The sequence below is a fragment of the Carcharodon carcharias genome, chromosome 8, assembly GCF_017639515.1.
Source record: "Carcharodon carcharias isolate sCarCar2 chromosome 8, sCarCar2.pri, whole genome shotgun sequence".
Taxonomy (NCBI): domain Eukaryota; kingdom Metazoa; phylum Chordata; class Chondrichthyes; order Lamniformes; family Lamnidae; genus Carcharodon; species Carcharodon carcharias.
Window position 1 is genome coordinate 78,147,308 of NC_054474.1, and position 72,089 is coordinate 78,219,396.

Genomic DNA, 72,089 nt, shown 5'->3' on the forward strand with positions numbered 1-72,089 from the left:
AAAGGAGTTATATTTGCTATTTTCCAATCTAATGGAACCTTCCCCAAAACTAGGGAATTTTGGAAAATTAAAACCAATGCATCAACTATCTCAATAGTCACTACTTTCAAGAACTTAAGGTGAAGTCCATCTGGACCTGGAGTTTTGTCAGCCCACAGCCCCAAAGATTAGCTCAACACCACTTCCCTTGGCTTAAATTTTTAGGTTGGCGGGTGGGCACGATCGGTGGGCCCGGCATCAGCTGGGCAATGGACTGCCAACCACGATCGGCCTCTGACCACGATTTCACACTCGCTGACCAATTAATGGCCAGCCAGCGTGAAACACGTGCTGAGAAGCTCAGCGCTGCCAGAATGGGGGCGGGAAGAGGGCAAGCGTCAACGCAGAGAGCTGCCTCAGGGAGCTGAAGACCTGAAAAATCAAAAATCAAGATTTCAGAAGCTGAAAGGAAGTGTCCATGCATCATAATAAATCACCTGAAAATTTAGCTGCTGAAAATGCTGCCCACTGAAATTTATTTATATTTTATTTCATCATGGAAACCTCAGCCTGCCCGTGGACGAGGTTTCATGAAAAACGTAAAGGCCGACTGGCCGATTCACCTGTCCACCAACCATAAGGTTGGACGGACCACAAAAAATCAGAGTCAATTGCTCCAGTAGTGGGTTTAATTGCTCTCTTAATTGTCGGCGGGCATGCCCACAGACCGAAAAATTGCGTGAGTGAGGGATGATGCTTGCCTGACTTCATCTTGCATGTTTTCACACCTGATCAGGTTGGGCGTGTGCCCGCCCACCAAGCTAAAAATTCTGCCCCTTGTGATTGTAATTTCCCTAAGTTTCTCCCTCCCTTCCATTTCCTGACTTAAAACTATATCCGTGATGTTACTTGTGGCCTCTATGGTGATATCCTCTAGTTATGCTCTTCCTCACAAGAGCCTTTGTATCCATTGTCTCTGTATCCATTCAATCAAAACCTTTCATGATTTTAAATACCTTTATTGGGTCACCCCTTGGCCTTCCTTTTTCAAGAGAAAAGAGGCCTAACCTGCCAATCCTTTCCTGATATATATACCTACTCATTTTGGTATCATACTTGTAAACCTTCCCTGTGGTCTCTCCAGTGCCTCTGTGTCAATTTTCTAATATGGCGAGCAGGACTGAATGCATTAATCTCAGTATGGTCTAAATACAATACAGGTGTAGCATAACTTCCCTACCTTTCAATTCTATCCCTCTAGAGGTAAAGCCTCTATTTTTTTAAACCAACCCGTGACACAACTTTTAGTGATTGATGTATTTGTACCGTGAGATTCCTTTGTCTTATACCCATCTAGACTTGTATCTTCCAAATAATAAATGACCTCCCTTTTCTTCCTACTTAAATGTACCACCCCACATTTATCTGTGTTGAACAGTTGTAATTTGTATTTTAATTGTGTGTCCTGCTGAGATCTAGGTATGCACGAGATGCAATAATACATATGTAAGGTGGTGTGACCAGTAAATATACATGAAAATTTTTGGTGTGAAATCTTGACCCATCTCTGTAGTACTTACTATTAGGTAATCTTATGTTGCCACATTTTCTAAAGCGTGCAGCATCACATCTATATAAATATAAGCTCTTGTTTTTCACATGTGTACTTATGTTCCGCTGGTGCTACATACAGTGATAGACCTGGCTGCTACCTCCTGCAGGCATACCATACTGCCAATTAAGAGCCACTTAAGGGCTTCATCCTGTGCTGCTGGCATTTTACCAGCACTGTGGCAGCTGCACCCCCCCACCCCACACCATGTGGGAAGCCGCCCAGTAAAAGCTGGCAGCCTCATTGCACGCTTGGAGGAGGTCCTCTTGATCAGGCATCCTGTGGCCTGCAAATGTCCCCCCATGTGGCAAGGGCTTCCCCCGGCTGAAACAACCGCCCCCCCCCCGCCCCCGCCCCACCAGTAGACCTCAGCGGTGAATCGCCATGACGGGTTCTGCCTGACTGGCCCCGGCAAGCCCAATTACTTCCACTCTGGGTCTCCACTGTTGCTGCTAGATCTGCCTGGTTGCAGTCCCAGCTGTGGCCACCAATCCCATTGGAGCTGCTGGGATGAAAGGTTGGCCCTCCGATTGGCCAACAGCTCCTGGAGGCGGGATCTTTACTCTTAAAGAAATGGTAGCCACGATGCCAGACAGTTAACTGCCTGATTGGCATAGAATCCTGCCGGGGCTCCTAGAAACGACAGTGGCAGGGTTGTCCCCAGCTTTCTGGCATACTGTTGGGGCCACTTCTGCTGCCATTAAATTCAGCTCTAACACTGCACAGTTTTAACCCACAGATTCCATTTGTTTCTATATTTTGCATTTATATCCTTTTGCTCTTGGCTGTTTAGCCTCCATTTTGCTTTTGGCTCTAATTTTTTTTAATCTGCTTTGAAACAATGACATATTACCATGCATGCCATTATTATGTATAAATTGGCCAGCAAATGTAGTTGTGATGATGGATGTTATTTTTAAAAATATTTTTGGGAATATGGTGGTATTCTGTAAAGAAGGCAGTGTGTGTGCATGTGTGTGTGTGTGTGTCCATGATTAATTAAACTATGGGAGGTGAATGAAGACAGCTTGTCTGTGAGAACTGAGAGATAAAAGTGTAAAGGTGCTAGGTTCATGCATTTGTAATGAGAGGTTATTGTGAGGTTCAATTTACAAGTAAATAGGTTGGATTTAAAATTTGTATTGTAAGTGGAGACTTGGGGCAGAATTTTCCAGCTGACGTGCGTGTGGCGGAGCCTACATGTCAGCGCTAAAAATGTCACGCGCTGATGTTGCATGAGTGTGCCGATGTCAGCGCGCGGCATCGTGATATTTCGGTTGGCGGGCGGGCACAGCAGTGGGACACACACCCACCATTAATTAAAGGCCTCATTAAGGCCCTTAACTTGCCAATTGTCAATGATTTTGAGGGGCCCGTGCGAATTTCAGGTGGGCGGGTTGGAGATTTTTTAATAAAACTCATGCACTGGTGGGATATGTGGACTTAGAGGAGTTGTTCATGTTTTCCATGAAGTTTTAATCGCAGGAAGTGTTTTAAAGTTGCCTGTTTGATTGTTAGCAGTCCACATCGATTTCTAAGAGCTTCTTCTGTACTTTGAAACCAGTCTGCAGACAGTAATCTTTCTCGGGCCTGCAGCTTTCCGGAAGCCTCCATTTAGCCTGGGGGTATGGGTTCTGATATCTCCACTGGAGGTAGCTCCACCGAGGAGGAAGGGAGGGATAGAATAAGGAGGAGGCCAGGACTGGACAATCAGCCTCCAGGGGAGCCACCTTTAGGAGGCCAGGCTCAGGCACAAGGGGCGCAGGGCCAAGAGGTTGTCCAAGTTGGAAGGGGCCTCAGAAGATGTCACTATCCTGCTGCCAGAGTATACAGGCGGTGAAGCAGCTACCTCAAAATGACTGAGGTGCAGTGCCGAAGGATGCTCTGACTCTCAAGGGAGACAGTCACCTATATTTGTCAGATGATTGGCCCTGAGATATCTCCTAATTGTGTGGGTGGACACCCCATGTTAGTGGCTCTAAAGCTCACAGTTGCCCTCTACTTCTATGCCCCTGGCTCCTACCAGGGCTTGGTGGGTGATCATTGCGGTGTCTCCCAATCAGCTGTCCACACTTGTGTCAAGCAGGTTATAGACGTTCTGTTCAGACGGATATTGATCTTCATCCACTTCCGTTGCAACCAGGCAAGTCAGGCACAGCAAACCAGAGGTTTCGCAGCCATTGCTGGCTTCCCCCGCGTCCAGGGGGCTATAGGCTGCACACATGTGGCCATCAAGGCGCCAGCAGGTGAGCCCGGTGCCTTCATCAACAGGAAGGGCTTCCACTCCATTAAAGTGCAGATAGGGTGTGATCACAGGATGCTCATTCTACAAGTTTGTGCAAGATGCTCAGGCAGCTCCCACGACGCCTACATTCTCAGACACTTCCAGGTGCCGGGACTCTTTAGTGCTCCGGCTCGGCTGGATGGTTGGTTGCTGGTGACAAGGGTTATCCCCTCAGAAGGTGGCTCATGACGCCTCTCCACCGTCCAAGAACAGAAGCTGAGCAGCGGTACAATAGAAGCCAGGACACCACAAGGGCTGTGGTGGAGAGAACCATCGGTCTTCTCAAGATGCGCCTCCGTTGCCCGGACTGCTTAGGGGGCGCACTCCAGTACCCCCTAGATTGCGTCTCTCTGATAGTGGTAGCATGCTGCGCCCTGCACAATCTTGCACTGGAAAGGGGGGGATGCAGTCGATGATGAAGACCTTGACGTCCTGGATGAGGCTGCACATGATGAATCCAGCAGTGGCTTAGAGGATGAGGAAGAACAGGGCGATGATGAGGTGTAGTACACCGACCCGCTATTACACCAAGGAGGTAGGGACACCCGGGACAATTTAATCCAATGAACTTTCAGCTAGCTCCGCACACATGGATCAGCAGGACCAGCATTGCCTGGTGCTTCCACACGTGGCATTTAGGTGCCACATCTTCCACCTTATCAGCTGCAACTAAGGACTTAGTACATAAACATCAATGTCCACTCAAACACTCATGATATGTCTGTGAAAAAGACAAATGCAGCACAAAGGAAACACCTTCAGCCATGGTCAGAAAAGTGGACTTTATTATGTCCAACATATAACAGAAACGTCTCTATTGCAAACATAAGTATATTTTTCCCTATTCTAAGGTCAACACAAAATCACCAGTGACATAGCTGTGGAGTGCCTAACGTGCCTTATGTTTTTGTTTGCGGGTACTATATCTAGGTGCCGCCCCATCGCTTGGAGTGGCTTGTGAGACAGCCTGCTGACTCTGCTGTCCTGTTGGTGTCGATGACCTAGGCAGGCGTCCTCTGGCCCGTGGAGCCTGTGATGGCCCCGCCTGGGAGGGAATGGCCAGTTCCTGAACTGGCACCTCCCCAGTTGTCGCAGCCTCAAAGGATGTAATGGTCACTGGCAGAGGGGTGGAGGAGCTGCTGCCCTCATCCGGAGTGCCCTGAGAGGAGCTCACAGCAATGACAGGCAGCTGCTGCACCGACGTGAAGTCCCATTGGACCTCCCTGCTCACCGCAGATGCATGGGCACTGAGCGCCGACACTTGGTGCCTAGAACATTTCCCACATTGGGAATGACCACCCGTAGCCAGCACCACTGTGAGGGACTGCAGGTTGGAGCGTATCCCAATCAGAAGATTCTCCATCCGATCGAACCTCCTCTCCATGAGAGTCACTAATCTCTCAGTGGAGGAAGCGTGAAGCTCTGCCCTGAGGTTCATGCCTTCACTTACACTCTGCCTGAACTCCTCCATCGCAGAGACCAACTGAAGCACACCCTCATGCAACCCTGTCAGATGCAAACGCGATCCCTGCCGCTTGTCCTGCAGCTGCTGCATTGAGGACAGCTCCAGAGGCACATCATCAGTGCCAGACTCAGCATGTGCCTGGTCCCCTGCAGCCCTCTGGCTGCTGGTGCCATTAGCACTCTCTGTCCCTACCATCTCCTCCAGCGATTGTGAAGTGGCCTCTCCACTGTGACCCGGGACACCAGCCGACGGTAAATTCCCCACCGAGGTGTTTGTGTCTGCGCTGGTGCCTGGCTGGCTGAAATGATGTGCTGCTAGTTGCACATCTTGGTCTTCAGGTGTGGAGGGGGTGCTGCGGTGTCTTTGGGTGCGGCCATGTGGTGGTGATGCTGAAATTAACAACAAGGACAGTGCATCAGTTAGCGTTCAGCCAGTTAAACCTTTCATCCCTTTCCCCCCTCACCCTTCAAGACCCTAAGGAGACGAACATTGGTGGGGTGGAAAAGAGTCAAGAGGAGGCCCAAACTTTAGACACGCATACAGACAGGCTGGTGAGATGGCCTCAGGAATGCCACATGTTATGTACCATTGGAGTGGGGAGAGTGCAGAGGTACTGAACTGGATGCATGCTGGCCTGGAGAGTTGCGGTGCTGAGGAAACATCACAAACACTTGCGACATTTGCCGTCGATCACCGGAGATTGACAGGTCACATTATTGGCCTTCATACCGTTAGGAGGGTCATAGACCAGGTAGGCAGAAGGCAACATTTCCCCTTGGCGCAGGGATGAGTAACATGGTGGCATTTATTTAAGTAGAATGCCATGAGGTTCACAGTGAGGTGCTGAGGAACTTTTGGACAGGGTAATGTGGGACGCATTGGCTGAAAGAGTGGTGGAGGTTCCAACCCCCATAGATTTCACCTCTGCTGTTGTAAATCCATGTACGACAGGTGCTGAACTGCAATTTTCACCATGAGTGGTGATTGAAACCAGGTAAAACATGTATGTAATTGGAACGGAATGGACGACAGAGAACTGAAAGCACCATTCTTGCTAGATTTATTATTACTTTTTGGTAAATTAGTTTGTACTGCTGAATTTATTGGGGACAGAGTTCTATTTATAAAGAAAGAACTTGCATTTATATAGTGCCTTTCATGGCCTCAGGACATTCCAAAGCCAATTAAACACTTTTGATGTCTAATCACTGTTGTAATATAGGGAAACACGACAGCTAATTTGGACACAAATTGGTCCCACAAACAATGATGAGGTATATAAGTAGACAATTTGTTTTAGTGATAACTATTGGCTAGGTCACTGACAAAAGTCACTTAGGCATGAAAGAGACCTCAAGGTGACTGAAGTGGGGTCTTGAGCTGCAGCACCTGACTAGCTCACCTTTATTTCAGGACACCAGCTTGTTAAAGGAGATTAAGCATATGCTAAGACTGAAACAAAAACAGAATTACCTGGAAAACCTCAGCAGGTCTGGCAGCATCGGCGGAGAAGAAAAGAGTTGACGTTTCGAGTCCTCATGACCCTTCGACAGAACTAATTCTTTTGTTTTGGATTTCCAGCATCCGCAGTTTTTTTGTTTTTATATATGCTAAGACTGGCTTCCTCAAGAATGATTAGGTTACCAATTAAATTGGCATCTAATACTCATTAAAAGGCTACACTGCATTTTCCTGGCTAATGCCACAATTAAAAACCTCCCCTAACAGTGATCGGTTGAACAGGAATAAACAAGCCATTGTTGAGGATTGTGGGCACTACTTATAGCCACACATAGCTTTACTGTTCATTTGTTGGTTGAGATTAGCTGACTGTGATGCATTTGAAGAAGAATTTAATGACTTTGAAGATACACATTGAGAGACTGTCTGGGATATTTTGTCAAGATCTCACCAACACTCTATTAACAATTTTTTCTAGAAGTTTTTTGAGAACTTTCTGCCAATGTTCAGCCAATTCGAATGATTCCAGATGATATCAAGAAATGACAGAAGGCATTGGATACAGCAAAGATTGTGGGCCCTGACAACATCCAGGTTATAGTACTGAAGGTTGTGTTCCAGAACTAGCAATGCCCCTAGCAAAACTGCTCCAGTAAAACTACCACATTGGCATCTAACCAACAATGTGGAAAATTGCCCAGGTATGTCTAGTCCAAAAAAAGTGGGCAAATCCAACCTGTCCAATTACCGTCCCGTAAGTCTACTCTTGAACATCATTAAAGTGATGGAAGATATCATTGTCAGTGCTTTCAAGTGGCACTTATTCAGAATCAAAGAAGTGTTACAGAAGGCAATAATGCTCTTGCCGATGCGTGGATTAGGTTTTGCCAGGGCCACTCAGCTCCTGACCTCATTACAGCCTTGGTCCAAACATAGACAAAAGATCTGAATTCAGAGGTGAGGTAAAAGTGAGTGCCCATGACATCAGGGCAGCATTTGACTAACTGTGGCACCAAGGAGACCTGGCAAAATTGAACTCAATGAATATCGGGGGAAAGCTCTCCACTGGTTGGAGTCATACCAATCTCAAAGGAGTCATATCAACCATCAAGGAGCCCTAGCAAAACTAGAGTCAATGGGAATAAGGGGTAAAAGTCTCCACTGGTTGGAATCATACCAAGCACAAAGGAAGATGGTTGTGATTGTTGGAGGTCAATCATCTTAGTCACAGGACTTCATTGCAGAAGTTCCTCAAGGTAGTGTCCTAGGCCCAACCACCTTCAGCTGCTTCATCAATGACCCTCCCTCCATCGTAAGGTCAAAAGAGGGGATGTTCGCTGATGATTGTGCAATGTTCAGCACCACTCGCGACTCCTCAGATACTGAAGCATTCTGTGTCCATGTGTAGCTAAACCTGGACAACATTGAGGCTTGGGCTGGTAAGTGGCAAGAAACATTCATGCTATGCAGGTGCCAGGCGATGACAAGATAGAATCCAACCATCTCCCCTTGGAATTCAATAGCATTCCCATCGCTGATTCCCCCAATATCAACATCCTGGGGGTTACCATTGATCAGAAACTGAACTGGACCAGCCATTTAAATACTGTAGCTATAAGAGCAGATGAGAGGCTAGGAATTGTGCAGCACGTAATTCACTTCCTGACTCCCCAAAGTCTGTTCACCATCTACAAGGCACAAGTCAGGAGTGTGATGGAATACTCCCCACTTTCCGGGATGAGTGCAGATCCAACAACACTGAAGAAGCTCAACACCATCCAGGACAAAGCAGCTGCTTGATTGATATTCCATCCACCACCTTCAACGTTCATTGTGCCACTGATGCACAATGGCAGCAGTGTGTACCATCTACAAAATGCACTGCAGCAACTCACCAAGTCTCCTTCGACACCACCTTTCAAACCTGCAACCTCTACCACCTAGAAGAACAAGGACAGCAGATGCACGGGAACACCAGCACCTGGATGTTCTCCTTTAAGTAACTCACCATCCTGACTTCGAAATATATTACTGTCGCTGGGTCAAAATCCTGGAACATTGTTGTGGGTGCCTACATCACATGGACTGCAGCAGTTCCAGAAGGTGGCTCACCAGCACCTTCTCAAGGGCAATTAGGGATGGGCAACAAATGCTGGCTTAGCCATCCTGCGAAAGAATAAAAATACTTTCTTTGATCAGTGTAGCTCCAACAACACTCAAGAAGCTTGACACTATCAAGGACAAAGCAGCCTACTTGATCGGCATCACATCCACAACAATAAACGTTTACTCCCTCCACCACCAACACACAGTGACAGCAGTGTGTACCATATACAAGATGTGCTGTGGCAACTCACCAAGGCTCCTTTGACAGCACCTTCCCAATCCGAGACCTCTACTACCTAGAAGGAGAAGGGCAGCAGATGCATGGAAACACCATCACTTGCAAGTTCCCCTCCAAGCCACTCTCAATCCTGACTTGGAAATATATCACTGTGCCTTCACTGTCGCTGTGTCAAAATTCCTGGAACTCAATCCCTAACAGCACTGTAGGTGTACCTACACCATGTGGACTGCATGGTTCAAGAAGGCAGCTCACCACCACCTTCTCAATGGCAATTAGGAATGGGCAATAAATGCTGGCCTAGCCAGTGACACTCATAACCCATGAACAAAAATAAAGGGAAGTATACCAATCATATGCTACTGTACATTATGGAGAGCAGAAGAAAGGGAACAGGGTTGTGCTAGGACACCCCTTGATCTTGAGGAGAAATGGGAGGAAGAAATGAGGCCAGGCAGAACAGCACCAGCTACTAAAGGAGAGGGAGGGAAGGGACAAGAGGGTGAGGAGTGCTCTCAGCAGTTCGTCCTATCCACCCAGTGCCTTCAGAGAGCACTACTCCTATGTTCACATGACCCAAGGACAGTGCATGAAGAGGCTGCTATATGTGTTATCAGTCAAATATCATGCTTAACAGTACTGTGTACTTCTGCATAATGGAAGTCATTGAGGCTCTACATGCTCTGAAGAATGACTACAAATATCATTCCCTATTTCCTGAGCACAGCAGAGACAGAGAGCACTAGCATTTGACATCATTTTTGGATCTGCATGGTGGGGGTTGGGAGGGCACAGACTGTACACATGTGGCTATGCAAGCTCCTTATTTAAATGTCGAGTTGTCCAGGAATAGGAGGGGATTCCATTCCCTAAGTTGCAACTGATGTAATCAATGATAGCATATCATGCAGGTGAATGTCTATTATCTAGGGAGTTGTCATAATGCATTTATAATAAGGCAGCCATTCATCCTACAGATTTTCAAACCTTAACACAATGTGCATGGCTGACTCCTGAATGACAAAGGATACCTTCTGGTGCCATGGTTCATGACTCCCCTGAGAAAGACCCAGGAACCAGCTGAACAGTCTGCAATGAGAACTACTCATCCATCAGGAATATCATTAAGGAGACCTCAAGCAGAGTTTAAGAGCACTGACCAGTCAGGAAGTACCCTGCAGCACTCAGCCAAGAAGGTGTCCAGAATTGAACAGACTTGCCGCATGTTCTACAATTTGGCAATCATAAGAGACCGGCCATTAGTACCTGCAAGTGTGTCAGAGGATCAATTTAGGAGCCACCAAGGAGGATGAAGGTTGAGGAGGAAGTGGAAGATGATGAGAACTAAAAGTCGAGAGGGTCCAGGTAAATGACCTGCACCTGGAGGGATGCTCACTGCCAGCAAATTGAAGATCACTTCTGAGACAAATCTTCCACCATCAGACACCAGAGTACTGTAGTCACATGTCTTACCTTCCATGACTGAGGATCCCTCAAGAAAGCTACCATTTGCATTCAATCCTTTCAACCCCTACCTCATGAAGATCATGATAAAAATGATCACCAATTCAACCACTATCCAATTACCATCATTAGTCTTAATCCAGAGCAAAACAAAAAAAAACATTAGAACAATTAACAGCACTTACAAATACTAAATTATTAACACTGGTATTTACACTTAATACCTATTCTGCAGCTGCTCTTGCCTACTCTGATGCTCCTATGAAGTATAGTCAGAGTAGAGCAGCATGCAAGGTGAATCACTGCTGAGAATCTTAAGGAGGCAGTTCAGATATCCTCCTGGATGCACTCATGAGGCTATGAGCTGTGTTAGCCCTGCCTCCGATTATACGATCTCAGCATGGGCTTCAACAGTCTGAGCTGCCTGGCTGACAGGCAACTGCAACAGTAATAGTGGAGTGGTAGAGGGGGATCAGGGATGTTGCCTTTCAGAGAGAAACCAGTTAGTTCCTGCTCCATGATTCCCAGACTACTATCTCAGGCTGTCTGTTCAGCTAGCTCAGTGACCTGCTGGAGGACAGATCTTTGGGCATCTGAGGCATTGTGAGCAAGCCCCTTTCAAACGAGGAGCCCAGATCCCCAATGGCAGCTGCCTGGGCCTCTAATGCAGCACTTTATGATCCATGGAAAATGTAAGGAGTTCATTGTTTGGGTTTCAGTTGCAGCGCTTTGCTGTTCCATGAAAGCTGCTGCAACTGCAGTGGAAGTTGTGACCTGAGTCATCAGACACTGCATGATGCCTATTACAGGTTACTGGCTGGAATTGGCCAGCCACTCCACACTGGACAACTAGGATGGGTATCAAGCTCTGCATTAAGCAACTGGCCACGCTAGAGGCAAACTCCTCCATTCCATGATCGTAAGTTTTCAAGCAGCTGCAGCAAGTATTTGACTTCTCAAGTCTTCTTCTGGAGCTTGGACCTGTAAGGCCCTCATTTGATTCCTCTGCAGCAGAACTAATATGCGACCTTGCCCCTTTTACCATGGCAAGGTGGCATCTGCATTATCCCTTTTAACTGACAAGGCTGCTGCCCCATACATGCCACTACAAGGAACTGTGCGCTACCCTTGCTACTAAGTTATACATGGTGCTGGTTACTGAACTGATGCCTGTGGCAGTGGTAACGATTGATGAAGTGCCTTTGTCCTCAATTTTTTCAATGTCTTCCTCTTTTCAGGTGGATCTGGTGCCTTGGAGCCTGCAACTTTAAAGCTAGAATGGTTAGGGAGCAGCACATATGCAGTGTGTAGGACAATTGTGTGATGGCACCATACAGAGCTTGTGAGTGGGGATAGGTTTGGGGTCAGGGACCAAGAATAGTTGTAGACATGTACAGAATCTGGAATGGCCACAAAGCACACAGCAATATGTCCCCTGCTCTGCCCAAGGCCACAGTATCTGACACTCTCTTCCTGATTACTGTCAGTCCTGCTTTTTTAAGAGGAGTGATCTCAGGCAGATTTGCTTCCCCACCCCTGGTCAAGTGGTGCTGGTACCTGTTGTAACTCTTTGGAGTACAAACCTGTTTCCATCTGTTTCAGATGAAGTTACATTGTTTCATAGTTTGCCGTTGTGAGATTTGAACTCTTGATCTTGGGGTTACAAACCCAGTACCATAACATATCCTGGAAGAAAAACAGTGGTAATTGTGAATGAGTGTATTGGCAGGTGCACTTGTGTGAGCAAGCATGTATGTGCATCAATGTGACAGAGCATGTGTGTGTGTGTGTGTTTGCCTCAGTGTGAATGTGTGTGTGTTTATGTGTGTATCAGTGTGACGGTATGTGTTTGTGTGGCTCTGTGTGTGTACATGCGTGTGCATGGTTTGTATGATGCCTCACATACTTGAATAGCTGTGACAGGTATCTAATGTGTGTGTAGTGCCTGTGAAGGATGCAGTAGTGTGGGTTGTGTAAATGTCAACGTATAGTTACCTGGTGGATGAATCATGTTGAAATTGTGCTGCTGGTGGTGGTACAGTTATTGAGAAGTGTGTTTCTGACATTGATCTTGCCTTGACCACTCATGTCAAGTCACTAAATTTCTTACAGCACTGGGGTTATGTCCTGGGAGCAGTGCTCATGGCTGTGATCTCCTTGGCAAACTGCTCCACACTTCTTTCAATGTAGGTTTGCAATTCTTAAATTATGGAACTGTTTGGAAAAAAATCTGCTTTCATACTGTTAATGACCATATGTTCTGAAAACTGCAAATTGAAGGAAAATCACTCTCTTCTGTCAGATATAAGTTCCACTATTTATCAGTTAAAAATTTATCTTTTCAATATTTAACATATTTTTCTAAATAGTAGCTGCAACTATCTATCAGATCATTGAAAATGACATTGCCCTGGAGATTATTGAGCTTGACAAAGCATCTGACACACCCACTGCTTCTGACAAAATAACAGCTTGGGGCTGAAAATTAGAACTAACATTTCTTGTAAGTATTTAGTGGTTGAATGAACAGTTCCATGAAATGTCTGGAATTACGTAGAAAAACTATTTCTTGAAAAGATGATGGTCCTCATACTTATTAACTCAAAGAAACATATAAATGATATTCTATCACCATGTTTCCCAACATTCTCAGATGACATCTAACTGGTTTTCAGCGTGAAAGAAAATCAATCAAATAATCTAAAGTTTCAGGTTATGTTACTTGTACACTAATTTCACACTTCATGTTGTTCTTAAAAAAGCAATACTTAGAATGAAAATACATTTATTCATGGGTATGAATGATAATTATAATGTTCGGATATCTGCCTGTTCACTGAAGTCAATTTAAAGGGAATTGTGAGTCTAAATCAATGTGTCTTATTCACAGTAATCCCCTATTTTATAGCAAAAATTATAGACAAGGAATGACAATGAACTCATGAGAATCTGATTTGGCCCTTTTGTACAAGTCAAGTTAAATGGATATTTTTTTCCCTATAAAATGAGGAAGCATTCTGATTAAAAATTACTCCCCACAGACATATCTTTCATGCAAATGTGAAGTGCCATCCTTAGGTCAAGGAGATATTATTGATTTTTGTTTGTATAATGCACTTAAATGGATCATCTTAGCTCAACTAGAAACACTTTCGCCTCTGAATCAGAAGGTTGAGGGTTCAAGAGCACATAATCTAGGTTTGACATTCAATGTAATACTGTGGGAGTGCTATATTGTTATAAATGTCATCTTTTGGATAAAGATGCTCACCTGTGAGGATGCATGTAAAAATTTCATCAGAAAATTTGAAGAATGAGTTCTGCTTTTTGTGGCTAATGCTCCTCCTTCAATCAACACCACCAAAACACATTATCTGATCATCATTGCTCTTTGTGGGACCTGTGCTTTGTGTCAATTTGCTGCCTTGTTTGCCTATATAGAGTGTCAATATTTTAGAAAGCAACACAAGGATATATTGGCTCTTCACCCCTGACTTAATCATTTGTGGGTTCAAGTTCTACACCATAAACTTAATCTAGATTGGTATATAAGTGCAGTGGAGGAACGCTGCACTACTCGTGTTGCCTTCTTTTGGATGAAATGTTTAACTGAGACCGCTCTACCCTCTCAGGTAGACAAAAGGAGTAAAGTGGTCAACACCAGTATGTAACTAGCATGTAACAGGCTGAATTGAGAATCGGCTACCGATTTTACAATGATCACCATTATCTTTTCCAAGGCTTCAATGGACAATGTAAAGCAAGCTGTCCATTCATTATCAGCCTAGTTTGCGCTAGTGGCATTGACCAATTTGCACACCCAAAATACCTCACGGCATTACTCAGAGAACAGTAGGGGAGTTCTTCTGATATCCTGGCTGCATCTAAAAACCAGATGATCCAGTCATTTATTTGATTGTTATTTGTGGATCCTTGCCCTGCATATATTAGCTGCTATATTTCCCTACATTACAATAGTGGCTAGAATTTTTTAAAAAGTACTTCATTGGTTGCATAGCCCTTTGGGGTGGGATTATGAAAAGTGTGATATAGATGTATGCTCTTTCTTCTTTCTTTGATATGTTGAAGCTGAAACACTTTAGGTGGGATTTTCCAGTTCCACTGGCCACCAGGATCTCCCATGGTGGGTCCTGCCATGACAGGGATGGAAAATCCTGACCATTGTCACATCCTCAGGATTGTTTCAATGTGCTACACAAATGCAAACTCTTTCTAGGTGACTGGCATTTTTCAGGTTGTCTGAGTGAGAACAAGACTGATGTTTCTATTGCGTGGGGGGTTTTGGCAGGGGGGTTGTGGTGGGGTGGTAGATGGGGAGTCCATAACTAGGGTTCATCAATATAAGATAAATCTAATAACAAATTCAGGAGAATTTTTTTTTAACCAGACAAGTGTTAGAATGTAGAGCATTCATAACTTGTGACATAATTTGTGCAAAGGGTGATAGCAGTCAGCAGGCTGCTTTAGATCTCTCGATTTCCTTTTCCAATTGATATTAAAATAAACAAATATTGAGAGAGAGCTCACACAAAATCAAAATCTACCTCAATGGGTTTTAGAACAAATTCATTGGCTTTAACTATTATCAATAAGATAAAATAATCATTTTAGAAATGGGCATAAGCTGAACAGAAATAATTCCTATCTCAATTCACTTAATTAGCAATGGATGAATAAACAGTTTCTTCTGTTTATTCCTCTTTTTTCTGGTGAAGTGTATGGAAAAGCATACTGCAACACGTGAGCTCTCCTAAATTCCTTCCAACCACAGAGCCCCAAACATAAATCCAGTTATGGAGATGGCTTTGTTTTTATTAGATTCTCTTTCTTGTTTCCCGTCATGCTGATTGCTTCTAGGACGATTATCAAAGGAGATCCCTGCTACAGAGATTAACCCATTTTTATGGAATGTCCCCTACACATGCACATGCTTCGTGACACATTCCTTCTCACTGTACTGCCCATTCAATGGGAACAACTGCTTCAAAATAGCAAAACATGAGGTCAAAACAATTAAGCAATAAAGATTGTCAAAATATCATTACATTAAGTTGTAATTTTCCCAATTCCCTAACATATATGGAACATTGAAGAAATTATTTGTTTCAGAAAATGATTAGTTTTTTTGCAGGCGAAGGCTGAAAATCAGAATAATATTGCAATGCAGTAGAAAAGGTTGGAGAACACTTGCTTCTCTAACCAAAACATTAAGATTTAACATTGCGTTTCTCTTTTGGGTAGGAAATGCAAGGTTAAACTTGGTTAACTTGAAAAATGCTAAAGACTTTGTATGCATAATGGAGCTGAACATCCCTCTAAAGGAGCTAGACTGACTTTCACTTTACTATAAAAAGGTGGGTAGTATGATAACTACCTAATTTTTAGACATTGCACCAGCACTAAGATCTGTAAACCATTGTCTTATATTTACCTACATATGTTATAATGATAAATCAATGTCAGAGAAGCAGTTAACGGTACCTGCTTCTTGATCAGCGTTATGAGTAACATAAGCATGCCTTGCAAGTTATTCAGGCAACTTAATGCTTAATTATAAAATTACATCCTTACAAGCCACTGAAAACTACAAAGGTGCAGATTGGTGGGTTACAGGGAGGGGGCAATAATTTATTTTTAAATGCTTTTGACCTTTGGTTTACTGCCAATTCAGATGCCCCACCATGGGTGTTGTGCCAGTTACATATAATTTATCCAGACATCAAATGCCAGATTACTCTCAAGCGATAAATGAAATATTTCTTTTACTTCTTTCTCACTCATGTCCTGAAGATAGTAACTAATATTAGGATAAGGTTCTACAATTGCTGCAACTTGCCCAAAATGATTATTTGTTAGCTTAGACAATGAGTGTCTTTAAGTTATTCAATCACAGAAAGCACTTCATCTTAAAGTGATTCTGATGTTAATATGCATGTACTTTCTAGCAGTCACCACAAGTTAGTGCTCAGTAGCCAGAGTATCACTCCCTTTTCTATCTCCCATTTAGCCTAAGGACTTTGAGGCCACTTGTCACACTCCAACATTGATTTCACATTGTCCCCAGCATCACAGATGCCAGTCTTTAGCCAATTCAATTCACTCCATGTGATATCAAAAAACAGTTGCAGGCACTGGACACTGCAAAGGCTATGGGTCCTGACAATATTCCGGCAATAGTACTGAACACTTGTGCTCCAGGACTTGCCGTGCCCCTAACCAAGCTGTTGCAGTACAGATACAACACTGGCATCTACCAGGCAATGTGGAAAATTGCCCAAGTACGTCCTTTATACAAAAAGCAGGACAAATCCAACCTAGCCAACTACCACCCCATCAGTCTACACTCAATCATCAGTAAAGTAATGGAAGAGGTCACCAACAGTGTTATCATGCGGCACTTGCTTAGAAATAACCTGCTCACAGACACTCAGTTTGGGTTCCGCCAGGGCGACTCAGCTTCTGACTTCATTACAGCCTTGGATCAAACATGGACAAAAGAGCTGTCCACCATCTACAAGCCCACAAGTCAGGAGTGTGATGGAATACTCTCCACCTGCCTCTACCATCTAGAAGGACAAGGGCAGCAGACACATTCGAATACCACAACCTGGAAGTTCCCTTCCAAGCCACTCACCACACCATCCTGACTCAGAAATATATTGCTGTTCCTTCACTGCCGTTGGGTCAAAATCCTGGAACTGTCTCCCTAACTCCCTCCCTCTGGGTGTACTTGCACTACATGGAAGGCAGCTCACCACCAACTTCTCAAGGGTAATTAGGGATGGGCAATAAGTGCTGACCTAGTCGGCAACACCCCCATCCCATGAATGAATTAAAAAAGTCACAGTCAACTGAGCACAGGCCAAGCAAGGATTGATATATGAGACTCTATTGGTCTGTTTAGTTCAGTACAACAACAACTGGTTCATTATTAACTATGCCCATTCAAGGAACTTGTAATGTTTACATGAAGGACTCCTGAATGAGATAGCTTGGGTGAGGACTCTAATAAGACCCCATGAGTATAAACCTCATAAATATTTCACTTATCCAACATCATTCTGAGTTTGAGAAAATAGTTTTAAAAGGCATTTCTAGAGTTTTCCTTTAAGAGTATACTATAAATACTATATCCATGTCTCAGTGTCCTGGATAATGTAATAATCGTCCATTGTACTTGCGTCCATACCACAGACTGTGTTACAGACAGGGGAGAGATTGCAGGATGGTTCCCCCTTTTTTCACCTCTCGACAGATCAAAGACAAATGTGTTTTAAAGAGGAAAAAAGTGATTTAATCCCTTGAGTACTGTAACTTTCAAGGACAGACAAAAGACAGATTTTCTTGTAAATTTAAGAAAAAGGGTAAATATTTATTACCTAACACACAAATTTATTCACAACAGCATCCACTCAAACATGCACACAGATGCAGGCACACACATACACACACACACAAGAAAAGGAGATTACAAAGGAAGGTAGCATGCACATAGGTCTTAAGAGTCTAAAATTTCACTGTCACCCCTGATTCTCTCGAGCTGCAGTCTTGAAATGTTGCAGGCCTATGATTTCCTTTGACTCTGGCTTACTGTTTACAGTACAGGTCTCTGGCTTCATTCCAGTTAAGGTGCAGTCAAACTTCTAGAGCAAAAGTCTGACCTTGTTCTTCAAATCAGCAGGTAAAGGCTGGCCCTAATTCTGTGTTTGCCAATGGGTCCCAGGCAGGGTCCTTCCTTTGCTGGTCTGGATCTGTTACCTCTCTCTCCCTCACTGTCTGTCTGAGGCTGCTCCAAAAATGCGTCTTAATAAATTTCCTTTCAAAACCTGGGCAGGAATTTTACAGCCTGTTCCCGCCACAATGAGGCTGTAAAATGTGGCGAGCAATTCTAAACTCCATTGATTTCAGCAGGAATGTAAAATCCCGCTGCCATTAAATTCCGCCCCTGGTCTCTGTCAATTGACCATAATACCTGTTTTCCATAGTTGACACAAATGGTCTCTGATGACTTGGGCATTGACACACAATAGCATTTGAGTTTCACCTATTTGCATCTCCTTGCCATAGAGTGGGTTTCTTCTCACAATTATTCAGTGGAATTCCATTCCATAGACAAGAAGGCGGAAAGTCCATTGTGAACTTCTGCAGGTATTTGGACAATGGCAGCCATTAAACCAAAGGAAAGGTTTGTTGCATTTTAATACCTTATCAATGACATGTTCTGAAAGGCTGTTTGCATTTTAATATTCTGTCCAAACATTCAGGCTAGCTTTAAAACAAAAACAAAAACAGAAATACCTGGAAAAACTCAGCAGGTCTGGCAGCATTGGTGGAGAAGAGCACAGTTGACATTTCGAGTCCTCATGATCCTTCAACAGAACTGCAAGATGTGTGTGCACGACTGCAGTTTGTTCACAACACCCAGAGTGAGGAAACAGTGAGGTAACGGCGTGGCAGACGATTCAGAGGCTGCCCGCCACCAATACAGTGTGTCTCCTTTGGCTGCATAATTAATGAGGCGGGAAGCGGGCAATACAGTGCAAAACCCCCCTATTGCAGCCGACGGCTATAGTGTCGTTTTTCAAGCCTGCTACCACACTTAGTGCAATTCTGGGATGATTCTGCCCATTATGTTCTGAGTTTTGCAGCCACAAGTTTGTGAGTACTAGCAAGAAAAGCATCTTTTTTCATGTCCGCCTCTGCACTTAGTTCAATTCAAGGAATATTCCAGCCACTAACTCTGTTTCTCTTTCCAAAGAAGCTGCCTGACCTGCTGAGTATTTCCAGCATTTTCCATTTTTATATCCAATTTCTAGCATCTGCAATATTTCGCATCTGGCAACCATTTCATCACCCTAAATTCACACATCAGTAAAGTGATGGAAGGGGTTGTCAGCAGTGCTATCAAGTGGCACTTGCTTAGCAATAACCTGCTCACTGATGCTCAGTTTGGATTCTGCCAGGGCGTCTCAGCTCCTGACCTCATTCCAGCCTTTGTTCAAACATGAGAACATGAGAACATAAGATATAAGAGCAGGAGTAGGCTATTCAGCCCCTCAAGCTTGCCCTGACATTGAGTAAGATCATGATTGATCTGCCCCAGGCCTCAACTCCTCTTTCGTGCCAGATCCTCATAGCCCTCAACCCTCTGATATTTCAAAACTCTATCTACCTCCTCTTTAAATACTTTCAGTATGCCCAAACATGGACAAAAGAGTTGAAATCCAGAAGTGAGGTGAAAGTGACTGCCCTTGACATCAAGGCAGCATTTGATCAAGTGTGGCATCAAGGAGCCCTAGCAAAACTGGAGTCAATGGGGATCAGGTGGAAAACACTCCCCTGTTTGGAGTCACACCTAGCACAAAGGAAGATGGTTGTGGTTGTTGGAGGTCAATCATCTCAGTTTCAGGACATTATTGCAGGAGTTCCTCAGGGTAGTGTCCTCGGTCCAACCATCTTCAGCTGCTTCATCATGACCTTCCTTCCGTCATAAGGTCAGAAGTGGGGATGTTCACTCATGATTGCACAATGTTCAGCACCATTCACGACTCCTCAGATACTGAAGCAGTCCATGTCCAAATGCAGCAAGACCTGGACAATATCCAGGCTTGGGCTGACAAGTGGCAGGTAACATGTGCACCATACAAGTGCCAGGCAATGGCCATCTCCAACAAGAGAGAATCTAACCATTTCCCCATGACATTCAATGACATTACCATTGCTGAATCCCTCACCCTGAGGTTAGGAATCCTGTGATGAGTAACTCACCTCCTGACTCCCCAAAGCCTGTCCACCATCTGCAAAGCACAAGTCAGGAGTGTGATGGAATACTCCCTCCTTGCCTGATTGAGTGCAGCTCCCACAACATTCAAGAAGGTTGACACCATCCAGGACAAAGCAGCACGCTTGATTGGCACCACATCCACAAATATTCACTCCCTTCACCACCAACACACAGTAGCAGCAGTGTGTACCATCTACAAGATGCACTGCAAAAACTCAGCAAACTTCTCTAGACAGCACCTTCCAAACCCATGACAACTACCATCTAGAAGGACATGGGCAGCAGATAGATAGGAAGCTCCCTTCCAAGTTGCTCACCATCCTGCCTTGGAAATATATCACTGTTCCTTCACTGTTGCTGAGCCAAAATCCTGGAGCTCCCTCCCTAACAGCACTGTGGGTGTACATACACCACATGGACTGCAGCAGTTCAAGAAGGCAGCTCTCCTCCACCTTCTCAAGGGCAACCAGGGATGGGCAATAAATGCTGGCCCAGCCAATGAAGCCCACATCCTGTGAATGAATAAAGAAAGGCTCACAAGGCCATCACAAATTCACTGGCACCTCACTCACTGCCAGCTCAAAGGACATCACATCACCACTCACTCTCTCAAATCTCCATCTGGCCTCATCTCCTCTGAAGATTGCCTCCTCAACCCTCACCATCTTGAGGCCATTTGCAAAGGTCAACATGTGCCCCCACACACCTGGGATATCCCCTTCCCCAAGCAAGTCCTAGCCCTGCAGCCGTTGAAAAGCCACCCCGTCTTACCACTGGTTTGATAGGTGGACACCTGTGCATGAGTCCCCACTAGAAGTGATGTGGTGCTGTCTGCAAAGCCTGGCACTGATGACCATGAGTGCTGCCCGAAGTAAGATAGGCAAACAAACCTCAAAGTCCCAAGCGAAGTGCAGGTCACCAGATGCATGTTGCTTATGTACCATAGTGAAATATGTTCGCATGCAAACATGTCGATGTGAACTCATGATGCAGGTGCCAGGGTTCGGGACATCTGCTTAGAGCTGGAGAGGAACTTGTAGTGGGAGGGGGAGGATCCAGTTGTCATGGTCCATGTAAGTACCAACAACATAGGCATGGCAAGGAAAGAGGTTTTGCAAAGCCAAGATGAGGAGCTATCTACCAAATTAAGAAGCAGAACCTCAAAGGTAATAATCTCTAGATTATTACCTAAACCACTTGTAAATTGGTATAGAGCAAATAGGATTAGAGAGACAAATGCATGGCTCAAAGACTGGTGTGGGAGAAGTGTGTTCTAGTTTGTGGGGTACTGGCGCCAGTACTGGGGGCTGTGCTGTTGGGACAGTTTACACCTGAACCATGCAGGGTCAAATGTCCTCACAAACTGCATAATTAGGAAAGTAGAGAGAGCTTTAAACTAAACAAGAGGGGTGAGGGATTAAATTTGGGTAGTGGTAGCAATTCAAGGGGTAGTTAAAACAGGAGAGCAAAATAGTAATATGAAAAATGAGGGTCAGAGAATGGCAGGAAGGGACAGAGAGAAAAGGCCTAAGAATGCATCAACAGTCAAGACTAGATGTTACAAAGGTAACAAAAAGACAAAACTGAAGGCTCTGGATGTGAATGTGCGTAGCATTCATAACAAAGTAAATGAATTGATGGCCCACATTGAAGTAAATAAATTTGATCTGATAGCAATTACGGAGACATGACTGCAGGACGACAAGGATTGGGTTCTGACTATTGACATTCAAGAAGAATAGGAAGCTAGGTAAAGATGTCAGGGTAGCACTGTTAATCAAAGGGCATTGGTGCAATAGTTAGAGATGACCTTTGTTCAGGAGATCAGGATGTAGAATTGGTTTGGGTAGAGAAGAGGAATGGTAGGGGAAAAAAGTCATTAGTGGGAGTGGTCTACAGGCCCCCTAACAGTAGTTACAGTGTAGGACAAAGTATTCAAGAAGAAATATTGTATGCTTGTGATAAAGGGACTACAATAATCATGAGTGATTTTAATCTACATATAAATTGGAAAGTCAAATTGGCAGTAGTAGCTTGGGTGAGGAGTTCTTAGAATGCTTTAGAGATGGTTTCTTAGAGCAGTGTGTTCTGGGACCAACCAGGGAGCAGGTTATATTAGACTTGGTATTGTGTAATGTGACAGGATTAATTAATGACCTCAGAGTAAAGGCACCCCTAGGTAGCAGCGACCACAATATTATTGAATTTTACATCCAGTTTGAAAGGGAGAAGCATGGGTCTAAGACTAGTATCTTAAACTTAAATAAAGGCAAATACGTGGGCATGAAAACTGAGCTATCTGAAGTGAACTGTGAAACTAGGCTAGAGGATAGATCAATAGAGAAGCAGTGGAGACATTTAAGGGGATATTTCAAAGTATTCATAATAAGTACATTCACACTATAAAAAATTATTCTAAGGAGAGGACCCACCATCTGTGGTTTGTGGTTAACTAAAGAAGTTAAGGAAAGTGTCAAAATTAAGGCAAAAGCAGATAACTGTGCAAGGATGAGTGGCCAGACAGATGATTAATCAGAATATAAAGAACAGCAGAGAATAATAAGGAGGTTAATCAGGAGAAATAAATTAGAGTATGAGAGGAAGCTAGCTAGAAATATAAAAATGGATAGCAAGAGTTTCTACAGGTATTTAAAAAGGATAAGAGTAAGAAAAGTGAGTGTTGGTCCTCTAGAGAGTGAGACTGGGGTGTTAATAGTAGATAATAAGGAAATGGTGGAAGAAATGAACAAATATTTTGCTTCTGCATCCACCATAGAGGATACAAAAAACATTCCAATAACAGCTGTAAATCAGGCGATGGAAAGGAGGGGGGAATTTGGTGAAATTACAATCACTAGGGAAGCTGCACTGAGCAAACTGATGGAACTACATCCTAGGGTCTTAAAAAAAGTACTTAATGAGGTAGCAGATGCACTAGTGTTAATTTTCAAAAATTTGTTAGATTCTGGAAAGGTTCCGTCAGATGGAAAGTAGCAAATATAACCCCCCTATTCAAGAAGGGAGGCAGAAAACAGGAAACTATAGGCCAGTTAGCTTGATGTCTGTCATGGAGAAGTTGCTGGAATTGATAAATAAAGAGGTTACAGTTGGGCGCTTAGAAAAGGTCAAGGTAATCGGGAAGAGAAAAGAGAGCAGAATTAATATGGTTTTGTGAAAGGAAAATCATGTTTAACAACTTATTGGAGTTCTTTGAAGGAGTAACATGTGCTGTGCATAAAGGGGAGCCTGTAGACATACTGTACTTGGATTTCCAGAAGGCATTTGATAAGGTGCCATATCAAAGGTTATTGCAGAAAATAAAAGCTCATGGTGTAGGGGGTAACATATTAGCATGGATAGAAGATTGGCTGGCTGGCAGAAAACAAAGGGTATGCATAAATGGGTCATTTTGGATTGGCAGGATATGATGAGTGGAGTCCTGCAGGGGTCTGTGCTGGGGCCTCAACTTTTTTACAATTTACATCAATGACTTAGATGAGGGGAGAAATGGCATGGTAGCTAAATTTACAGATGACACAGAGATAGGTAGGAAAGTATGTTGTGAAGAGGACATGAGGAGGTTGCAAATGAATATAGATAGGTTGAGTGAATGGGCAAAGATCTGGCAAATGAAGTTTAATATGGGAAAATGTGAAGTTGCTCACTTTGGCAGGATTAATAAAAAAGCAGAGTATTATTCACATGCAGAATGGCTGCATAATTCTGAGGTGCAGAGGGATCGAGGTGTTCTAGTACATAAGTCACAAAACGTTAGTATGCAGATACAGCAAGTAATTAAGAAGGCAAATGGAATGCTTTCCTTTATTATGAAAGGAATTGAACAAAAAAGTAAAGATGTTATGCTTCAATTATACAGGGCATTGGTGAGACCGCATGTCGAATACTGTGTGCAGTTTTGGCCTCCTTATTTAAGGAAGGATATAAATGCATTGGAGGTGGTTCAAAGGAGGTTTACTAGATTGATACCTGGAATGAGCAGATTGTCTTTTGAGGAAAGGTTGAGCAGACTGGGTTTGTTTCCATTGGAGTTTAGAAGAGTGAGGCGTGATTTGATAGAATTATGCAAAATCCTGAATGGTCTTGACTAGGGGGACATGGAAGGGATGTTTCCACTTATTGGTGAGTCCAGAACTAGGAGGCACTGTTTTAAAATTAGGGGCCTCCCTTTTAGGACAGAGATGAGGAGAAATATTTTCTTTCAGAGGGTTGTGTGACTTTGGAATTCTCTGCCACAGAAGACGATGGAGGTGGGGTCATTGAATATTTTTAAGGCAGAGGTAGATAGATTCTTGTTAGGCAAGGGGTTATTGGGGGTAGATGGGAATGTGGAATTCGAAACACAAACAGATCAGCCATGATCTTATTGAATGGTGGAGCAGGGTCAAGGGATCGAATGGTCTACTCTTGTTCCTATTTCTTATGTTTCTTATGTTTCCAACATGGAGGTGGTGGGGGGATGATTCCAGTGAGCAGGGCTTATGATGAGGTACTAAAGTATTGAAATTAGGTTCCCAATGTGTGGTGGTGGGAAAGGCAGCCTGCTGTTGATAACAGACGAATACAAATTGGTTTTATGACGACGTGAAACAGATTTTTGCGATCTCCTGATATTTTCCACACCTCCCCTGCCACAAACAGGAGTGAAAATTCCCGGCTAATGTTTCAGGACAATCACATTCTGTCAGACTGAAAAAGGTTAGGGATGCAAAAGGTTTTGATCAAATACAGAGTCAGGGAAGTGGAAGAGAAGGAAAGAGCAAAAGCGAGCCTGTGATCCGACGGAAGGCAGGAGAGATTTAATGGAAAGAGGCTTGACTGTTTCAGGATAAAGGGGAACCAAAAGACCTTCCAAAAAATTGAAAAGTGGATATGATTTGAAATTGTTAAACTCAGTGTTTAGTCTGGAAGGCTGTAAAGTACCTAATCAAAAAATGAGATGTTGTTCCTGAAGTTTGCACTGAGCTTCAGTGGAGCAGTGTGAGAGGCCAAGGTCAGAGTGGGAGTGGGTTGCGAATAGAATTAATGTAAAAGTTCAGCCATAATCTTATTGAAAAGCGGAGAAAGCTTGAGACCCCATGTGACTTACTCCTGCTCCTACTTCTTATGTTCTTATACTCCAAATCCCATGTAATAAAGGATAGCATACCATTTGTGTTCCTAATTGTTTGTTGCACCTGCTTGTTAGCTTTCTGTGATTCCTATACAAGCACCATGAGGAAAGTCAAGAACAGATGAGAAATTCCATCATATATCTAGATGGACAGCACCAAGGGTAAATAATTCACCAAGGGGATATTGACATAGATATCTATCAATAATATTTCATTAGATGTGATTTGTTCTGAATACCATTTAAAAATGATATTTTCTATTGTATACATGAATAAAGTACAGCCTAAATCTAATTGGATATCACAGATTAGCAACTCATCAAATTTCTGAAGAATGGAATGAAAATCAAGATATCTAATATCAGTTAATTGGAATTGTTGCATCAAGAAAATGAAATCATTGTTTACTCAATAGGCTAAAGGTCAAGGATTTAAGGTTAAAGAGTCAATCCTCAAAGCTTTTGCGGGTTTTTTGAGCTGCATCTCCCATTATTTTGGCTGAATTTCACATTGAATTAGCCTTCAGCTATCTTTTGTCATAGATTTTAGGAATTATGACTGCTTTCTGCTGTGGTATTTTGCTACATGTATTTTACTAAAGCATACCAAATGGTGTGAATCTGTGCATTATTGCATTTTGAATAAGATATTATTCAATTGGAAACAAGACTTAACCTTTCTCGTTCTTTTTTTTAAACCCCATGCACTTTTTAATGAAGAACATTGCCTTGTTAAGTCTCCGTATCTTTGCTGCTGTGTTATGGGCCTCTTGGGAGGGATGCAAATTCTTAAAGACTCCAGCAACTTTGCACTGTTGCTTCAAGGTAACAGTAACATTGTCCCTACTTATTGGGTGGTTTGAAAGCAAAATAAGTTGCATGACAAAACCTATTATTACCTAACAAAAGATAATATTCAGCATCAGCACTGATAGAAGCAACTTTTAAGTGAAGTAGTCCACAAATAGCCAATCAGGACATGATGCTGCCACAAACATTAAGAATTATTATTTTATTCATTCTTACAATCTAGGCAGGCCAACATTTAACATCCATCCTTATTTTCCCTTGAGATTGTTGGTGGTGGATTGGTGGTGGTGGGTCCATGTGGTGAATGTATTCCCACAGTGCTGTTGAGGCGGGAGTTCCAGGATTTTGACCCAGCAGTGATGAAGGAAGAGTGATATATGTTCAAATCGGGATGGTAAATGATTTGAAGGGTAACAGGAGTGTCTGCTGCCCTTGTCTGACTAGGTGATGGAGGTTGCAGTTTTGGGAGGTGCTGTCAAAGAGCTTTTGCCAAGTTGCTCAATGCTATAGCTGAAACATATGGCAGCTACATATGTTGGTGATGGAAGAGGTGGATGTTTACATAAGTATTCCATCACACTCTTGACTTGTACCTTGTAAGTTATGGAAAGGTTTTAAGCCTTTGATCTGCTTTAGCAGCCATGGCATTTTGCATCTGGTCCATGATGACCCCTAGAATGTGATGGATGTGGAACCATTAATGATAATTTCATTGAATGAAAGGGAAAGTGGCTAGGCTCTTGCATATTGGAGAGGCTCATGAGATGTGCGGTAAGAATGTTACTTGACACTTAGCAGCCCAAATCTCAGTGTTATATCCATGTAAGGAGCCAAGGTCCTCATGAGATGAGAGGGAGCATGTTGGCAACACTCAGTCTCCCTTACATAGTTAGGTTCATTGGACTTAGACTACAGCATGTATAAAATTGCGATTGTACTTGATAATGTTGCTGAATCTGCTCCTGTGTCTGTTTTCAGGTGTTTTGCTATGGTTACTAAGGCCAGAATTTTACATCTTGTGGGCAGGTGCGCGACCGACTCGAACGGATGTGAAATAACGCAAGTTGATGCCGGGCAAGCTTCCTGACGTCATCCTGCATGAGAGCAGCCTTCAGGTCTGTGGGCATGCGCAGGCATCGGAGCCGTGCCAGCCAACAATTAAAGGGCTGCTTAAAGCCATTAAAAAGGCAATTGATCCCAATTTTACGTTACCCATGCAATTTTGCACTTCTTGCATGGGCAAAACGGGCAGGCAAGCAGCCCACTTTTAAGGAAAACTCATCCAAGGGTACGATAAAAAGGGTCAGCAGCATTGCTATTGTGAGTAATAAGGTGTTTAGGAGATAGTTTGCTGCTGGTTGCTTATTTGAATTTGACAGCTTTACCTTTGTTCTGAGCTTCAGTCTTACCATTTCTAGGTTTCATTTCAGGACTCATTGGTGTCTCCGAGGCCCCTGGAGGAGTTTGACCATGTGGACCCTTCCAGGTATCAGACAGCTTTCTGTTACCTTGGTAATGGAGATTGTGCTCTCCTATGGGGGCACATCCCCTGAGGAGGAAGAGAGGGGCAGAGGGGGGAAGAGGCCAGGTGTCCCCTTGCAGCTTCCAGGGTTATGACAGGAGAGGTGCAGGCATAAGGAGCGCAGGGCCAACAGGTAGTCCAAGGTGGAAAGGGCCGCAGAAGATGCCACTATCCTGCTGTCAGGGTTTACAGGCAACGATGCAGCTACCTCATGTCCGAGGTGCAATGCCAAAGGAGGCTCCGCCTCTCCAGGGAGACAGTAATCTCCATTTCTCAGATGATTGGGCCTGAGATCACCTCCAACTGTGTGGGTGGACACACCATACAGAGGCTCTGAAGGTCACAGTGGCCTTCAACGTCTATGCCTCTGGCTCTTTCCAGAGGTCAGTGGGAGATCTTTGTGGAGTCTCCCAATCAGCTGGTGACCGATGATCTATTGAGGCAAGTACTGACATTTATTAATTTCTGTATGGATAAGGCCAGCCAGAGGGTTTGCAGTGATTTCTGGGTTCCCCCACATCTAGGGTGCAATCTCCAGCACATATGTGGCCATCAAGGCGTCAGCAGGTTAGCTGGGTGCCTTTGTCAACAGGAAGGGCTTCCACTCCATGACCGTCCAGATAGTGTGTGACCACAAGGCACAGATTCTGCAAGTCTGTGCATGGTACCCTGGCAGCTCCCATGACACTTACATCCTCAGACACTCACAGATGCCAAGGCTGTTCACTGCTCCAGCCCAACTGGATGCATGGCTGCTGGGTGACAAGGCTATCCATTGAAAAGTGGCTTATGATGCCTCTCTGCCACCCAAGAACAGAGGCAGAGCAGCATTATAATAGGAGTCATGCCTCCACAAGGGTGGTGATAGAGAGGACCATCAATCTTCTGAAGATGCTCTTCCATTGCCTGGGCCATTCAGGGAGAGCATGGCAATTCCTCCCAGAGTGGGTGTCACTGATCGTGGTTACATGCTGCATTCTCCACAATCTGGCACTGGCAAGGGGGGACCCACTGGAGGAAGAGGATCTTGAGGCAGCTGCACAGGCCACCGGTTATGAATCCAGTGGTGAGTCAGAAGAGGAGCATGGTGAGGAGAACGCTGAGGGCGTGGAGGCAGACCTCTGTATCCTTCAGAGAGGCAGGGACACCAGGAACACCTTGATCCAACGCTCATTCAGCTAGGCTGCCAAAGATCTGCTTCCATCTCATGCCAGGGCTGCTGCCTCCATCCCGGATGTTTGAAATGACCCTTTCATTTGAACCCAAAGTCCACTTAGTGCAATAAAGCTTTGAGCCACCCACATAGACCATTAGATACTGGCGTACCCTGTACCTACAAAACAAGCGAAGCATACTCAGACCATTGAGACAAAATAACTATTTATATCATGTTGGCACTCACATCAAATGAACATAACAATATAAGGTCTTAATGGTCACACCTGTAAACATATTAACAAAACATGGCAGAACAGAAGATCACCCGTGAACAGACCCTCTTGTGCTCAGGGTTCCTTAAACTTACGTTTCGAGTGCTGTTTCTTTATGAAACCCCTCGCTGGCAGCAGCATTGGAGACAGCCTGCTGACCCTGGTGTTCTGTTGGCCTTGATGACCTTGGTGCTTGTTCTCTGGCCAGTGGAGCGTGTGCTGAACCCGCCTGGTAGGGAGCGGCCAGTGCCACAGCTGGCATCTCCCCAGTCAATGCAGCCTCATCAGATGCCACAGTCACTGGCAGAGGGGTGGAGGAGCTGCTGCCATCATCCAGAGCACCCTGAGTGGAACCCACAGAGAAGACAGGCAGCTGTGTGCCAACGTGAGGTTGCTCTTGACCTTCCTGCTTGCCATTGATGGATGGGCACCCAGCTGGGATACTGGGTGCCTCATCCATCTCCCAAACTAGCACTGACCTCCTGAGGTCAGTGCCTGTGTGAGCACTTGCAGGTCTGAGCACAACCCCAGGAACCCCTGACTCTGTCCTTGGAGTTGCCTCTCCATGAAAGTCGCCACTCTCAATGGAGGAGTCAGTGCGCTCGATGATGAGGGTCAACACAGTACTCCTGCTCCACATGGACTCCTCCACAGCAGAGACCATGGCATGCATACCCTTATGGATCTCTGCCAGATCCTCCACACATCCTGCTGGACAACCAGCATCTACTGCCTAATGGACAACTTCAGAGGCTTATCATCTGCCTTCAACTCAGCATCGTCCTGGTCTCTAGCAGTTCTCCGAATGGGCACCATGGGCACTCTCTGCCTCCACCTGGTCCTCAAAAGAGTGTGAAGTGCCCTCACTACTGTGCACCATCATTCTAGCTGAAGATCCAACGCCCACTGAGGTGCTGATATCTGCGCTGGTGCCTGGTTCAGAGAGAGGGTGTGATGCAGATGCATCAAAAGCCCTGTGGCCCTCTGGCATCAAGTGTGGCTCTTTGGGGTCCTGTGTTCGTAGGTGAGCTGACGATTCTAGCAGAGAACAACGGCATGTCATTTGTTAATATGGCAATCATCTTGTTTAAAACCAATTGGTAGTTAAACAGATGATGGGTAATTATCCCAACTGAATAGAATAAATAGGTACAGCTGGAGCACTTTGTGTGGAAGCTACTAAGAAGTTAGTAGCACTGAGGAGTCTTGGAAATAAACCAGCTTTAACCAAGAGACCTGCCTGGATTAATTCTTCCACCACAACTTCTTAGCTTAAGTCATCACACTGTCGCTGTGCATGCCAGGTGCCCTGGTGAGATAATGGAGATCTGCATCATGGTGCCATTGTTTTTCAATGATCAATGGGGACTCCAGGTTTGAGACTCCCATCAATGATGAGACTACACAAGAATGTTAACACTTCTCCAAACTGATCCATGCCAACACAGTACTGACACTTGCCAAGCGCAGCAGATCATTGAACCTTTTGGGGCACTGCACCCATGTGCACCACACAAAGCCGTGGGCACTGACCTCCCAGGCTTTTTTGGTCAGGTGCACTGGCCTCCTCCTGCCATCCCTGGGTACTACAGTGTCTCGCTTGACATCGACCTTCTCCACAAGAGCCTGGAGGCACTCATCCGAGAAACAGAGTGCCAAGTGCCCACCCGACTTGCCCTCCCATCTGACGTCTCCAGCCGCTGGTGAGGCCATTGTTCAAATGAAATGGTTTCCTGGGCAGGCTCCAATAATTCTCCTCTGGCAGCCTTCAGGGACCCAGTGCCCAACAGGCTCCCACCCTCGCCCAGCCCTTCCTGACCATTGAGGAGACACATTTCATGCAGGGTGAACCTTAGTTGGCCATCCAGCGTGAAGTGGCGTTTGCAATGTGGCCGTGGCCAGGAGAGGATTCCACATCTGCTTCTGCTCCCACCGACTTGGCGCATATGCCAAATATGAAATTCAGGCCTAAGTATTTAGGAAACTAAGAAGAAAGGTACAGTAGTGTTATGCGTTGGAACATAGGGATGAATTTAATGGCTGTGGCAGTGGCAACCCTCCTGCAGCCATTTCCGGGAGCCCAGACAGGATCAAATCCCACTCAGGCACTTACGTGCTGCCTCAGGGTGCAGGGCATTTGGAGGTGAAGATCCCGCCTCCAAGAGCTGCTGGCTAGTCAGATGGCCAGAAACTCTTCAGTCCCAGCAGGCTCAACAGGAGTGGTGGCCGCTGCTGGGTGGCAGTGGGCTTGAGACCAGGAGTAGTACTGGAGGCTTGGAGGAGAGTTAGGTGGGCTGGCCTCACTGTGGACAGACAGGCAGGCCCTGGTAAGATGGCGGAGGGTTGTCGGTGTGGAGGGCCAGGGTTGTTCTTCCTGGGTGGGTGACACTTGCCAGCAGTGAGGCTCCCATTGGGGCACAGGAGAGGCTTTACCTTCAGTTACTACATTTTTTCTGCCTTTAGTTTTTTTATGGTTTCAAATTGCAGAGAACATTTTAATATCCAACAATATATACATCTATACAACTCAGGTGATTAAAGATTAATTATCTGAGGTGCTTTCCTTATTCAGCTAGTGCGACGTAGCGCTACCACTTGAGGTTCTTCCACAGGATTGACATGATCAGGAACTGCAGCACAAGATATATCATTAGAAAATGGCAGTTCAGGATTAGGCAACTCTACAGAGACATCAGACATATCTATTCTAGGTCGATCTGTCACTTCAGGGATTGATAATTCGATGTTAATCACAGGCGGAATAGTTGGTTGTTGGAATGTCTCTCTATCCTGAATATGTCCCACATGTTTTCAAACAATTCTGCCTTCCACTTCACCTGGAAGGATAAGAGACCTGTTTCTGAGACAATGGTTCCAGAAACCCAACAAAGTCCAATTCCAAAATTCCGCACAAATACTGTGCCTCCTATACTGAATCTGCGAGCTTTGCTATGAATATCGTGATTCAATTTTTGATCACTCTGATTCCTCTCTGCCTTCTCCTCTAAGTTTGGAAACACCAGACTTAACCTTGTACATAGGTGGCATTTCACCAATAATACAGATGGTGTTGAACCCGTAGTCGAATGCGGCATTGTACAATACCTGAGATGAAAGCAGAAAAGTTGAGTTTCTAGAGTGCCTTCTGATAACCCTCTTCATTCCAGATTTGAAAGTTTGAACAGCTTTCTCAGCTTAACCATTTGATGAGGGATGGTATGGTGCAGTTTTAATATGCCTGTTTCCATTTAAATTCATGAATCTTTGAAACTCTGTACTGGTAAAGACTACTGTTATCCAAAACAATGATTTCCAGTAGGCCATGTGTGCTAAAACAATGGTGCAATTTTCAATAGTTGCACTTGATGTCAGTGATCTGACTTCATACACATCCATCCATTTAGAATGCACATCTATGATTAATAAAAACATGGTGCCTAAGAATGGTCCTACATAATCAACATGTACTCTAACCCAGGGTCGACCAGGCCACTCCCACGGATGCAGTGGAGCTGAAACAGGCAACTTCTGATGTTGCTGATAATGATGACAGTACTTGACCATGCTTTCAATGTCACTGTCTATGCCTAGCCACTAGACATAGCTTTGCGCAAGCATTTTCATCTTTGATATGCCTGGATGTGCATTGTACAGCTCTGTCAAGAGTGATTCTCTTCCTTGTGAAGAGATGACAACTCTTGGCCCTCACAACAAGATTCCATCTTGACAACTTATCTTTGTTTTTCAGGCATGGAATGATCTCATCTCTTCAGACACTGGCGAATTTGACCACCCTTGTAATACAAGGTCTCGGACTTTTGACATAATTGGATCTCTAATTGTCCAATTTCTAATTTGCTTCACGCAGACAGGCAAAGAATCGAAGAAATTCAATACAAGCACAATACAACTTCTTGTGGCACTGGAGCATGTACAATGCTATCTGGTAATGGGAGATGACTGAGTCTCCCGACTGTGTCCGCATTTGCAATTTGTAAGTGTTAAGAGGGCATAAAGGTATACTCATACGCAGGTAATATCAAAGCCCAACACTGTATTCTTGGCGGAATGGCCTTATCCTCACTGAATAAACCCATTAATGGTTTATGGTCCGACACAATGGTGAAATGTCATCCATGCAGATACTGGTAGAATTTCTTCACTCCGAATATCACTGATAAATCTTCCTTTTCTAGCTGGGAGTAACCCTTCTCAGCTGTGGAGAGGGTTCTCAAGACAGCCGATTGAGCTTTCTGATCCATCTTCCATTCTATGTGATAACACAGCTCCTACATCATAAGGAGAAGCATCACATGTTAATACCAATTTTTCCAATGGATCGTAGAGTACCAATAAACAGGATGAATGTAATGGTTTCTTTACATTCACAAAGGTTCTCCTGTTGTGAATTCTATGACCAATGGTGATTCTTTTTTAACAACAAGTGTAATGGTGCTAACACTGTTGATAAATTTGGCCAGAAGCAGCTCTAATAGTTGTTCATACCCAGGAAAGACTTAAGTTCAGTTACACTGGACGGAGAGGCGCATCTTTGATTGCTCTAAATTTCTCTTCTATCGGATTCAAACCCATGGCATCCAAGCTGTAACCCAGATAAGTAGCTTCTGGCACTTGGAATGTACATTTCTCTTTCTTTAATCGTATGCCATCTTCCAGGAATCTTAGCATCTCTTCCAGGTTGGCCAAGTGTTTGGTTTCATTTGGCCCCGTGATCAAAAAATCATCTAGGTATACTACCACTCAGGGAAGCCTTTGCAAAAAACTCTCCATTGTCCTTTGGAAGAGTGCACATGCAGATGATACTATGAAGGGTAGGGGAGTATATTGATAAAGACCCTTGTGCGTGTTGATAGCCACGTGTCCTCTGGATGTGCTATCCAGCTCTAATTGTTGGTAAGCATGGCTCATATCCAGTTTTGTATAGGAGTTGCCTCCAGCTAACTTTGCATATAAGTCATTTATTTTTGGAATAGGATACTTATCTAGCTTGACTACCTTGTCCATGGTCAATTTATAGACCCCACAAATGCATATAGTTTAGTTAGGCTTAACCTTTGGAGCTATGGGTGCTGCCCATTCCGAAAATGGACAGGTTGGATGATGCTCAGCTTTCCTAACTGACACAGTTCTGTATCCATCTTCTCCTTCAACACATAAGGCACAAGTCTGGCCTTAAAGAAACATGGTGTCACCTGAGGATCCACATATATTTTTTTTTTGTAAGCCTTTTAACTTCCTGAATTCATCCCAAAATACATTGTTGTATTTCCGTACCCAGTTCAGGAACTCCTCTTGCTCTCAAGTGAAATGTTTCAGACCAGTTGAGCTTGATTTTTTGTAACCAATCTAGACACAGAAGACTGGGTCTTTCACCTGTCACTATTATCATTGGAAGCTGAGCTGTCTGTTGCCTATAAGATACAGGTGCTGTGGCGATGCCCTTTACCAGTATAGATTCTTCAGGGTATGTCTTCAATTTAGCTGTTGTCCACTACAGATTCAGTGGCTGGGTACCTTCATTTAGTATTTAAATGTGTGCTCTCCCACCACTGTGGTTGAGGCTCCCTTTTCAACCTCTTTTATTAGTGGCTTCCCATTAACTTGGATTGTGACAATGAAAGGTTTGGTTTTCACAGCAGTGACGCTATACAGGGAATAGATGCCGGTATTGGCAGCTTCAGGTCCTGCTGTATTTTTCAATTCAAATACGTTGGTTTGCTGCTTTGTGGGCTATTTCAACTTTGCCCTGCATTATCTTACTACGTGACCTTTCTTATGGCAGTAATGAATCTGCAGGTGTCCGGTACATGGTCACCTCCATATCTATAACAGATTAATCTTGGAGTTACTGCTAAAGTGTTTTTACTAGGCCTTCTTGTGTTTCTAACAGTGGACATTGCCTCTTGCTTCGCTGCTGTGCATCTGGTTTTTGCACCACGCCCAGTGGTAGGTACCCGCCCCACATGAAGAACAGCGCCATGCTGTACGTGTTGTAAAGCCTGTGAATCTCTCGCAGCACTTTGCATGGCAAGTGCTATTTCCATGGCGTGCTTCAAATCGATGTTGACTTCTGTGAGTAAATGGCACTGAATGGCATCACCATGAACTCCACAAAATAATTGGTCCCGCAGCATATCATTGAGTGTGACCCCAAATTCACAGAACTCAGTCAACTGCATCAACTTTGCTCTGTAGTTTGCAATGGACTCTCCTGGGGCCCCAATTCTGGAGTTCAACTTAAACCTCTGCATTATTACTGATGGCTTCGGCTGGAAATGTGTTTTTACGAGGTCCGCTAATTCATTAAAGGACCTAGAATTGGGCAATTTGTCAGATTGTGGATAAGATTGTATGTCTTGCTACCACATACACTCAAAAGGATGGCTTTCTGCTTCTCCTCCATAGTAATTTCATTCGCTATGAAATAAAAACTAAGGTGTTCTACATACTGGCTCCAGTCTTCCATAGTTGCATCGTAAGGATTGATTCTGCTAAAGTGGAATGACTGGTGAGTAGTCTTTTCTTTTTACTTAAGGTTTGATGTAGTCATGTTGACAAAGCGAGCTGCAGCGTCAGAGCTATTTCACACTTGTCGCCAAATGACGTACCAGACAGGTTTCATAAAGAAACAAATAAACTTTATTACAGAGAGCTTTTCAGATGCTATATGCTTCCTCGACAGGAAGCCCCAGCCCCCCAGATTATCCATGTTTAGGGCTTATTGGTCAGAGCCTCCAAGAACATTAGATGACCCCAATAGACAGCAGGAGCGGCTATACCTTCAGTTACTACAGTATTCCATCACATTCCTGACTTGTGCCTTGTGGATGGTGGACCGGCTTTGGAGAGGCAGGAGGTGAGTTACTCATTGCAGGATTCCTAGCCTCTGACCTGTTCTTGTAGCCACAGTATTTATATGGCTGGTCCAGTTTAGTTTCTGGTCAATGGTAACCTCCAGGATGTTGATAGTGGGGGATTCAGCAATGGTAAGGCCATTGGATATCAAGGGGTGATAGTTAGATTCTCTCTTGTTAGAGATGGTCATTGCCTTGCACTTGTGTGGTGAATTTTACTTGAGACTTGTCAGCCCAAACCTGGACATTGTCCAAGTCTTGCTGCACTTGGACATGGAGTCCTTCAATATCTGAGGAGTCACGATTGGTGCTGAACGTTGAGCAATCATCAGTGAACATCCCCACTTCTGACCTTATGGTGGAAGGAAGGTCATAGATGAAGCAGCTGAAGATGGTTGGGCCTAGGACCCTACCCTGAGGAACCCCTGCAGTGATGTCCTGGAGATGAGATGATTGGCCTCCAACAACCACAACCATCTTCCTTGGTGCTCAGTATGGCAGGATAACAATGGTAGTGGGAAGAGGCCCTTAAGTGGCCATTAATTGACTACTTAAGGAACTCAGCTGAACTAGGGGCAAGAAGGCTTACCTTCCACCATCCACGGGCTCTCCACTCCATTCCTTCCTACCCGCTTAAACTGCTCCACCTCCCCTCCCAATCCACCATTGAACTGTGGAGCAAGAGGTTACAGATGCTGCTCAATCTTCAATTTGAACCACACTGAAGTGCTGAAAAAAGGGAAAATAAATAGATAGGTGTATAACATCCACACCAATCTGTGTTGGTCTCATCCTATTAGAATGATAACAACCAGTCATTTGACAGCAGAAGCATGTTGCCTGGCGGCACCCAAGAAAAATATAGGGAGAAATGTAAATACCATCATTTTATATTGGAAGGGTTTATCTGAAACTAAGATTTTAATTTTATTTTAGCATCATACTAAACATTTGGAAGGAGTACAGAAATACACAATTTATTTAAGGCTCATTCTCTGAACATCTTCTAACCAATTATGATTTCTCGAACAATTCCATCTGAAAATTATAAAGCCTATCATTGTACATTCTACCATAAATTTGTTGTGGATCAGGAATGACCATTGTGACATGTTTTGTTTAGTCTGGAGTTCTTCTCTACAAGTTGTTTTATCAGTAATGCAAACACATTATTCTATTACCAATCTTATATTAACATTCAAATCTGTTTATGGATCTATTAAAATATTTCAATTCAAGGAGCCCACTGCTAAGTAAAAAAGAATTTGCGCTTATCCCATGCTCAGAGCATCCCAAGGCACTTTATGACCAGTAAGTTACTTTTTGAAGTGTAGCCCCTTTATCTTCGCAAAACACTGCAGATCATCAGGACAGAGGAAGGTCACACTAAGAACAAATGAATAAATGACCAGGCAATTTATTTTTTGGTAATTTGGCTAACTTGGACATCAACAGTTCTCTTGCTCTTCTTTGAATAGTGCCATGGAATCTTTTACATCCACCCTAGTTGGCAGATGGGACTTTGGCTTAACATCTCATATGCTCTACCCGTGTTGAGGAATTCCTTTATTGGGAGTTGTCACACATTATGTCAGTTTGCTAGTACATTCACAAGCACTCTGTTTCTATTGCAGGATGCATTCAGAGTGTGGCTGGCATTTAGTTACTCTAAAAATTGTATATGTAACTTTACATTGCCTAGTGCTGCAGACATGTATGTGATTACTGCATTGATGACCTATATGGAAGGAGAGGACAAGCAAAGTAAGATAAGATTGGGATGAAAGCAAACAAACAAGGATATCATTATGTTAGGGATATTGGGGAGTTCATAGGGTTTCTATTTAGAAATGGGAGATGGTTGAGGAAATGGGAGGCAAACACGTAGAAATACAAACTTAGCTTGAAATAGATGATGACTTTTACATTGAACAGAATTGCTCAGAATGTCACTCAATCGTTGAATTAATTACGTTTGCAAAAACCTTTCTGAAGTAATCCCTTAACTATATATAAATAAATGTTTAACAAAAACAAAAATAAAAATACCTGGAAAAACTCAGCAGGTCTGACAGCATTTGTGGAGAGGAACACAGTTAACGTTTCGAGTTCGAATGACTCTTCAACAGAACTAAGGAAAAAAAGAAGAGATCTTTCTTGATGTTGGAGAAAGAAACTCACAGCACAGCTCACCTGAAAATCAAGCTTATAACTCAACCCACTACCCCACAGAATAAAATGGCGAGCCGAGGTATCTACACCTGTAGTCGCCTTTTGATTGCTCCTCTGCATTTTTCTCCTTAATGTGAGGGGAAACTACTTTTGAGATAAGCCTTTGAGCCACTTTATTTATACTAGAGCACCGCAGCTGGAGGCTGTGCTGTGGTAATGCTAATAATAGCATAACATAACTGCCGAAGTGACAGTGACAGCAACATCACTCAGTGCTTGGTAGCTTTGGAAAAACATTTTCCCCATGAAACTCCTAGGCCGCAAAATGGGCTTGATATCGCCCTGAGAGAAGTGCAGATGTCTCACACATTGGCCATTGCCGAAGGCCACACAGAATTGCCCCCTAAACACCCTGTGTGGATATGGTCTCCTATTAAGAGCCCATCTCCCTCTTCTAGCAGCAGATCTGCACGGCCTCTGATCATTCCCTGGAAACATGTCAGATGACAAATTGGTAAAGGCATTTACACACATGCAGTTAATGTCCACCAGAAATCTGGAGAACTGGTGGACCATGATGTCAACCACCGAAGTTTTGACACCAGTGCTGTCATTTTTGAGCGCTGCACACCAGCCTACACCCTCGTAACCTTGTGTAATTGAAGTTGTTAATCAACATGAAGGACCCCCACCTCTGCACCCCATCACATCACTTGCACTATGAAAAGAAATCATCAGCTTCTTACAGGTTGATTGCTCCTGGCTGCGGCTGTGATTCAACAAATTTTAGGTGTTTTCTATAGATGTTTAAAGTTTCAAAAGCCTACAGAGAGCTGGCAGGTGCCAAAGTACCTTTCCTGACTTCAAGGCTTCTGCACAGCCAGTTGCTCCTTGACATGAGTGCCCACGTAGGCCCTCCTCTTGGAATCAAGTAAAACTAGGAAAATGGTCAGAGGCCACATGGAGAGGAATAGCTACTCGAAGAAGGAGAAGCAGGAGGAGGATGAGAAGTGCTCAGCAGGAGGTCTTATCTGAACAGAATTCTTAGGGAGCAATTCTCACACCTGAGCCTCAGTGATGACCAAGTTTGAGATGTCTGCTTTGGATGGCCTTACTAAAATTTGCCATATGCTGCAGCCACAACTCCAACCCCAGAACAGGATAAGAACAACATTGCAGGTGGGGAGATAGTGTCGTAGTAGTAATGTCACTGGACTAGTAACTCAGAGGCACAGGCTATGTTCTGGGGGACATGGTTCAAATCCCGCCATAGCAGCTGGTGAAATTTGAATTCCGTTAATAAATCTGGAATATAAAGCTAGTCTCAGTAATAGTGACCGCAACACAACAACTATAATCAATTGTCGTAAAACCCATCTGGTTCACTAATGTCCTTTAGGGAAGGATATCAACCATCCTGACCTGGTCTGCCCTACATGTGATTCCAGACCCACAGCAATGTCGTTGATCCTTAATTGCCTTCTGAAATAGCTAAGCAAGCCACTCAATTCAAGAACAATTAGGGATGGACAAGAAATGCTAGCTTTGCCAGCAACGTCCACATCCCATGAAAGAATAAAGGAAACTGACCATGGCTATGGCCTTTTATGCATCTGGCTCCTTCAGGCTGATATTGGAGGTAATAGTGACATCTTGCATTTTGATCAGGACTTCATTTCATTCTCTCTTGCTGGAAAGAAGCTGGCGGGGTGAACACAAGGGTTTAAAGATTTGGAGGCTTTTCCATGGTGCAGGATGCCATTGACTGCATGCACATTGCTTTGCTGGTGCCACGTATCAACTCTGCCATCAAACAGATCGCACTTCTTCAAAATCTGCCTGGTGCGTGACCAAAGGCAGCACATCATGTAGGTCAATGTCCTGTATCCTGGCAGCAGTCCTGATGCCTTTATTCTGTGGTAGCCCACTGCCAAGCGTAATTCAGCCACCATGGCAAATCAAAGCTGGTTACTGAATGAAAAGGGATATCTGCTGATGACATGGCTCATGAGAAAGAAGAGGGGAACAAGGAAGAAGAGAAGGTGCAAGAGGGGGCTGCAGCTCAGACAGCCCCTTTATGGCAAGGTAGTACGTGAAGAATTAATTCAATTGCAAGTTCAACCCTAATTCCTCATTCACCAGGAGTCCCACATCCTTACTTTTACTCTGTCACTGACAGTTACATCGCCCTCCGTGCAAAAATAAAATCCAACACAAAAAACATTCCAAACCCAAATTATAACATCAACCAAGCCACATTGCATTCAAAGTGAAACAAATCACCCTGCTGCACTGCCTTTGCCGCTGTCTCCCATGTGCCTTTGTTTGTCCCAGTACTCCTACTGTGTGCTACCCCAGTGGCTGTATCATATCTAGTGGAAGGCTGTTGACTTTCAGTGGGCAGGACTGCAAATGATCTTGTAGGACAGCCTTGAGAAACTCTGGGCCTAGAAGGCCTGGCTGCCAAATGCACCAGACGGGATTCTCTGGTCCCATTAGTGGCAGGCAACATTGCGGAAAATTTGGGGAGTGGCCAAAAACAGAGCGGCAAAAAGACTTTTGGCCACTCTACAAATTTTCCCGTCTGCCCACTATGATGCCTGCTGCTGATGGGACCGGAAAATCCCGGCCACCATCTTGGCATTGGCTACAGCAGCCTAAGCTGACTGGTTGACAGGTAAGGCCACAGGCAGAATGGTAGAGGTGGGAGCACAGATGCTGTCATCTGAGAGAGGACAGCAGATTTGTAGCCACTGCCACTCCCACTCCAGGTGGCACCTCAGCAATCCTAGCGATCTGTTGGAGGACAGGTTGCTAGATTTGAGACCCTCCAGACACACAATGAGAAGACAGTGGCATAGATAGATGCCGGTTAGTGCCAGAAGTTTAACCCTGAAAACCTGGATGCAGTGCTGCAACCCTTTGAACAGTGGTACCACAACAATGACGACAGCAGTCTGTGTTAGCCTGGCAGCAAGCTGATCTTGCATGACATCAGTCTGAATTTCTACTGCAGCAATCAGACATTAGGTGGAAGCCTCTTTCTGCTGCAATGGACCCTGGGGCATCAGCAATCAAATGCTGCATCATGTAAGTACGTTGATGGAGTTGACCACCTGTTTCAAGCTAGAGAAGGATGTATTCCAAGCTCTGCTCTAATTCTGTGCCAAGCTGGTGCCATCTTCCTCTATAATATTTGATGTTAAACACAGACTTTCTAGCAGACTTCCCAATGTATCAAGCATTATGTGGGTAGACCCATCAGCCACCTTCAGTCAGTCCAGACTGCAGCAGCCCATGCTAAGATGATGGTCGGGATTTTCCGGTCCCACCAGCAGCGGGCTTCGTAGCGGGCAGATGAGAAAATTGCCCAACCAAAGTGCTCACCTGAGTTCTTTGCAGCAGAACCCACGTGTGACCTCACCCTCCAACAAACTGCACTGGCTGGAGCATACTCATACCTGGTGTCTCACCACATACAGATTGTCCACCTTTGCTATCCTGTAAGGTATATGCAGTGTCAGTATCTGAACTGGTGGCTGCAATAGTGAAGTCAAATGATGGTGACTCTTTGTCATTGCTCTCTTCCTGGTGTTCCAACACTGCCTGGCCAGGCTACACTTCTGTATCTGAAAGGAAAAAAGTATAAGGGTAAGGTTGCAGTGATGGGGGCAGGAAGGAATTAAGAGGGGCATGTTTACACCCATCTGTGTCACTGTTGTATTATCAGAAGAGATTATAGGATGAGGTGAAAAGTATGAACACAGTGTCATCTTCAGTGGTTTTATGGCCTCAGGAATGGAGGCCAGCAGAATTCCTTCCATACTTATGTCCCTCTGGTTATTGCTTCCAGCTGTCCAACACCTCTCTTGCAAAAGAAGGGAAAGAGTTTTAGTGAGTGTCTTGTAACCTGTTTGAGTGATGTCGCTGTCATTGTTAAATAATTGCCAGTGTGTGCAAGCTGTGAGATGTGTGTGCGAGGCTGGCATCCAATCTGTAAGGGCAAACCAAAGCGTATGAATGTTAACTATGTGTCCTATTTGATCAAGACTGTTGGTAAGTGAGTGATGAAGGCGTGGATGCATTGAGCAGTGTGTGACGTTAGGGAGGAAATGAATAATATATGGCATTTGAAGATTTGACCAATTGGGTGAGGATATTAAACATGTTGCAGCACTGCATCCAGGTTTTCAGGGTTAAATTTCTGGCACTAACCAACATCTATCTATGTCACTGTCTTCTCATTGTGTGTCTGAAGGAACTTCTGAACCACTGTGGGTACAGAATATCTAAAACAAAAACAGAATTACCTGGAAAAACTCAGCAGGTCTGGCAGCATCGGCGGAGAAGAAAAGAGTTGACGTTTCGAGTCCTCATGACCCTTTGACAGAACTTGAGTTCGAGTCCAAGAAAGAGTTGAAATATAAGCTGGTTTAAGGTGTGTGTGGGGGGGGCGGAGAGATAGAGAGAGAGAGAGGTGGGGGGGTGGGGTGTGGTTGTAGGGACAAACAAGCAGTGAAAGAAGCAGATCATCAAAAGATGTCAACAGCAATAGTACAAAAGAACACATAGGTGTTAAAGTTAAAGTTGGTGATATTATCTAAACGAATGTACTAATTAAGAATGGATGGTAGGGCACTCAAGGTATAGCTCTAGTGGGGGTGTTTTGTTTTTAAAAATAATGGAAATAGGTGGGAAAAGGAAAATCTTTATAATTTATTGGAAAAAAAGGAAGGGGGAAACAGAAAGGAGGTGGGGATGGGGGAGGGAGCTCACGACCTAAAGTTGTTGAATTCAATATTCAGTCCGGAAGGCTGTAAAGTGCCTAGTCGGAAGATGAGGTGTTGTTCCTCCAGTTTGCGTTGGGCTTCACTGGAACAATGCAGCAAGCCAAGGACAGACATGTGGGCAAGAGAGCAGGGTGGAGTGTTAAAATGGCAAGCGACAGGGAGGTTTGGGTCATTCTTGCGGACAGACCGCAGGTGTTCTGCAAAGCGGTCGCCCAGTTTACGTTTGGTCTCTCCAATGTAGAGGAGACCACATTGGGAGCAACGAATGCAGTATGCTAAGTTGGGGGAAATGCAAGTGAAATGCTGCTTCACTTGAAAGGAGTGTTTGGGTCCTTGGACGGTGAGGAGAGAGGAAGTGAAGGGGCAGGTGTTGCATCTTTTGCGTGGGCATGGGGTGGTGCCATAGGAAGGGGTTGAGGAGTAGGGGATGATGGAGGAGTGGACCAGGGTGTCCCGGAGGGAGCGATCCCTACGGTATGCCGATAAGGGGGGTGAAGGGAAGATGTGTTTGGTGGTGGCATCATGCTGGAGTTGGCGGAAATGGCGGAGGATGATCCTTTGAATGCGGAGGCTGGTGGGGTGATAAGTGAGGACAAGGGGGACCCTATCATGTTTCTGGAAGGGAGGAGAAGGCGTGAGGGCGGATGCGCGGGAGATGGGCCGGACACGGTTGAGGGCCCTGTCAACGACCGTGGGTGGAAAACCTCGGTTAAGGAAGAAGGAGGACATGTCAGAGGAACTGTTTTTGAAGGTAGCATCATCGGAACAGATGCGACGGAGGTGAAGGAACTGAGAGAATGGGATGGAGTCCTTACAGGAAGCGGGGTGTGAGGAGCTGTAGTCGAGATAGCTGTGGGAGTTGGTGGGTTTGTAATGGATATTGGTGGACAGTCTATCACCAGAGATTGAGACAGAGAGGTCAAGGAAGGGAAGGGAAGTGTCAGAGATGGACCACGTGAAAATGATGGAGGGGTGGAGATTGGAAGCAAAATTAATAAATTTTTCCAAGTCCCGATGAGAGCATGAAGCGGCACCGAAGTAATCATCGATGTACCGGAGAAAGAGTTGTGGAAGGGGGCCGGAGTAGGACTGGAACAAGGAATGTTCCACATACCCCATAAAGAGACAGGCATAACTGGGGCCCATGCCGGTACCCATAGCTACACCTTTTATTTGGAGGAAGTGAGAGGAGTTGAAGGAGAAATTGTTCAGCGTGAGAACAAGTTCAGCCAGACGGAGGAGAGTAGTGGTGGATGGGGATTGTTCGGGCCTCTGTTCGAGGAAGAAGCTAAGGGCCCTCAGACCATCCTGGTGGGGGATGGAGGTGTTGAGGGATTGGACGTCCATGGTGAAGAGGAAGCGGTTGGGGCCAGGGAACTGGAAATAGTTGATGTGACGTAAGGTGTCAGAGGAATCACGGATGTAGGTGGGAAGGGACTGGACAAGGGGAGAGAGAAGGGAGTCAAGATAACGAGAAATGAGTTCTGTGGGGCAGGAGCAAGCTGAGACCATCGGTCTACCGGGGCAGTTCTGTTTGTGGATTTTGGGTAGGAGATAGAAGCGGGCCGTCCGAGGTTGGGCGACTATCAGGTTGGAAGCTGTGGGAGGGAGATCCCCAGAGGAGATGAGGTCAGTGACAGTCCTGGAAACAATGGCTTGATGTTCAGTGGTGGGGTCATGGTCCAGGGAGAGGTAGGAGGAAGTGTCTGCGAGTTGGCGCTCAGACTCCACGAGGTAGAAGTCAGTGCGCCAGACAACAACAGCACCACCTTTGTCAGTGGGTTTGATGACAATGTCAGGGTTGGACCTGAGAGAATGGAGTGCAGTAAGTTCAGAGAGAGACAGGTTAGAATGGGTGAGAGGAGCAGAGAAATTCAGACGACTAATGTCGCGCCGACAGTTCTCAATAAAAAGATCGAGAGAAGGTAAGAATCCAGAGGGAGGGTTCCAGGTGGATGGAGAATATTGGAGATGGGTAAAAGGATCCGTTGAACTGGGAGAGGACTCCTGCCCATAGAAGTGTGCCCGGAGACGAAGACGGCGGAAGAAGAGTTCAGTATCATGCCGAGCCCGAAATTCATTGAGGTGAGGGCGTAAGGGTATGAAACTAAGTCCTTTGCTGAGCACTGAACGTTCAGCATCGGAGAGGGGAAGGTCAGGGGGTATAGTGAATACACGGCTGGGGTTGGGATTGGAAGAAAGGGTGGGGACGGAGGGACGGGCAGGGGTGGAGGGTCCTAGATGGGTGTTGGTGTCGATGAGTTGTTGGAGCTTGCGTTCCTTAGCACTTGAGAGAAAGAGAAAAAGTTTCTTGTTGAGGCGTCGGATGAGCCGAAGGATAAAATGAAACTGGGGGCACGCGCAGCTTTGAAAAAGGGTACGGCGGTGCTGCTGGAGGGAGAGGTCGAGTGTGTTCATATGGCGGCGCATGGCACTGAGTGTGGATTTCAGAATGTGACGGGAACAGCAGTCTGAGAAACGTTTTATGTCCCGGAGATACCTGTAATCCTGGGTGGGTTCGAAACATGAGGGGTGGAATTTCAGTTGAAATCCACGTGGGGTAAGTCGGAGACGGAGACAGTCACTGAGAAAGGAGATATGGCTGTGAAAGCGGGTTTTATCAAACACCAGGAGGGAAATGGAAAGCAAGGAAGGTGAGCAAGGCAACAGAGAGATATGGAAATCTTGTCGCAGAGAGGAACAGAACTTCTTCAAGGAGGTAAGCATTTCTTGAAGAGCAGTGGCAGTCAATTAAACACAGAGATAAAAACAAAAAAACTGCGGATGCTGGAAATCCAAAACAAAAATAGAATTACCTGGAAAAACTCAGCAGGTCTGGCAGCATTGGCGGAGAAGAAAAGAGTTGACGTTTCGAGTCCTCATGACCCTTTGGCAGAACTTGAGTTCGAGTCCAAGAAAGAGTTGAAATATAAGCTGGTTTAAGGTGTGTGTGTGGGGGGCGGAGAGAGAGAGAGAGGTGGGGGTGGGGTGTGGTTGTAGGGACAAACAAGCAGTGATAGAAGCAGATCATCAAAAGATGTCAACAACAATAGTACAAAAGAACACATAGGTGTTAAAGTTAAAGTTGGTGATATTATCTAAACGAATGTACTAATTAAGAATGGATGGTAGGGCACTCAAGGTATAGCTCCAGTGGGGGTGTTTTGTTTTTAAAAATAATGGAAATAGGTGGGAAAAGGAAAATCTTTATAATTTATTGGAAAAAAAAGGAAGGGGGAAACAGAAAGGAGGTGGGGATGGGGGAGGGAGCTCACGACCTAAAGTTGTTGAATTCAATATTCAGTCCGGAAGGCTGTAAAGTGCCTAGTCGGAAGATGAGGTGTTGTTCCTCCAGTTTGCGTTGGGCTTCACTGGAACAATGCAGCAAGCCAAGGACAGACATGTGGGCAAGAGAGCAGGGTGGAGTGTTAAAATGGCAAGCGACAGGGAGGTTTGGGTCATTCTTGCGGACAGACCGCAGGTGTTCTGCAAAGCGGTCGCCCAGTTTACGTTTGGTCTCTCCAATGTAGAGGAGACCACATTGGGAGCAACGAATGCAGTATGCTAAGTTGGGGGAAATGCAAGTGAAATGTTGCTTCACTTGAAAGGAGTGTTTGGGTCCTTGGACGGTGAGGAGAGAGGAAGTGAAGGGGCAGGTGTTGCATCTTTTGCGTGGGCATGGGGTGGTGCCATAGGAGGGGGTTGAGGAGTAGGGGGTGATGGAGGAGTGGGAGTCGGTGTGGGAGTCGGTGGGTTTGTAATGGATATTGGTGGACAGTCTATCACGAGATTGAGACAGAGAGGTCAAGGCAATGGAAGGGAAGTGTCAGAGATGGACCACGTGAAAATGATGGAGGGGTGGAAATTGGAAGCAAAATTAATACATTTTTCCAAGTCCCGACGAGAGCATGAAGCGGCACCGAAGTAATCATCGATGTACCGGAGAACGAGTTGTGGAAGGGGGCTGGAGTAGGACTGGAACAAGGAATGTTCCACATACCCCATAAAGAGACAGGCATAGCTGGGGCCCATGCGGGTACCCATAGCTACACCTTTTATTTGGAGGAAGTGAGAGGAGTTGAAGGAGAAATTGTTCAGCGTGAGAAAAAGTTCAGCCAGACGGAGGAGAGTAGTGGTGGATGGGGATTGTTTGGGCCTCTGTTCGAGGAAGAAGCTAAGGGCCCTCAGACCATCCTGGTGGGGGATGGAGGTGTAGAGGGGTTGGACGTCCATGGTGAAGAGGAATTTCCAGGGAACTGGAAATTGTTGATATGACGTAAGGTGTCAGAGGAATCACGGATGTAGGTGGGAAGGGACTGGACAAGGGGAGAGAGAAGGGAGTCAAGATAACGAGAAATGAGTTCTGTGGGGCAGGAGCAAGCTGAGACCATCGGTCTACCGGGGCAGTTCTGTTTGTGGATTTTGGGTAGGAGATAGAAGCGGGCCGTCCGAGGTTGGGCGACTATCAGGTTGGAAGCTGTGGGAGGGAGATCCCCAGAGGAGATGAGGTCAGTGACAGTCCTGGAAACAATGGCTTGATGTTCAGCGGTGGGGTCATGGTCCAAGGAGAGGTAGGAGGAAGTGTCTGCGAGTTGACGCTCAGCCTCTGCGAGGTAGAGGTCAGTGCGCCAGACAACAACAGCACCACCCTTGTCAGCGGGTTTGATGACAATGTCAGGGTTGGACCTGAGAGAATGGAGTGCAGTAAGTTCAGAGAGAGACAGGTTAGAATGGGTGAGAGGAGCAGAGAAATTGAGACGACTAATGTCGTGCCGACACTTCCCAATGAAAAGATCGAGGGAAGGTAAGGATCCAGAGGGAGGGGTCCAGGTGGAGGGAGAATATTGGAGATGGGTAAAAGGATCCATTGAACTGGGAGAGGACTCCTGCCCATAGAAGTGAGCCCGGAGACGAAGATGGCGGAAGAAGAGTTCAGTATCATGCCGAGCCCGAAATTCATTGAGGTGAGGGCGTAAGGGTAGAAACTAAGTCCTTTGCTGAGCACTGAACGTTCAGCATCGGAGATCCACACTACACACTGGAAGATCTCTTTTCTGTTGCTTTATAGCAGGTGAAATTGATCTACGCCACCAGTGTAAAATGGGCTTGTAGCGAATCAGCAACTGATTTTTCACCTTGCTCAATCTCCTCTCCACTAAAGTTCACAGAACAGTTCAAACGTCTTTTTGGAGGTTCATTTCCAAGTCTTGCTGTTGCTCTTAGTTTGAAATTAAAAATCTTGGCAATGTCTTCCAAGTTCATGGAAATAAATGGGCTGCTGATTTGCTATGCACACATTCTGAATTGCTGGTGTAGACCGATTTCACACTCATGAAATAATATATAGGCCTTCATATATATTATATATGATATAATATATCATATATAATGATATATATTATATCATATTATATGATATAATATAATTATATTCCAAAGCAATGTCTCTTTAAAGATGTGAGTTGACTTCATGACCATGAGAACAAAGTTTGAGCAGTTTATCAAAATTATATCACCCCAACCTATTATTCAATATCATGTAGAAGAGGAGTAATCTAATGTTTGTGATTCTGGGGCAAGTAATTTCTTTTTCAACAAATTTTTAGCTGGTGGCAGTTAGCTAGCTGGACTGCATGTCCCTGGAATTAATTTGCATGATTTGAATTTTGGTATCAGGGTTGTATGTAATTATTTTTTTTTGCCAATGTTCTGCACAATTCTGAAGGCTCTGAATATTACCAGGCTCAGTTCTATGGTCATCGGCAGCCCTCCATTATCCTTATACTTATCTTTAATTCATTCCTTACATACATAGAGTTTCACATCTTTGCCCTTTACAAAAATAATTAATATCAAATTTAGCTTGGTGTTAGTGATGAACAACGGGCAGCTAATGTCAAGCATCTGTTATGAAATGCCTTTGACATTGGAGATACAAAGTTGCAGGAAAATAATCTGCTTGTTCTGAGAGTGAAAATCAGGATTACATGGATTTGATTTTCAGGAAATACAGTGACAAAGAAACATTTATTTATCTATAATGTAAATGGATTACTTTGAAATATTTCTGGCTGATAAACTACATTTTAAAATAACTTCAGATTGAAGATTTTGCAAGCCTAACAAATACATAAAGTAACCCTAAATATAATGATTAACCAGTAGGGGAGCAGAAAATGATTTCCTCCACAATTCGTTTGACATGAGTTATGTCCCTTTATATTTCTCTGGCTTCAACTCTTCATATGTGGCTGTACAGCTGTTTGCAGATGTTTTATATATCCATAGTTTTCTGAACTATTATAACTTTCCAGGGTCAGTTCAGGATTTTCTTTTAGTAGCTTATTTGTATAAAAGGCAGCGTAATCTGCAGTAATTCCAACCTTAAGGTATTCCAGCAATTTTCCCTGCATGTCTGCACCCACATTAGACAGACAAAATGAAGCTATATATGGTGTGAAGAAGAGACTGCCCAGCATTTTTATATGTGATTAAGTATGAATACCATGTGAACAGAAAACTCAGAAAACAATTTACTTGGAATATTATCCCTGAACTAAAGGCTGTCGTGGTACAGTGTGTTGAGGCACCAATGCATGCACCATGGCGTGATGATACAAGAGTTGATTCATGCAATTATCTTCTCCATATCACTGAACTATTAGCAGCAGAGTCAGTGTGCAGGATGTCAGGCACTTCTCCACAGAGAGGGGGGATTATCTCACAGCTGCTCTTGTGCCACCTGATTGCAGCTGGTTCAGAGCAGCATTGGCAGGAACGTGCGGGTGTTGGATCATCTACCCCCTTCACTGCTGTCAGTGTGTAACCACTGCAGGTCAAGGAAAGGAGAGAGAAACAGGGGTCTTTACCTTCACATAAGAGCATACAATCTGTGCTATAACTAACCAGAGCATTCTGCAACCAACTGAAGCAATGAGTGCAACTAAATGAAGCAATCCATTACAATATATTGAAGATACTTTTCACCTGATTATTGTTTGTAGAAATATGCTGGGTACAGAAAGAAGGTGACTTTAAAGCTGTATCAAGAGTTTCAAAAATAACCTGCCTGTCCTCAAAAAGGAAGCTATTCACAGGAATATTATTTTCACAATATTGTTACCTGGGATATATCACAAAAACAATGTAACTGTTGCTTCCCCCGACAAGCAGGTCACCAGATCTAGCCAGGTGCCATTACAGTTTAAACACCACTGCTCAATTGGAAGACCAGTTAGTTGTTGGTGTCAACAGATATTCCCAGCAACCCCTAAACAATTATTCATGCTTACAATCATGGTAGTTGGCAACCCTTCTTAAGGGCAACCAAGGATGGGCAATAAATGCTGGCCTAGCCAATGATGCCCACATCCCATGAAAGAATAAAAAAAATCCATCCAGCGCACTCTCAGTTACACTTTCAATATTCTTCTTTGCACAATCAGCCTTCATAAGCATAGAACTATTCTATAAAGATGCATGCATATGGCTGCAAGTTGAATTTGGGTGACTTCAGGAATACTTAAAATTAGAAGGTACCACACACATATTAATAATCAATCTCCAACATTTGTCATTTTATTTAATATACAGACTCTCTGCGTCCATGAAAGCTCTTTCTCCTTCAGTCAACCTTAATGTGTGAATATATTTTTAAGGTAAAAATGGCTAGAAGGATGGTTATTTCTCCACTAACTGTTCAAGATTTCCTAATGCTTCCTCCTTCCCAAAGTCATTGAAGGTCAAGTTCTACAATCTATTTTCATTCACTATTTTCTCAGTTTGGTGCTGGTAATGAAAATGTCGAGTTGAGGAAAATGTATCTGAAGATGGTGGGGTAATGGATCAAATATTCCAAAGAAATCTCTAACTCCAAAAGCATTGAAATTGGGAAGAACGCTGAAATCGAACGTTATATATTCTCTTATTTTCTTTTCTTATAAAGACAGCTGGCATCACATCATGGTGAATGAATGAGCAGATGGCTTGTAATTAAAACAAATGGGTGAATGATATCAGAGGTGCAAAATTAGTAACGTATTCTACATGTGCAGATTAGTATAGAATGTATAAAATGTTTTTGTACTGTATAATATTATAGCAGTGACTTTAAACAGTCTATTTTTAAACATAAATATTCATGCTGACAGATACTTCTGTATGACAGAAAAATAATTATAAAGCACACAATCGATAGATGGCTTTTGTGGCAAAGGCACCAATTCAAATTCGTATGTTTCCTACATTGCCATAGTGACCACACTTCAAAAGTACTTCATTGGTTTTGAAGTATTTTTAGGAAAGGCACTATATAAGTGAAAGTCATTCTTTTCAAGTTTTTATCATAGAATCACTCAATCATAGAATGGCTGCAGTACAGAAGGAGGCCATTCAGCCCATCATGTCCATGCCAGCTCTCTGCAAGAGCAATTCAGCTAGTCGTACTCCTCCATCCTATGCCCATAGTCCTGCAGTTGTTTTCTCTTCAGCTGCTTAAACAATTCATTTTTGAAAGCCATGACTGATTCTGCCTCCACTGCACTCTCAGGCAACGTATTCCAGGTCATAACCACTTGCTGTGAAAGAAGTTTTTCCTCATGTCGTCGTTGGTATTTTCGCCAATAATTTTATATCAGTGTCCCCCTGGTTCTTGACCCTTCCACCAAAGGGAACGGTTTCTCTTCGTCCACTCTGTATAGACCCCGTAAAATTTTTGAACACATACGAACATACGTATTAGAAGCAGAAGTAGGCTACTTGGCCCCTCAAACATGCTCCACTATTTGATAAGATCATGGCTGATCTGATTGTAGCCTCTACTTTCCTGTTTATCTCCTAAACCCTTTAACTCTATTGTCAGTTAAGAATCTATCCATAAAAATATTCAATAACCCTGCCTCCTATGGTCTCTGGGGAAGAGAATTCCACAGACCAATGACCCTCTGACAAAAAAAAAATTCTCCTAATCACTGTCTTAAATGGGAGACCCCTTATTTTTACTGTCAACCTTCTCTTCTCTAAAGAGAACAACCTGAACTTCCTCAGCCTTTCAATGTAACTGATGCTTCTCATCCCTGGAGCCATTCTCATAAATCCTCTCTCAAGCCTTTACTTCCATGAACCTAAGCAAGAGGGAAAACTGAGCTGGGTGCCTTCTCTCATTCCCAGTTTACTTAATTGAGCACAAGCAAAGGGCATCAGCCCAAATGTGTTTGCCCCAATCCTTGGATGATTTCATACCCATAAACCAACATTCCCAACCCCCACTTCCTAGCAGATACATGTAGTAACTGTAGGAGCACACTGGCAAAAAATTCCTCTCTGACCCCTTATGATTGACCAGGCAAAGCCCAAGAGATCCCAATCCATTATTTATTTTCCAGAATGATTTATTCTTATCTCCCATATCCTGTGATCCTTGTGTTTTCCAGAAGTCCACCTAATACCTTCTTGAAGGATTGTAAGGAGTCAGTTGGCACTACCTTAGAATCAATCTTCAATATATCCTTAAAATCCTCAGATCATGGTTAACATGATGATGGTGAAGATTCAATGTGCTCAGGAGAGAGGGCGGGGAGAGGACAGGTCAAATGCATTGAGGTGGGTCAGCAGTTCTAGCAACTCACTAACACGGGATGCAAACCAGGACAAGCATTGAAATTAAGAATATCATACTTTATAGTGCATTTTTAAAGAAGAAAGTAATTCAATGTTTTTTTCGATTGTTGACAGAGCCAAACGGTCATCAGCAGATGCTGACACCAGTAGCATACATAAACACTATATTGATATTAACCTTGGAGGCAGACTGAGCTCCAAAAACAATAATCTTCTCTGCTCAACAGGAAAGCAGTGAGCTCTTTGCTATTAAGTTCTTCTGCTCACTGGAAAACCTTTTAGCAGCAGCACGCTAGCCCTTTCTCAAAATTACGTACAGTTATACTTATTTGTGCAAAAATAACTTCAATTTTTAACCAAGAACTTATCAAATTTTCAGAAATCTCAACCCTTGAAAACTGCAGGATAATATAGCATTTGCACATAATGAACTATAACCATCATAATTCAGTATTATTGCAGCTACTGTTGTACAGCTACCAGTTAGAAATATATTTTGAGTGCACCTGAAACCATGTTTTCCAGTCACTTGGTAAGTCTCAGCCGAAAATACTTCAAGGCCCCTAGTGCTCAAAATAATTCATTGTTCAGGTTCCGTACTGTTACGGGCAGGAGGTGGGTTAATTTAACTGCACTAATTTCTCCTCTCACCACCCACCCATAAACAGAAAGGTGTTTTGATTTGCTTCCCCCTCCATAAGCAGTGGTATATTTCACAACCTCTCAGTTTTGGTCTGATCCAATTTTCTATTAATAACCCCACAGCAAACTTGAGATAGGATCAACTCAAAGGGCTGAATTTTCCCCGCGTTGGAGGGGGGAAGTTGATGAGCGGACTTCCGATTGGAGGCGCGGTGCCATTTTATGTGGGTGGGCCTTGACGTCAGCACGGAAACACTATGCGCTCCCTGTGCGGGGTCGGTGGTGGGGGGGGTGGAATCCCAAAATTGAGAGTGCGTTCTTTCGCACATGTGCACGAAAGAATGCACTCATCTCCCTGAGGCTAAGTGCGCTGCCTCAATGAGATCGGCTGTAAATGTAAAAAAGACAAAAATAGAAAAATAAAATTTCCCTTACATGTCCCCTCAAGTGACAATGTCACGTAAGTTGGTATATGTCCATAAGTTTTACAAAGTCTTTATTAAAATTTTTAAAAACCTACATGAAACCTCATGGATGAGGTTTCATGCTTTTTCTAATTTGCGCCAGGGTTCCTGGCCTGCCTGCCAACCTTAAGGTTGGACAGGCAGGTCCTTTAATTACTTAATTGATCCTGTCATTTGGCCTCAATTGGCCATTGACAGGTTGGCGGGTGCGCAGCTGATTTTGCTGCGTCCCTGCCTTCCTGAAAATTTAAATCGGGCACGGTGATGTCAGGAGTTCTCCCCGATGTCACCGCGCATCATTTTACATGTCAGTGAGCGGGCACCGCCCCTACTCGCCGACTCGCAAAATTCAGCCCAAAGAATGACTTTATTTGCACACACTCAAATGCAGGAAGAGGGTAGCAACGTTGTGTCCTTTGAACTCATATAGTAGAAGAGGAATAGAGAAAAGAAAGACTTACAGGCTGAAGACCACAGAGAGAAGAATTCTTATATCACATGGGTTTTAGAGTCCCGAAGCAAAGTCCAATGTGGTACTCCTTCAAGAAGGTCAGCGGTTGAAAACCAATGCTGATTAATTCACTTTGCAGGTGATGTTGCCTTCATACGATGAGGTAGTCATGCAAAGATGAATCAGTCTTATAGGTGATGGTATAGAAGTTCCAGTAGAAACAGTGTAGATAGGTATTCCAGGTATTCTATCTGGGCAGACCTCTTTTCTGTACTACTGCTAGTTAGATGATAAAATGGCAGACTGCGTTTGCAGTCAGAAAGGCAATAGAATTGGTTCCACCAGCTAGAAATTCACATGACTCCCACCTCTCCACATTGTCTTTGACAAGGGATGTGTATCACTCACCTGTGTTCTAACCATTAAGAATTGAAAGGAAAGTTGGGGGTCCTTTGCCCTAGCAGACAAATGGACTCCGGTTGGCCAACCTGGGTTTGGAAATGTAGATGGCCTATATTTAGTTCTCTTTGAATTTGGTCTGTGCAGCCCACAATGGTTGTTATTATTTCTTCAGAGCTAACGAGGTGCACATTTCCCTGATTCTGCCAGAAAGCTCCTTTTGTTCAAGAGGCAGATATTGCTTCAGCCATTTTAAAAGGTCTTTGTCCATTTTTTTAACTTTTAGAAATAGCCATATGGATATCTATATCAATTTTATGGGCAAAATTTTTAGCTTGGCAAATAGGCGTACGCCCGACCCATTCGAGCATAAAATGACGGGCTTTGACGTCGGGCGAGTGTCCCAACATCAATGCGCATGATATTTCGGTTGACGTGCGCACACCTGCTGACAATTAAAAGGCTCGTTAAGGCCATTAACAAGGTTATTAACTTAAATTTTTTCTGCCCATCCAACTTTACGGCTGGCAGACAGTTGGAAATGCCAAGCGACCTTTGCACTTTTTAGGAAATCTCATCCATGGGTGACATGAGGGGACATGTTTTATTACATTATTCATTTCTTTATTTTTTTTTTAATTCTTCATCTCCCTGAGGCAGCTCTCACCCACACAGGCAGTGCTGAGTGCTGCCACTTGTGTTTCATGCTAGGCAGGCCTTAATTGGCCCGTCAGTATGAAATTGCCTCTGGCCTCGATTGCAGGTGGCAGTCGGCCACTGAGCCTGCTTGACAAGGGCAAAATTCTGCCCTATAAAAATATACAGGGTGAGATCTTAGTCCCCTTGCAATATTAATAATCATTTATAGTCACTTGGTAGTACAGAACTTGAATATTGATGAAAAATGAGACATGCAGCTGATGCTTTTCATCTTGCGTTCTTTGGGACAAACACAAGAATGCCAAATGTTGAAGGGAACAACAATTTGTATTGCATGAGGAAGGGGAGCTCTGATTGGTCAAGAAAATGCCATGGCAAATGCACCAGGGAGCGATTGTCCCATTCTTTTCCTTTTTCAAAAAAAAGGTGCAACATCTGGACAAATTACTTTTGCCTGCAAAGGACAGGTCCCTGCATATGAATATATGTAGCTTCTAGCAAGCATAAGCGTACGTCTGTCATTGGGAAAATGTTAGAGTCTATTATAAAGGATATAATAGCAAAGCATTTAGAAATGCATAATATAATTAAACAGAGTCAGCATGACTTCATAACGGGGGAATCATGTCTGAAAAATTTATTAGAATTCTTTGAGGAGGTAACAAGCAGGATAGACAAAGGGGAACCAGTAGATGTAATATATTTGGATTTCCAAAAGGCGTTCGATAAGGCACCGCACATAAGGCTACTTAAGGAGCTAAGAGCCCATAGTGTTGGGTGTAGTATATTAGCATGGATAGAGGATTAGCTAACCTGTAGAAGACAGAGAATTGGGATAAGGGTGGGCATTTCATGACGGCAACCTGTAACTAATGGGGTGCCACAGGGATTAGTGCTGGGGCCACCATTATTTGCAATATATATTAATGACTTGGATGAAGGACGTGAAAGTATTATTGCCAAGTTTGTGGATGACACAAAAATAGGTGGGAAGGCAAGTAGTGACAATGACACAAAGAGAGTACAGAGGGATATAGACAGGTTAAGTGAGTGGGCAAAAGCTTGGCAGATGAAATATTATGTGGGAAAATATGAGGTTATGTACTTTGGCAGGAAGAGTAGATGAGCTGAATATTATTTAAATGGAGAAAAGCTGCAGAAAGATGCAGCACAGAAGGATTTGGGTGTCCTCATGCATAAATCACAAAAAGCTAGCATACAAGTTGAACAGATAATCGGGAAGGCAAATCGAAATTTGGCCTTTATTTCAAAGTGAGTGGAATATAAAAATAGGGAAGTCTTACTAAAACTATACGCGGCACTAGCTAGACCACACCTAGAATACTGTGAACAGTTTTGGTCCCCTTATCTAAGGAAAGATGTACTGGCATTGGAGGCAGTCCAGAGAAGGTTCATTAGGCTGATCCCAAGTATGGAGGGACTTCCTTATGAGGAGAGGTTGAGTAGATCGGGCCTGTACTGATCAGAGTTTAGAAGAATGAGAGACGACCTTATGGAAACACAAAGGGCTGAATCTTACCTATGTCGGGCAGGCTAAGTGGGAGCGGTCAAGGGCGGGCGCGAAGCCGATTGCCACCCACAATGGCCGTGCGCCGCCATATTACGTGGGTGGGCCAACTAAGGCATGGAGCTGCCTCAGGGAGATTGAATAGACAATAAAAGTTTTTTAAAATTCACATAAAAAATTATTTAAACATGTTCCCTCATGGCGCAGTGTCACATGAGCTGGGACATGTTTGTCAACTTCAGCAAACCTATTTATTAATTTTATGAAACCTTCAGGAAAACTCATCCCATCTGTGGATGAAGTTTCCTGGAAAACGGGAAGGCTGCTTGGGCTCTTCGCCTGCCCGCCAACCTTAAGGTTGGACAGGCAGTAGTGTTAATGATGTTAACTAATTTCTTAATGGTCTTAATAAGCCTTTGACAGTTTGGCAGGCACACCTGCCTCCGGTGCATGCCCGCTGAACGCAGTATTGAAATTCTGCGCTATGATGATGGGACGCACATTTGACATCATCTCGCATCATTTTGTGCGTCGCTTGTCAGGCCCACCCCTGCACGCTGATGGCAATATTCTGGCCATATGATTCTTAGGGGGTTTGACAGGGTAGTTGCTGAGAGGTTGTTTCCCCTGTGGGAGAGTCTTGGACCAAAGGGCATAATCTCAGAGTAAAGGGGTGCCCATTTAAAACAGAGGTGAGGAGGAATGTCTTCTCTCAGAGGATAGTGAATCTGTGGAATTCTTTACGGCAGAGGGCTGTAGAAGCTGGATCATTGAGTATATTCAAGGCTGAGATAGATTTTTAATCAGTAAGGGAATCAAGGATTAAGGGGAAAAGGCAGGAAAGACGAATTGAGGATTATAAGATCAGCCACGATCTTATTGAATGGCGGAGCAGACTCGATGGGTTGAATGGTTTACTTCTGCTCCTACGTCTTATGGACATATGGTCTTAAGTGGCCTCCATTGTGAACCCGATTGATAGTCTTAAAAATTGGTTGTTAGTGTAATTCTTAGTACACTTGGGATTGGTTAAGTACGGTCAAAATCCTACTATCAGGATGCTGCCATGAAGGCAAAAAGACATTCTGCTTACCACACAAATGAGTAACGTGTTATATGAATTTCAATTCTGGTGTGATACCATGTATCTAGGCCATACGTCCCAAGGACTGGGAGTTCTTATACTACAGCATGCCCTTTCGCAACAGGCAGAGTACTGACCATACTCACTAGCTTGTGGTTGTAAAGCTTAGAATATAGTGGGCATAATCATCCCAGGATTGCACTATGTGTGGTAGCGAGCATGAAAAACGATGGCTGCAATAGTGGGTTTTTGCACTGTATCACCTGCTTCCTTCCTCATTAATTATGCAGTCACAGGAAACATGCCACTTCGCTGGTGGGCGACCTCTGAATCACTCGCCACACTGTTACCTCACCGTTTCCTCATTCCGGGTGCCATACTTAAACTGCAGCCACACACACAGTTCTCAATGTTTGCAGCCCAGGACTACTCCAGTAAAGACATGGCTCTGAAAGTCAAGAAGAGTTCAGTGATCCATCACTGGAATGTCTTTTGGAAGCCGACCGTGATGTCCTCCACCCCGCTCTGGCCACAGGAGGTCCAGCAATCTCACTGCTCCAGCTTGGTAGGCATTGGCAGTTGTGGTGGGTGCCAATGCTGCAAAGAAGAGATTAGCCATCTAGTACAGAAAGGGGATGAATGATCTCACCTGTGCTGCCAAGGTTAGGCAACCATCTCATCACTCTAAACTCACACATTCACAAGGTCACCACACATTCACTGACAGTTCACTCACTGCCAGCTCAAGGGACATCACCACTCACTCTCTCACACACACCCTCACATCTCCATCTGGCCTCATCTCCTCTGGAGACTGCCTCCTCAGCCCTCAGCATCTTGAGGCCACTTGCACAGATCAACATGTGTCCCCACACACCCTGGGATACCCCCCTTCCCCAGTATTGCCCTCGCCTTGCAGCTCTTCCCTTGCCTGAGGCCACTTCTCCCCCTTCCCTAAGCAAGCCCTAACCCTGCAGTTGTTGAAAAGCCACCCATGCCTTACAGCTGGTATGGTAGGTAGATACTTCCCTGTGAAACCTCCTAAAAATGACGTGGTGCTGCCTGCGAAGCCTTGTGCTGATGATTGTGAGTGCTGCCCGAAGCAAGGTAGGCGGTTGCGCGTCACTTATGTATAGTTGTGAAACATGCTGGTATGCAACGATGCCAACGCGCCCGGATGATCCAGCATGTGGGGGATGATTCCAGTGAGCAGGGCTTATAATGAGATGCTAAAGTATTGAAATTAGGTTCCCGAAGTGCGCTGGTGGGAAATGCGGCCTGCCATTGATGACATGAGACTGACTTTTACGACCCCCCAATATTTTCTGCTACAGCCTGTTATGACGCCTGCCACAAATGGGAGCGGACTATTCTACCCAATGTCTCATGCTAGATGTGATTCTGTGATTGGGCAGCATTTGCAGAATAATCCTGTGTGCTAAGAATTACACTAACAACCAAATTAACACAACTAACTTCATTTTCATATTATAATCAAATATTCAAGCTAGCATAAATCAACTTGAAGAATGCATGTTTTTTCTTAACTGGTTTGGATGTTTAAGGACTTGATTTAATTTCCTTTGTCATTCCTACACTTTTTCCCCTGGTCAAGTGAGCTGCATTGGGGTATTTGATGGATATATCCACACACTGCATTGTCCCATTCTGTTCGTAGAGTGATAGCACTAGTGTTGTGGATTGAACACTCATTATAGTAAAAGCCCAACTGTCAAACCATGAAACACTGGAAATGAAAATAGTGCAGGTTCCATAAGGGGTGGTCAATGTGAAGTTGCAGTTTTATGCACAAGTGGCCATTTGAAAATCTAACCCTTACTGTCAGAACCTGGAAAATGAAAGAGAAAGAAAAGCTCAAAATTAAAAACAATTTGCTTTGATGGTGACAATTTATAAATCAGAAGTTACTTTGAGATCAAGTGACCTCAAAGGTATTTGGCATATAGTCTTACTGACTTTTCTGATAGATTGAAGCGCATCTGAATTGCTGGTGCACTGGAGCTTTGTGTTGAGTGAACAGTTTGTTTCAACTAAATAATTTAGGGAAGATTGAGGTCCTCAATTTTAAGTTGTATAATGTTAGATCCAGGTTAGATGTCAGGATATAATTCTTACCCAAGAGAGCAGTGGACCTCTGGAACCAGCTGCTGGCACATACACAGCTCCTTCAAACAAGAACTGGACCTGTATCTGGCTTGGAGGGAGATACCTCATACAAAACGTAGGTACTGAATGGCATTATCAGAGCCAGAATCATCTTTTTGACTGGCTTCAATCACCTAAGGGGGTTCCAGGGCAATCTCCTGGATACTTGTCCCAAAGTGGCCTGGGTTTGTATTTAATCTTTTACATCCAATGAAATCACAAGTTTTTGCATGGGGCACAGAGTCAATATATTGTGACACACAAGGCATCACAATTGTGTGGGACAGGCTGGCTTGACCAAAGAGCATTTTCCCGTTCTCCTTGTTGGTATGTTTGTTGCTTTACATTCGTTTTGAGTTTGAGGGGAGATGAAAGAGATTGATTTCAATTCCCAGTTTAAAAGTAACAGAAAAATATTTTTAGCCACTGACACTCAGCAAACTCAATTACATAAGGCCTCAACTAGAACAGTTAATATTGAACAAAATGTTTAATCTGGAGAATACTATGGGAACTAAGATGTCTCAGTAGGCTTTAATTACATATTAAAATATTTACACCCAGGTATGGGAAAGTAATTAATATGCCAAATCATGTTGCCTTTGAAGCAACTAGATTTATTGTAAACAAGCTGTTTACAGATGTACATTTTCACTGAACTCTGCTGGTAAACGGATGCATTATCACTTGAAGTGAATCGTCCAACTATATGTTTCCCATATCCTTTTTATGTGATAGTAATTAATAAGTACCTTACTGAACCCATAGTATTTAATAGTTCAAAGGCCCGAATGTTGTAGAATCACTTTAGTATGTAATTGCACATAACGAAGTTGCTCAGTATTCCAAGTAAATTACCATGTGAAGGAATGGAATGACAGTCCTGTTAGAGTGAAATTACTGCCTTCTAAGAAGTAACAAAATGAGTTTCTGACTTCCATAGAAACAAATGTTTGTAGTCACCATAGTGCTTAATTTCTGTCTGCACTTGGATTCTATTTACTTAATTGCATTTAAGAAAAATTAGTCGTTGCAGTTCAGCAGCTGGAAATGATCTTGCTCAGCTTGACTACAATTAATTTCTTGTAAAGCCCATTTAACTTTAAATTTGAAGATTTATAGAATATGACCTGCTCTTTGGATTAAAGAGCCTTAACTTCACTACATTGCAATATCAACATGTCAGTGTGAGCGATGGAGACTGACACAAAAGAACCACAAGTTAGTGGGTAGATTTTCTGCTAGGCAGGAATTTCAACAGCAACCACCATATGGGAAATGGTAGTCTAAGTGTTAAGGCACATTTGTGGGCTACTGCTGCTGAGTTACAAGTTCAAAATTAGGTTTAACATGGAATAAATCTTTTATACCAGTGGTATATTTCACTTAACCAATTCTTTGAGGAAGGATTCAAATGTCTTTATTCAAAATTAGTTATGGGCGACACTGTGCTAGTCTGTGAAATCAAACCTGAAACCTTTTGTTCTATATAAGAACCTAAGAACACAAGTAATTGGTGCAGGAGTAGGCCATTTTAGCCCCTCGAGCCTGCTCCACCATTCACTAAAATCATGGATAATCTGATTGTAGCCTTAACTCCACTTTTCTGCCTGCAAATCCCCCAACCCAATCCCGCCCCAATAACCTTTGACTCCCTTGTAGATCGAAAATTTGTCTTTCTCAGCCTTGAATATATTCAATGACTCAGCCTCCACTGCTTTCTGAGGAAGAAAATACCAAAGATAGCAGACTTGTGGGAGAAGAAATTCCTCCTCATCCCCATTCTAAATGGGTTACCCCTTATTATGAAATTGTGCCCCCTAGTTCTAGATTCCCCCCTCAAGAGGAAACATCCTCTCAACCTCTACCCTGTCAGGCCCCCTCAGAATCTTACGTTTCAATAAAATCACCTCTGATTCTTCTAAACAGCATTGAGTACAGGCCTAATCTGCTCAATCTTTCCTCATAAGACAAACCCCTCATCCCAGGAATCAGCCAAGTGAACCTTCTCTGAACTGCTTCCAATGCAAGTGTGTTCCCACTTGAATAAGGAGACCAAAACTGTACACGGTATTTCAGGTGTGGTCTTACAATGCCCTGTGGAGTTGTAGCAATTTTTCCTACATTTATACTCCATCCTCTTTGCAATAAAGGCCAATCATTCCATTTACCTTCCTAATTACTTGCTGTACCTGCATGCTGACTTTTTGTTATCATGTACAAGGACACCCAGATCCTTTTCTATTGCAGCATTCTGCAGTCTCTCTCTATTTAAATAATACTCTCTGTGGCTTTAGTGCTACTTCAGAAATGCCTTTTGAAGAGCTCATCCACAAAAAATTGTGCAAAAGGGCTTCTGAAATACTACTGATTTTGGATTGCCACCATATTTGCTAGGTTCACAAATCAATGGATTTTACTGAAACATCAGCAGCTTTTTTCTTGCAAAATAAAAGATGGTTAAGTGTAAAATATATAATGTTTTTTCACTCAAGATATTAATTTAAAATATGCACTTATATTGCTTTTTTAAGACTTTCTATGCTATTTGTAATTGATGTTGGAGTAAGGTGACTCATTAAAACAGAATAATTGTGGCATTCACAACAAAGATCTGACTGAAACAAAACATGCTAGATTGAATTGCTGCACCCTCCCTCTCTGAGCAGTGAAAATTTGTGGCCCATGGAATTAATCTATTTTCCACATATTAATTATAAGTGCTTTCAGAATGACAATGAAGCAGATATGAGTGGAGCAGCACTATATCACCGCTTACTGCAGGGAGCCTTAGCAGTAAACTGTGAACCTTAATGATTTGCTCTCGACTGAATCTATTTGCCATTTATCTGCTTCAATGTGTCTGAAATAAAAGCTGCTTAAAGAGAGCATTTAAGAATAAGTCACTGGATAGTTTAATAACTTTTAACTAAAAATTGAAGCCTATGATCCCAGTCTTCCCCTATGTAAGACTGTGGTAACTAAACTTAAGGCATGCTATCAAATTAATGAAGCACAACAGGTTGGATTTTGGAATTAAAAATAAGGCACCCCTTACCTTATGGTGCGCAGGCTGGAGTTGAATTGGTAGAACTCTTGTCAATTTAATTTATTTGTAACCATTAGAATATTCTATAACCTTATTAGGAATTTTTCCTTGTATTTATAATGCTAATACACATAAGATCAGTTAAGTTATTGCATTAAAAATGTTTAGCTGATTTTATATAATAAAGGGGAGAACTTGAATGTCACACATCACTGGGATTTAATACCCTTGCTGAACAATATGCAATGCTTTGGTTGCTTTGTACGCGTAACCCATTTTACGGAGTTTCTCAAAAATATTTTTACTCAATATTCTGCTATGGCTTATAAGTATGACACAGTTCCTCTCAATTTAGAAATATTTGTTGTTGCCTTAGCAAATGTGATAGTACTTGTCTTAAATCAGCAGATAAATTGTCACAAGCATACTAAAGTGTAGCTTTAATAGCCTTGTTTTTGTCACAGCATCCTTTTTGACTTATTTTATCTTGTTCAGAACACAAATTTAAAGGAAAAATGTAAAGAAAGCGTACAAAATTTTAAACATTTGATCTTTCATTAAAAAAATTTGAATAAGGTCATTTTGTCCATCAAGCCATACAGACCACGTACAAACTGCTCAATGATAGATTGCAATAAGTCTGTTTAAACTCCTGAGGAGAGATTTTGCAAAATGTCTCCATGCCTTCCAAGATTAATCAAGGGTCTCCAAATTGCCTTAGTAATGTTTGAGTCTAACGTTTCCATTGTTCCAGCAGTTTAGGAACCATCATGTTCCACATAGCATTCAATTGTTTCCAGCTGTAATTCAGTCCTGTTCCTATTCAGACATTCATCCAGCAGTTTCTTTTTTTGAAGCATTAATCCTATTTAGGTTGCCTAAACCTGGTTGAAACCATAGTTTAATGGAGAATTTTAGATTATAATTGATGTCTGTGGCTATTCTTTTTCTTTCTTTATGACTAGACCCGAATATTTCAGATGGTGGGGTTTCCCTTCCCGTGCCCTGCTGGCTCTGAGTGCCCCGCAGCCATATCATGCTTGAAAGAGTGTCAGTTGGCTGCAAGCAGGACTTCTGTCCCTCACTCAGGAAGAAGTCCTGCATTAGGTCTGCCAGCCAATTTGATTGGCTGGCAGCTCTCAGTCGCTGCAGCACCAAGTGCTGCAGTGGACTGAAGATGAACTTCAGGAAGGTGCCTGAGCCGAAGTCCTGGGACCAGAGGGCAAAATAAGTTTAAGGGGTCCCAAGGTGGAGAGGGTAGGGATACCTTCCTACCCTCGTTCCTGGACGATCGGGATGTCAGCGGAGAGGCCAGGTTGAGGGTGGGGTGGGGGGGGTGAGGCGGCAGGGAGGTAGTTCCAACGGCCACTGGAGCATAAGTGGGGGAGGAACCCAAAGTCAGAAGGGGGCTTCTGATGGAGGTGCCCCTCCTTTCCCGCCCCAGATCTGGGCCAATAATTGGCCACTTAAGGGCTTCAACTGGGACAAGGGCAAGCATCCCATCCAAGGCTTTGCCCACCCCAGCTTAAAACTGCTGCTGGGCGAGCGTCCCGACATCATCGCGCACTCGTGCAACACTTTGGTCGGTGGCCATGTGCCAGAGTCGGCAGTGTGTCCCCCGACAATTAAAAGATCTATTAAGGCCATTAAAGATTGAATTAAACGTTATTTTTTGCTGCCCGTCCAACCTTACAGCTGGCAAGCAGGCGAAAAGTCCAGCGGCCTTTGTAGTTTTTAGGAAACCCTCTCCATGGGCGGGATGAGGTTTCCAACAGCAATTAAAAATAAAATATAAATTTTTAAAAATTTCATTAAGAACTTGTCCCTGCTCACATGAGGGGACAAATTTTCTAACACCTTAAATTCTTTATTTTTTATTTTCAAAACTGTTCACTTCCCTGAGGCAGCTCTGTGCCTCAGGGAGCTTTTCCAGCGTGCACCCACGCACATGGATGAAGTTTGTGCTCGCCCTCCTACCCCACCCAACCACCCTCCACCAACAGGCAGCACTGAGAGTGGCCGTGCACATTTCACAGTGGTCGGGCCTTAATTGGTCCGCCAGCGTGAAATCACGGTCCGGCCCCGACTGCGGTCAGCTTCCCACCCGCCCCCGCCCAGTCCGCCCGATGAGGGAAAAATCCTGGCCCATGTGTAAATATTCTAGCAGTGAATAAGAGCTTTGAGGGAGTAAAATCTTCAACCATCTTTGAATGGTTGCACCCCAGGTAAACAGCATTGATCCAGTTTGGGCTGCTTCCAATTATGGGAAAAATGTGGAAAATCTTGTTCTCTGCCACTGATTCCAAAATAAATCTGCATTCCTGGAGCATAATGGCTGTTTATTTTGTCCATGGCAGCGAGATGAGGGCACTGATTTAATCACTGGATCACAGCTTAACAGCTGTACTACTGACTGCTCAGGTTTATCCTTGGTAGAAAATGATTAGACCATGTTAAAAACCATGATCTGTGCGTGCACATGCAATGGAGAGTTAGGGAGAAATTTCTTTACCCAGAGCTTGGTTAGAATGTGGAACTCACTGTAAGAGGGAGTTGTTGAGATGAATAGTATAGGTTTATGTTCCATTGAGGAAGAAAGACTCTACCAGAAGGATGCACCATCTGTGGCTAACTAAGGAAGTTAAAGCTAGCATCAAATTGAAAGGAAAGGAGTACAATGCTGTGAAGATGGGCAGAAGATTGGGAAAGTTTTAAAAACTAGCCAAGGATGACTAATAAAATAATAAATAGGGAGAAATTGGACTATGGGGGAAAGGCTAGCAAGAAATATAAAAGCAGACAGTAAAAATCTCTACAAGTATATAAAAAGGAAAAGAGTAGCTTAAGTGAGTATTGACCCCTTAGAGGGTAAGACTGGGGAATTAATAATAGGAAACGAGGAAATGCAGAAGGTTTGAACTAATATTTTGCATCCGCCTTCACAGCAGAAGGCACAAAAATATCATTCGAAGAATAGTTGAAAATCAAGAGGCAAAAAGGAAGGAGAAACTTAGAAAAATCACTATCACTAATACTAATGAGATTAAAGGCTGACAAGACCGCTGGACCTGATGGCTTGCATCCCAGGGTTTTAAAATAAGTGATTGCGGAGATAGTGGATGCATTGGTTGTAATGTTCGAAATTTTCCAACATTCTGGGAAGGTCTCAGTGGATTGGAAAACCACAAATGTAACACCTCTGTTCAAGAAAGGAGGGAGACAGAAAGCAGGAAACTATAGGCCAGTTAAGGTAATGTCTGTCATTGGAGTCCATTATTAAAGAAGTAGGAGCAGGACATTTGGAAAATCATAATACAATCAAGCAGAGCCAACGGGCAGGATCTTTAGGTCGGTGAGTGGGGGGCGGGGCCCACTCACCGGCGCGTAAAATGATGCGAGATGACGCTGGGCAGAACTCCCAATGTCACCCTGCATCATTTCCATTCTCAGGTCAGCGGGGGCACAGCCGAATCAGCTGTGTGCCCGTCGACCTGTCAACAACCTATTGAGGCCACTTAAAAAGTAATTCAAGTAGTTAATGGACCTGCCCGTCCAACCTTAGGGTTAGCGGGCAGGCTGGGAACCCTGGTGGGCTTCAAAAAAGCATGAAACCTTATCTACGGGCGGGATGAGGTTTCATGAGGATTTTAAAAAATTTAATAAATGTTTGAGTTAAAGTGATGGACACGTCCCAAGTCATGTGACACTGTCACATGAGGGGACATGTCAGGGAAATATTTTCAACATTTAACTTCAAATTTTGAATTCTGAGCCAATCTCCCTGGAGCTGCACTTAGCCTCAGGGAGATCAGTGCGCTCTTCCGCATGCATGCGCGAAAGACCACACTCCCTGCTGAGGGAACGAACCCCAGCCCGCACAGGGAGCGCATAGCGCTTCTTGGCAGATGTCACGCTGGGTGGGCCTTAATTAGCCTGCCCACTTAAAATGGTGGCATGCCCCTGATCCATGCACCTTCAAATGCACGCTCCTAAAATTCTTCCCAAATGTTTTTACGAAAGGGAGGATTTAACAAATGTGGTGGATAACGGGGAGCCAATAGATGTAATGGGCAGATTTTTTTCCCTTGGTGGGTGTGTGGGCCCCACCGGCTTGGCGGCGGGCGGACAGCTGACCCCCGCCACTGAATCGGGACCCACTGCCATTTTGAGTGGGCGCATCAATTAAGGCCCGCCCAGCAGCCTGCTGGACAGGAAGCACTCTGCGCTTACTGTGCGGGGAGGGGGGAGGGAATCCCCAGTTTTCAAAGTGCGCTCTTGTGCGCATGCGCGCGAAAGATCACACTGTTCCCTGCGACAAAGTGCCGTCTCAGGGAAATTACTGACAGTCCAAAAAACTTTAAAAATCGAAAACTTAAAAAATTATTAGCTTGTCCCCCTCGTGACAATGTCACACGAGATGGGACATGTTAATAAATATCACATAAAATGTATTAGAGTTTTTAAAAACGGACATGAAACCTCATCCCGCCAGTGGACGAGGTTTCATGTATTATCAGAAGCCCGTTGGGGCTCCTGGCCTGGCCGCCAGCCTTAAGGTTGGACGGGCAGGTCTTTAATTATCTTAATTACTCTGTCAATGGCCTCAATTGGCCATTGACAGGTCGGTGGGCAGACAGCTGATTTTGCTGTTCACCCGCCTTCCTAAAAATTTAAAGAAACTGGGATGACCCATGTCATTTTCTATTTGGCGAGCGGGCCCCACCCCCAAATCACTGACGGGAAAATTCAGGCCAATGTATTTGTTCTAGGAGGTTGCAGATGTCAGCAATAGCCTGTCATGAAAGTTGAAGTCTTCTATAGGCACTGCTGCTCAGTGATATGAAGAAACCTTACCCTTTGCCAATTTATCTTGTGGTGGAGGTATAGCCACCTTTGAGCTGGATCTCTCTGTCCATCCCCTCTGACCTGTGGAGCGGCAATTGGCTGAGGAAAAGTCAGTTGTTGTTGCTGGTGCTATTGATATTGTTAGTGCTGCTCCTTTAATTCTTCATCAGAGGTTGAAAGTAGAGTTACATAAGTTACTCCCATGCTGCATTAAAGGTTGACAGCAGGGAAGTGCAGATCAAAATGAGTCAAGTCCAAGGTGGCAGAAATAACTTCCAAAGTGTTGGAACCACTTATGAAGCAGTGAAAGCACAGTATCAGAACAAGTCTTGTGAACAAAAGCCTTTCGCCTAGACAAGGAAACAGTTAACTGTTTCAGTACTTAAAGACTTTCTAGCCTGTCACTTTCACAGAGCCATAAATCCCCTCTCTAAATTTGGTCTTTGTTGACCCTAATGAGTTTCATACAGCTTGGGAAACCCATGCACTGGCAGTTAAAGTCAGAATGCTAGGCTAAATTTCCATTTGATTGCCTTTTAACGTACTTTAATATCAGACCTACCATCTCCACAGGAATTTCCCACATGGCACCAAACACCATCGGCTAAAGGAGGAAGTGAATGGGATCATTGTTGGGTTCCCAACACAGCGGCATTTTTTTTTAAATGTTAATCCTCCACCCACACCAGCTCCCTCCCTGCCCCTCCAAAAGGTTAAAATCCTGTCCATTAATTCTGTTTCACTCTCCACAGATGCTGCTTGACCTGCTGAATATTTCCAAGTTTTTCTGTTTTTATTTCTGATTTCAAGCATCCACGGTATTTGGCCCTAGTACAAGGTGAGTTTGGTCAGAAAAACACTGTATTGACTAACAGAACTATGAAACACTGGTTGGAAATTTGAATTCTTTATCCGTGGTGCTATGGTGGGACCCGCAGCGGGTTGGAAATCCGAATGTTGCTGGAGTGGGCTTTCCTGTTGCTGTTTAACTCACTTCTGGGTTCCCCGGCTAATCAGGGAGGGCAGCTGGGTCATGTACCAAACCTGTCGATTAAGGCTGTTTACTGAAAGGGATCCCAATAGGAACCTGGATGTCAGTAGGAAATCTTGCAGGGGAAGAAACCAGAAAGTTGCAGAACAGAAGGCTGTTTCCTGGTTCTCGGACTCTATCCTAGAGGCCATGATGAAAGTGGTGAGAGCCGGAGAGAAGTCATCTTCACCTGGGATGGGGGGAGAAGGCCAGCCAGTCTTAGAAAACAGGCGCTCCAATGAATTGGTCCATGATCATACATGCCAAAGAACTGCAGTGGTTTGCTGTTGCCTTCTGCAGTATAGCCTAGCAGGAAACTCTCCCGCTCTTACTGCTTGCCATCAGGCATATTGAAAGGATATATAGGCTGATAATAAACCTGTTTGACCATGCTGTGAATGCACCTTCCGTGGCCATCAAGTCCTGGGGTGGGACTTGAACCGCTGTGCCAGAAGACCTCCGCCAAAACCAATGGCCTGCATAATCTGACTGTCAAATTACACAGGATGGAGCAAAACCTCACCTTAGGTGCCCCATGCCTCACTGACACACAACCAAGTGCCCTCCAGCTTTTGGCTAGCAGGGAAATGCGAGTGGACCATGAGAGCAAAAATGGAGAAAGGGCAGATGGCAGTGGAGGCTCTTAAGGCATTCCCACTGTTCACCCGGGCCCTCCCCCCACCCCAAACAAAGCCACACAATTTACCTCCTGCCCTGATGACCAAGTCTGCCTGCATCTGTGAAAGTGGGACAGTATTTGGCAGGTCCCTCACAGGTTCCAAAATCCAGAGGACATCTTCCGCAGGCATCTTATCTGTCAGAGCAGGGGAATGAGCAACTTGCGTCCAGCTCAGCAGAAATCATAGGGTTTGCACCGTGTAGGAGTTAGAGGAAACGGATCAGAAAGAGGTTTTAGATGCAGAAAAGGATTCACTAAGGTGCTAATAACAATGCAGTTATAACAATCAGTAATTCAATGAATGAAAGACTTTATTTGAATTTCTCACTCTCAAAATCATTATTTTGTTCCATTCCCCCATTCATCCTGGACAGTAGTCTTCAGGTGAATGGTCTGATCAGGCTTCAGACTTCATGAGGAGGAAAGGGTATGATTGTGATGGCTGGTTTGTTGACTGTTGGAATGAAGTGTGCGTGTGTGTGCGTGTGTGTGTGTGTGTGTGTGTACGACAAGCGTATGGGGGTGAAGGTGATGGTTGTGATGGCAAGACATAGGATTTCTGATGGAACTTTCAAATGGCTGCCCATACACATATTAAGTGAATCGTGCCTGAACGAGTCTATTATGGATTTCTCCAGCAGCCAGATGTGTAACATCCTTGGAGGAGGACGTCAACCTGTCTCCAGATTCCTCCTACTATAGCTCCCCTCCTCTCTGCAGCTCCATGTTGTGAAGGACACAGCAGACCACAATGATCCTGAAACTCCTTGATGGGCACTTCCAGATGTGTCCAGGCACTTGACTCGCATCTTGAGCAGCCCAGTCACTTGACTATTATTTCCCTAGTGATGTTATAGTTTTTGTTAATCTCCCCTGGCTCAGTGGTAGGGTTTCCTCAAAGTGATCAGCAGCCAGATTTTCAGAGGGTAGGCCTTGTCTCCCAGGAGCCAGCTGCTGAGGCTATGTACTGGACAGAATATCTGTGGCAAATGTGATCGGTGAAGAGTGAAGGAGTTATGGCAGCCCCCTGGATATCTGATGCAGAAATTCACAATCATCTTACAGTGGTCATAAACTAGCTGGAAGGGGTGGAAACCCTTCTACATCATGGAGATGCCCGGCTGGTCTGAAGGCGCTTTGATTGCCACATTCATGCAATCAAAGACCCCAGGCATATGAAAATCCAGCCTTGCAGTGAAGTTGGCAGGGATTAAGTGGCCTCATCTGTGGCAAAATTGATATAATTGGCCAATTTGGCAAACAAGGTATCAGTGACTGAGGCGGCATTTGTGTGGCAGCACGTAGTGATAACCTGGAGATGTCCCCAGAAGACTCCTGGAAGGAGCTGGAGGCAAAATAGTTCCAAATTGTGGTGACCTTGGTGACCATTGGCAATGCAACACCATCCGGTCTTCTAAGGAGGTTTGGTTCCAGGATGCTGTACTGGCCAGTACCGACCTGCTGTGTGAGCCTGAATCTCCTGATGAGACACTGTTGTTCTTGACCTGTTCAAGAAGATTACCTTCGGCCAAGATATCCTGTGCTGGGGGGTATTATGCATCCTTTGAGCTGTGTCTATCCCCTCTGACCCGTGAAGTGGCATGTGGCTGTGGAGAAGGCAGCTGCTTTTGCAGGCATTGGTGCTCCGGATGCTGCTGTTGCTACAGCTGCTGCTGGGGTTGCTGATCTTGTTGTTCTTCATAAGAGGTCCAAGCTACAGTTGCATAAGTCGCTCCCATGCTGAAGTGAAGGTTGACAGCAAGAAAATTTATACGTAGGTGAGCATACCCCAAGTACCAAGCAATGACTGTCTCCAGCAAGAGAGAATCTAATCATTCCCTTTTATGTTCAATGGCACTTCCATCTTTGAATCCTCCACTATCAACAACCTGGGGGTTACCATTGCCCAGAAACTGAACTGGACTAACCATATAAATATCATGGCCACAAGAGCAGGGTCAGAGGCTAGGAATCCTATGGTGAGTAACTCACCTCCTGACTCTCCGAAGCCTGTCCACGATCTAAAAGGCACAAGTCAGGAGTGCGATGGAATACTCTCCACTTGCCAGGATGAGTGCAGCTCCAACAACACTCAAGAAACTCATAACAATCCTTGACAAAGCTGCCTGCTTGATTGGTACCACATCCATCACCTTAAACATTAATTAATTGCACCAAGAATGTACTGTGGCAGCAGTGTGTACCATATACAAGATGCAGTGCAGCATTTCACCAAGGCTCATTCAACAGCATCTTCCAAACCTGTGACCTTTACTGCCTAGAAGGACAAGTGCAGCAGATGCATAGGAAAACCACCACCTGGAAGTTCC